This window comes from Mesocricetus auratus, unplaced genomic scaffold, assembly GCF_017639785.1.
Source record: "Mesocricetus auratus isolate SY011 unplaced genomic scaffold, BCM_Maur_2.0 Super-Scaffold_100013, whole genome shotgun sequence".
Classification (NCBI taxonomy): Eukaryota; Metazoa; Chordata; class Mammalia; order Rodentia; family Cricetidae; genus Mesocricetus; species Mesocricetus auratus.
The window spans coordinates 64,858,811-64,930,899 of NW_024429196.1; the positions used below are offsets into that span (position 1 = coordinate 64,858,811).

At 43.2% G+C, this 72,089-nt stretch overlaps 2 long non-coding RNA genes across 4 annotated transcripts; one reads left to right on the top strand and one right to left on the bottom strand.

Moving 5' to 3' along the window:
* Positions 1–8,889: 8,889 nt before the first annotated feature.
* On the bottom strand, positions 8,890–25,558 carry LOC121143633. Of its 2 annotated transcripts, none has more exons than XR_005880902.1 (4): positions 25,389–25,558; positions 19,443–19,532; positions 13,283–13,412; positions 8,890–12,917 (listed from the first exon to the last, which is right to left on the bottom strand). It is a non-coding gene; the product is annotated as an uncharacterized LOC121143633 (long non-coding RNA). The 2 variants fall into 2 exon arrangements; XR_005880903.1 differs by lacking the exon at positions 25,389–25,558 and adding an exon at positions 19,859–19,946.
* Positions 25,559–33,449: 7,891 nt separating this feature from the next.
* On the top strand, positions 33,450–45,418 carry LOC121143634. 2 transcript variants are annotated; one of them, XR_005880905.1, is made up of 5 exons: positions 33,450–33,851; positions 38,000–38,192; positions 41,724–41,820; positions 41,971–42,365; positions 42,616–45,418. It is a non-coding gene; the product is annotated as an uncharacterized LOC121143634 (long non-coding RNA). The 2 variants fall into 2 exon arrangements; XR_005880904.1 differs by having other exon boundaries at positions 41,971–45,418.
* The last annotated feature ends 26,671 nt before the right edge of the window (positions 45,419–72,089 follow it).

The following is a 72,089-nucleotide window of genomic DNA, read 5'->3' on the forward strand; positions in this document are numbered from 1 at the left end:
ATAAGAAAAAAATTCTCACTCCTCAAGCATGTCAGATGTGGGCGATCTCTGAGACTTTGGAAAGGGCAAAAAATTGAAGTGGTGGAAATTCCCTGCTTTGGGGAGAGGGGTAGAACTTATCTAAACTGACATGCTTTCCATGATTGCTTGCAAAAACAATCCCATTTTGATGATCCAGCAGCCTTATCAGGAGGAGTAATTTATAGAGGCCATTTCAAAGGGAGGAGAGAAAGACCCCAAAACCCGGCAGCACAGAACTGCAGAAGGAAATATTGCTTCCGTAACAACAACAACAACAACAAAACAATAAACTTCTTATCTGTTGAAAAGGCTTGACTGTAAATCTTGGCTCTGACAGTCATCCCAGATCCTTTTGAGAGGCAGCCCACAGACTCAACAGGGCAAAAGAAAACACTAAATCATAATCGCCTCATAAAAGCCAAGCTTGTTTTTCTCAACACTCGAAAACTGGTATAGCCTTTCAAAATATCATAAATCTATTGTGCTTGCTCCTATTTTACTTAACAGCCAATTAATGTTACTGTTTAAGAGAATTAAAGCCAGGGCTGAGAAGGGGGTGAGAGGAGGGGGAGACATCTTTAAAGGGGGGCTGCTGTGTAGACAGAAGTGAGCATCGAGCCCTCATTACAGATAGGCTCATTAAAACACTCCTCAGCAGAGCCTGCCACGGCCATGCACACCCATCGGTGTGATCTGGTCCTCATTAGCATCCTGAGAAAGGAAAACATTTTGCAGCACAGTCTTCAGCTGGTTTTGATGTCAAACAGGGTGACATTGGACATTATGACTGAGGGTCTCTCTCCTATCCTGGAGGCTCCCCCATGAGTGAAGGAATTGAACCCCTGAAATGGCCAGTGATACTATATCATGGGGCAGTAATGTAGATTTAAAACAAAGCTGACATCCTTGCCCACAGGAGGCCCAGCACCATCACTAGAAGCCAACGAAGCAGCCATGGCCCTTGTCATACATTTCCCAGTGAAGACAATGTAAGCTCCCACTTATTCTCAGTGGTTTGCCTGCCACTTGTCATTCTTATACAATTTTTAAAAAACTGGTCTAAGTTCTAAGCAAAGGATGAGGCAGCTGGGTGTGGGGACTGATGGGTCAGGGGGACTGCTGAGTATGGGGACTGATGGACACAGCATGAATATGAACACAAAATGGTGCTGTTGGGTGCTGCGAAGTCCCAACTCAATCTTCTGCGTGCTGGTAACCAAAGATTTTAGGCAAAGAATCTGGACTCTGGCATCCCTGGCAGGATAGGCTCAGTCATCTGTCCCAGTATGCCCATTACAGCAATGAGTATGGCTGGGCAACAGCTCACCTGATAACTGTTCTCCACCACCACTACCACAGAAGCTGAGTGTGGTAGCACACTACCACAGAAGCTGAGTGTGGTAGCACACACCTGTAATCCTAGCTCTCTGGAGGTAGAAACAGTCTCTTCTTCAGGCTTGCCCACTGTTTATATGAGACTCATGTCACAAAGATGTTTCTAGAGCAGTCCTATTGTTCAAAATCAAGATAACTCAAAACAAAAGGTTAAGGAGGCAAAAGAAGAGCCAGAGAGGGACAAGGTAGAGTTAGTTAGGCCAGTGACAAGAACCTACCTTCATGATCTTAGACATGGCACACTCTTTGGATCGCCATTTTTGGCTCTAGAAAATGAAGATGTCATTGACCATTCTAAAATTATGCAGAATGCTACTTTTACTGCATATAAATTTCTCTGTAGCAAGATGATGATAGTTTACTAGGCCAACAAGGGACCAGAGCAGAGTCTGAACTATTGGAAAGGCACGGTGGTCATTAGAATAGATGACAATTAAAACCAACTAAACAAAAAGCCAGTGTGACCATATTAGGAAGAGTTGGCTGAACACACACCATGGTTCCTGATGATTGCCAATATAACCCTGAGCAAAGGTTTATGGGGGGTCATGGGGCCCAACATGACTAAGATGTTCTCTAATTGTAAGAATAACAAAATTCTCATCTTTAGTTGTTTTGAATTATCTTAAGGGGAAAAACTGCACTATACATTTAATTATAGATTAAAAGTGAGATGCTAACACCATGAGGATCATCTGTGGAACAGAAAAAGGGCTTGCATTCAAGTTTAATGAATGGATGTGAAAAGCCAGTCATAGTAAATACTCAAGTCATAGTAAATTGCATCAGTCATAGTAAATACACCCATAAATGGCACCAGTCATAATAAACACACCCTTTCTCTTCTAGTCTTCAGTTCATCTCTCCTTGATATACGTAGCTGTATTTGCCTAGGTAAAATAAATAACATGCAGAAAATTCCAGTACAATTATGTACATACCCTGCATTCTGGTTACAGTGAGAAAGGGGGTTGATTACATGTCAAGTGCACAGTGTTCCACCAAATGTCTGCTACTGTCTCCTACCTCATTTGAGAGCCCCGCTTATGACTACACTTGAACAAAACTAGACAAACCATACTCTACTACCACCTTCTCCTCCCAAAACATCTTCATCCTTGAATGCCCTTGAAGGAGATGAGATGTGTAAAAGGAAAGCAGAACGGGAGAGAAGAATACTTACGTCAATAATAAGAGTCTCAATAACGGACACATTGGAAGCTGATATTGCTGGGGAAATTCTGCAGTTCAAGTCACATGTGCACTATCAACTATATTATGAATTATTTGGTGATACTGTTCCTTATTAGGGACTAGGCAGTATGTTAGATCCTTTCATATGTGACAGAAAAAAAAATACCAGCAATACCTATGACTTTTCCCCCTTAACATCTGTTTCAAAGAATTCTGTGTAATTCTTTGGTCCTCAGACTTGCAGAATTGGGACAGAGGATTTAAGTGAGGGAAACAGATAGATGAGGTGGGATGCCCAGTGATGAGGACAGAGTTTATATTTCTCCTAGTTAGCTCTCTAGTGCTGTGATAAAGACCATGGCCAAAAGCACCTTGGAGAGGAGAAGGTTTGCTTGCTGCCACATCCTAATCACAGTCCACCACTGAGGAAGGTCAGAGCAGGAACTCAAGCAGGAAACTGGAAGCTGGAACTAGAGTAGAGAACATGGATGAATTCTCTTTCCTGGCTTGCTCCTGGGCTCATGTTCGACTAGCTTCCGTATACCTTACCTTCTAGGACCAGTGGTGGCATCATTCATATAAATCACCAATCATGGAAATGTCCCCACAGACTTTTTACTGGGCAATCTGATGGAGGTATCTTCTCAGTTGAGGTTCCCTCTTGCCAGATGACTCTAACTTGCATCAAATTGATAAAACAGACAAATAAACAACCACCAAAATCCAAACAAACAAACAAACAAAAAAACACCAAAAACTAGCCAGTTATAACATGAATAATAAAAACCCAGAGACAGATATTGGGGTTCAAGCTTCAAGCTGAAGATTGGAGAAGCAAAGCAGCTGAGTCAGTAGATCTTACCTCTACCCAGCTGAAATGGAAATCGTGTCTTTGTGAATCCTCAGAGGCAAAAGCTCTCAGTTCCTGTCTCCTCCTCCTTATATTCCTTTCTCTTCCCAGCCGTATCACTCCTGTCTCCATCTTCCTAGTGCTGGGTTTAAAGGCGTGTGATCCCAAGTGCTGGGATCAAAAGTGTGATCTCTGTTACTCTTCAGTCTTGCTAGGACATGGTGGCCTAGAACTCAGAGAGCTCCATCTCCCTGTCTGTCGAATCCTGGGATTAAACATGTGTGCCACCACTGCCAGGCTCTATGGCTCGATAGTGTGGCTGCTGGGATTAAAGGTGTATATCACTATTGCCTGACCTCTATGGCTTGTGACTAGCTTTGCATTCTGAATCGTCAGGCAAGCTTTAATAAATCATAAATAATAGATCACCAGAGCCAGTTACCACACTGGTGGAATCAAATTCAGGAAGGTGAGAAAGAGACGGGCAAGAGAGGGCTGGACTGAGCAGTGAGCTGGGCTTTACAGGGAAAAAGAGAGAAGTAAGATGTGGGCAGGTTGGCGACAGTCACTGGAAGAGTAGAGAAAGAATCTCAAGAGGACCGTACCAGGAATGAAATTCCATGAGAAAGGAGAAAATTTTAACTATCCCACACTACTATCCTTCCCTATTTTGGAGCTTACTTAATTTTCCATTGTTGTTCTCTAATTCTTTTGGTTAGAAGTCATGGTTGAGGCTCTACCTCTAACTATGGTTCTTGTTGCTTGTTTTCTACTTTTCACGTGAACAGCCATGGTTATTGTTTAGAGGGAAGAGACATATTTCAGCTCATGGTTTAAGAGGTTTCAGTGCATGGTCATCTGGCTGTGCTACCTTTAGACCTATGATAAAGTACGGACATCAGGGAGGAAGGGTGTGATAGAAGAAAGATGTTTGCCCTTTCGAATCCAGGAAGCAAAAATAGAAACAGAGAGGACACTAAGATAACAAATAACACCCAAGACATACTGCCAATGATCTACTTCCTTCAACGTTAAAAAAATTGTTTAAAAAATCATTTAAAAATGCTGGGATTAACCAAGCCCCCAGGTTTGACCCTATGTGGCCAGTTTCTGAAGTCTTACACAGAGCTAAGGAAGCCTTTCAGTGACTTCTCCAAGTCTGTCGTTGTAAGTTGTTTTCCCAGCCTAAGTTATTTTAGGCTTTCTGCAGTGGGCACGTGACAGAAAATCAGTCAAGACAGGCTGACTGGATGATAACCACTCCAAGAGGCCAACATGGCTACTCTCTGGTTGCCTTAGACTTCATTGCCTTAGGCATGAAGATCAGGTGTGTTTCTTCCTCCTCCAAAGCCTGTGATGGAGGCACAGAAGCCTGGATGTGCAGGCCCAGGATTACTGCCAGAGATGTTTGGCTGCAAGTTAAGCAGCTGGTCTCTAGAGACCCGGTCACCAACATTTCAAATGACCAATACCCAGTCCAAGCTAAATCCTTGAACCCTCAAGCATGTCCCTTCACCAGCCCATAGTTGTTTTCCAACAAATGACTACACAGACTGTGAAAGTTGTAGACAGAAAGGAAACTGGTGAGGGCCTGAACCAGGGAGATGGTATGAGTTGCTCACTTCCTTCCTTTAGAAAGTGAATATGACAAGTTGAGGAGTTGTTGTCCAAGACTTTTAGGGCATCTGGGAAAGTGGTGACTTGGAGTTTTGTTGCCAAGGCCACTTGTTCAGTTGTTTGTCTTGTTAACAGCTAGTGAACAGACCTCTGTGAGGTTTTGGATTAACGTTCTCATGATGTCATTCTTTGAGGCTAATTAAATGAAAATCTTTGCTCAGGCATAAAGAACTCTTTCAGTCTATAGAGTATTGGTACTTTCTGGTCTGTTAAAATGAACAGCCATCATTTTTTTTTCTGGAACTTTCCTTTTCGTTTGTTTTGTTTTAAGATGAAAATAGCTATGATCTCTGAAGTCTAGAGCTTCAGTGATAGAAATGATGCATTATCTCTGCACGTGACTCAGAGGACAAGAGAGCCTGGAAGGTGGAAGTGGATAGTTAGTAGTGTCTTGTTCTAACGTTGTGCCCACACTGAGGGTTAGGCTGGGTATCCCTGTGTGCGCCATCCAAGTCAGCTTTCGTGTGGTTATGGGTCTTACCAAAACCCCCACCGGGATGGAGCTCCTGCCTCCAGTTGCAAGCTACTCACATGTCCTACTGCGACCTGCTTCAGAGTCCTTCTGTGATAAGAGAAAGGGCGTAGCACGAGGCCTGCGATTTGTGACAATCACTCGGACTCAGAATTCTATTGTGTGTTGGATGATTATTGCAGCGTATTATCCATATTATGAAGTTGGGCTGATAGTTTTAAATTTTTAGTGTCCTGTCTTATTTCCACTCTACATTCATAGATTGTCACTATGGGAACAGATGGCTTCTAGGCATCTCTGGTTGGACCAATGAAGGCATAGGAGGAGGGTGTGGAACAGTATTCTAAAAAGGCCTGGGCAAGAGCACGGTAGGGTGGGTGCATTCACAGAGATTATCCCAACAATTACAGAAAGTGACGCCCTGCTTCTCTGCCCTCCCTGTCCTGATTCGTTGGCTTAGCTTCCACCATATGGCAATGAACTGATGCTTTCCAAAATGGTAACAGAGACTGCGGGACCCTCAAATACGTCCTGATAGCTAGTGTTTCCTCCCTAGAGTGAGCACTTGATATGAGCTATGTTTAATCTTTATGTATCTGCACTGCCTAAAGAATGTCCCAGAGAAGAATACCTGCCAATACCATCACAACAGACCTCTCCCTGTGCATTGAAAGCCTTCCCTTGCTGTCTTCCCTGTGGAGGAGAGAGGCTCCTCTTAGCCAGGGGGCCTTCAAGTCCACCCCCAGGCTTGTCCTCAGCTTTCTTTCCTCCAGGATGAGGTATCAGACTCCCCTAACATTACTTGTAAACTTCTGGAACTTTCCTGTTACCATTTTTGTTTCCTTCTATGTTCAAAATATTGGGTCAATATTTTTCAAGTCCCTGTTTAAAACACAATGATCTCATTTTATTATATATTTCTGATTAGTACAATGTGTCTCACAGACTCTAAATTCAACTTTAAAGTTGAATTTCACATTATATTAGCTGCGGTCATTTGATATGAAACTGTATTAATTTAATCCACATTACTGCCCCCAAAGCTAATATTTCTCTTCCTATAAAATCATAGCTAGAAAAATTAAAAGATCTAATAAGCCAATTCTCAAGCCTCCAACCATTAAAATGGAGAAACAGACGGAGTTCTGTAAAATATTCAGATTTCATTGTTTGGGTGTATGCCTTTTCTTTCCCCGGGTGGCATAATAGGATTATAAAAGCAGAGCTAAACAAAAACATTGGACTCAAGCCCTTAACTCACTGCCGTTGTCTTTACAATCTCAGATGAATCATTTAACCCCTCTCTGTGGCTTCATACTTTATGGTTTTGTATATGGACACACCCAGGCAACAGCATGCCTAATCCATGAATGCTTGGACCAATGTCTGGCAACATGGTAGGATGCATGCATGCTTTGGTTTGAAAGCAGTGCTCCTCAGGCCTCAAGATCCTAGAAGTTTAAAGAAATTGTTCTTGATCTGGGGCTTAGCTCCATGGGTAGAGTGCTTGCCTGGCTTGCTCTGTCATCAACAGCACACAATCTAGATATGGTGATACTTGTGTGCAATTGCAGCTCTCAGGAGGTAGAGGCAGGAGGATCATAAATTTAAGGCCATCCTGGAATATACCTAGTACATTCCAGACCAGCCTGGGATATATGAGATCCCTATCTCACAAACACACCCCAAAAGACATAAATGGAAGGAAGAAAGAAAAGCAATTTTAGTCTTTGTTTAAAACTCCCTCTCCCATTTCTACTGCTTTACAGGACTCAGGCAGGCGATCGATGGGTGCTGACTCAATAGGTGTATCTAAGACATCAAATCTGGACTCTTTTTAGATTGATCCCTTATAATAACCAAGCCTTTCTCACTGAGCAAATCCATTAGACCTGGTTTATTTCTTCCTTGATACTTTCCCATCAAGTATCATGGCCTTTTCCTTGCCAGCCACTTTGGTTTTCCCCTACCAGTCGCCTGGGCTCTGCTGCGTGGTAGTCCCCAAATAACACACAAGATGCTGTATTAATTATGAAGCTGCTGGCCTTGCTTGTTTCTTAGTCATCATTCAAATAAACTTCAGTTCTCTGCATGTGTCTCACTTTGTACCAGAACCCAACTGGCCCAGCCTTGCTAGTTCCAGACCCTTATGTTCATTCCAATACCTGGTTCGGGGCATGGAAACAGTATAAATATGGAAACGCCATTGTTAGATGGAGCTTCTATTGGATGTGACTCTCTCACATGTTTTCACTTTCAATTGTAAAGGGAAATTCTTCAAGTGTGATGAGTAAATATCAAATGCTTAATTTCGGAGCTAAAAACAAAAGAGGGCAGTTTGAGAAAAACCTGACTCATCTCTAGTGGGAGGGATTTCATATCTGGGTAGACAAAGATACTGAGGGATGGTACTGCTCTGGTTATAGAAACTGATTTCAGAAATAACACAAAACTAGTTTGTGACTAAGAAATCTATATAGGCCAGCACTTCTGATAAGTGACAGGCAAGTCTAAGAGTCTCTGGAAACAAATAAATATATGCGAGTTCCCCCTTATTCCAAGACCCCCATCTATAGTTCTGAGTCCTGTAACCCTGCACAAGTTCCTTGTTAACTTAGCTGCTGTCAGATACTGTGGTCGTGATGTTGACAGTTTGAGATGCAATGGAAAAATTAGCACAAACTTCTTTTTTCCCCACAATTTTATGCATACATTATCAGTCCTTACCATAGCTCATAACCATTGTAGCATACGATTTTTCCCACCCTTTACTGAGAATTTTCACCTCTTGACTTGCAGGAAACATTTCATGGCTTCTCTTTGGCACATCTGAATTGCCAACATTAGAATTCTTGTACTTTGAGAGCATTAAGTAAAATAAGGACTCTAGAACTGGGCTATCATGACTGGAAATTTGATACTGAGCTAAATGGCAGGTATACAGAGTGTGGATGTTCTGGGGAGAGGGATGATTCATATTCCAAGGAGGTCAGAGTGAAATGTGACATATTTCATCATACTACTCAGAAGTGTTCACTTTAGAACCAACAAATTATTTCTAGAATTTTCCTCTCTCTCTCTCTCTCTCTCTCTCTCTCTCTCTCTCTCTCTCTCTCTCTCTCTCTCTCTCTCTCTCTCTCTCAATATATAGGCTGCACTTGACTGCAGGAAACTGAAACAGTAGAAAGTACCAGTTAGTTAAATAAATGAATGCCAGTGTAAGTCCCTGTCTTAGTCACTGTTCTATTGCTGTGAAGAGACACCATGACCAAGGCAACTCTTACAAAGGAAAGCATTTAATTAGGGATTGCATACAGTTTCAGATTTTGTCGTCATGGCAGGGAGTGTGGGGGCAGGAAGGCAGACATGGTGCTGGAGAAGTTGAGAGTTCTACATCCAGATCTGCAGACAGCAGGAAGAGAGAGACACAGGGCCTGGATTGAGTTTTTGAAACTCCAAAGCTCACCCCCCAGTGACACACTTCCTCCGACAAGGACACATCTCCTAGGCCCTCTCAAGCAGTCAAATACATGAGCCTATGGGGACATTTCTAGTCAAACCACCACAGCCCCTGTTTCCAAAGCCTGTAGAGTAGAAATGTCACCTGTTTACTCCCCACTGAATGGTTGGTGACCCCATATCACCTGCCTTGGACAGTACCTAACTGCTTGATGATTGCTTGTGAAACTTTGTTGATGAGAAATCAGTGGTCAGTTCAATTTATCTGTCAATAGCGTGGACAGTTTCCTAAAGTTGTTTCCTTTTGTATATGTCATATTTGTCCCTGTCTAAATGTTATGGCCTGGATGTGAAATGTTCTCCATAAGCTCATGAGTCTGAACACCTGGTCCCCATTGGTGGCTTTGTTTCGGGAGGCTGTGGAACCTTAGCAGGTAGACCCTCATGGGATGAAGTGGGTCACTAGGGGCTGATCTTGATATTCTATAGTCAGGCCTCATTTCTTGTCTGATTTCTGCCTCCTATTCTGGGAGGAGGGGGGAGGTCCCAGCTCCATGCCCTGCCACCCTGGTGCTGCCCGCCTCAGTGCCTTCCCCAGCATGATGGACTACACCCTCAACTTCTAAACCAAAATAAACCCTTCCTCCCTTAAGTTGCTTCTTCTCAGATATATGGCGACAGAAACCATGAAATTAACTGAAACAATCAATCTGTCTACATGGATAACAGATGAACTCATGTTTTGGGTATCTATCCATTAGGAGCAAAGAATTTCACCCTTTTCAGAACACCATTGACCAACAGTCAGAACTGTTGGCTGGGTTGTGAATTAAAGTCAATAACAGATCAAACTCTAATAAAACTCAAGAGTTTTGAATGGGTTGCCCTGTCTCTGCAAGACACAAGTCTAATGTAAAAAAGCAACACCTGGGGCTGAACATATTTTCCTGCTATATTTCTAGAACTGCCTTTTTACTTGCTTCCTGGGATGGCCTACTTTGGCATTCCCACAGCACTCATAATACGCTTTGTCACTCCAAAGTTGATTAGCAAGTCTGACTGCCACGCGCTCTCCAGAGTTGTTCTCCTTTTGGGAGCGTCTTGACTTGTAGGAGTCTCCATGGATTTTAGAGAATTGCTGAGTGTTGGCATCCTTTCTGATGGTACTCTCCAGCCTTTCCAGCTCTCCATACTCTGCAGCATCCTTCTGATTGGTTGATTCTCCCCTTTGTTCATCAAATGCTTACTGCACTGCTGGCATAGGCTCCATACATTGCTGTGCATGGGAAGTATAAAAACAAGAATTCCACCAAACTTTCATTAAATTATAGTAACTTTATAATTTAATGAAACAGATGTGATAATTGAATGAAGTGAGAACCTCTATATATTTTTTTCTTGTTTGTTTTTGAGACAGGATTTTACTCTGTGGTCCAGGTGCAGTGGTGGCAGTGACTTGCTTTTGGAATCTTGAGGACAGGCACAATCTTCTTGAACTCCTGCACTTCCACAGTATCTAGCAGGCTGATGACTTTTGTGCCCACATTCCAATGAAGCATTATGGGTAGGGTCTGAAGGCTGCTCTGGATGGTGTAGGCACAGGCAGCATCCAGTAGCAGATGGGGTAGGAGACGGAAGGAGATGTATTTCCTTGATGCCTGCTACAGTCCGAAGGGAAACACATCCCCCCACAGTCTCTGCTGGTAGTGATATTTGGGGACGTTATAGAGCATAGAAAGTGGATTAGTTTGAGGAAGTGGATTACTGGGTATGGACCTGAGTTTATAGCTTGCTCCTCTCCTTTGCTTCTTTTTTTTTGCAGGAGGGACTGGAGAAGGCTATCATGTCACCTGGGATTCCAAACACCCACTCCTGCCCAGCACTCAGCTACTTACAGGGACTCTGGGAAAAGGTGTTTGGATTACACAGGAAATGCAAGGTTGACTGAAAGGAGAATTCCTTCTATGTAGTTTTTGGAAGACCATTACCCAAACTGGGATGGGATTTGTTTGTAGTACAGTTATTTGGGGTCACCCACGAGCCTTCAAGCAACCCCACACTCGTGTCACTGTAAATAAGCTCAATTCACTCATCGGTTCAGCAAGCTCGACTTAGATGGAGTCATTTCTTTGGCATGTTCATGGTGCCCTTTCTGGGATGAAGAGATGTTTTATTCAAGTGTCCCAAGGGAAAGCGACACAATAAGTAGTTAGGACTTTGGAGTGCAGCATATGTTGACAGAGTTACTTTTTGGTGGTTATCTAGGACAAATGGCCTTGTTCTTCATTCCCTTGGCGTCCAAGTCTATTGCTGTTGTGAAGAGCCAGGGACTAGAAGGTCCTCCTCACCAATTTCTGTCTCAGTATCTCAGGACTTCCACTGATGCTAGACCCTAATCTGACTAAATAGCAAGCCTGCAAACTGCTCAGACACCCCTGCTTCCTGTGGAAGGGATGGCTTGATCCACAATAGTGTCCCCTGACTCTTGGGTCTGATTTTCCATAGCTCCACTGAGTGGCTTACCGCTCCTCCATCTGTTTCTCATCTCAGCGTTCTATAGTTTCAGTTGACAGATGTGTTCTGACCCTACAGAATGTGATGGTTGTGTTATTGCTTCTTGTTCCCTTTATTGCTTCAGGGTGATTCTTGGAAAAAAGGAGGCAGGCAGAAACATCTTCCCATCATCTAAACACTTGGTCATCTTTTCAGAAACACTGATAAGTACCACATATACTGGGCATCTTGTGAATCAAAAGGAAAGCCAGACCTTTCCCTCCTCGGCCTCCTCCTTCTCTTTTCCCATCAATATAATAAAGCACACAATAGCCCTCTTATCCCAGCACTGAACCCCGTTTCCTTGCCATCCACACATTCCTCCCAGATCTCCCCCAGGCCCTGCCCTCAGCTCAGGCAGGCAAGGCTAAGCTCTGAGTGACTAGGAGGAATGCACCATGCAGAGCAGGAGGGAGGAGAGCATTGCAAGGAGCCAGCTGCTCTTTGGAGGTTCATTTTCATTTTGGAAAGTAGCAGAAGCAATTACTATGCCTCATTAGAAGCCCCAACTAACATACCGGCTGCAAAATTATATTTGGAAAACCATACTCGCTTAGTTCTGAAGAGGCGAGAGGGCGAGAGCCGGTGCAGGAGGCTGGAGACGGGTAGACTGGGGCCCGCCTGACTTGAGGTCACATTGCCAAACAGGTGATTTGACGTTCCAGAGGAGCAAGGCAGCATTGGGACTGGGACACCAGGCCAAACAGAGACCTGAATCCAGTCCTTAGGAAAGGAGACTTTCTGGGGCGAGGCCTGTGACAAACGGGGAGTAAGTGAAAGACCATCTCTGTTTAATGTGACTGACACAGAAGTCCAGACGACACAGCTGGCTCCCGGGGGTCTGCTGCCAACTTCTGGGATCCACCCTGATGCCTGGCCCTAGGTTACATGAGAGCCCACTGCACCCTGGGAGGGTCCATCCGACCTCCCAGCTGCTTGTGGATCTAGCAGGCTAGCATCATGGTTTGCCTTCGTTCAGAATCAAAGGAATGGCCCTGGACAAGGCAATAAATATATTCTTGGGGCTAGAAAGAAAGGGACCACGGTGTTTGAGAGATGGACATGTTCCAGGAAGAGCTCAAGGGGGAAAAATGAATTTAAAAAACCAAACTTGTGATCCTGCCATCGAATGAGAACTTTTGGAATCCTTCCTTGAAAGATTGATTTTCTAAGCCAAGTGATGGAGTAGGTTACAGTGTATCAGTGTGGCATCTTAGAAAGTAGTTTTATCAGGACTGCTGAGGGTGGCTTCTTCTTAAAGAACAGGGTAATACAAACCCCAAACCAGGACTCTGCCTACAAGGATGAAGGTGAAGAAAAAAATTGACCATTAGCATTTGTATTGGTTTTCAACCCAGGCAGTACTCAGGTCTCTTACAGTGACAGTCATAGTCACCTGTATTGACTTCTGCCTGGTTATTGACCTCCGGCTTTCCCATAAAGTGTCACATATAAAATTCAGGCAGATGGTATGTGTTCTATCTTTTTTTTCAAAGGAGTGAAGTAGTAACATCAATGATGTTTTACTGACTTTCTCAGAGCTACAATCGACCAACAGCATGGCTGAGACATGAACTCAGATAACCCCCAGGTTATTTGACTCATTGTGGGTGTAACATAAGATCGTGCCACCTAAACCTGTAACTTAAGGAATACTTTACCTCAGAGTTGGGAACTAGATCTGCTGTCTGAACCACAGTCTTCAGCTCCATTCTCACACCGACACCCTTTGTCTGTGCACTTGCTTCTCTGAGTCTGAAGCTTCCTCCTCTTGCAAGGGCAGCAGCCATGCTGTGTTGAGGGGACATCTTGCTGTAGTACTTGTTCAGGAGAGTTACTCATTCTGAACTTTATTCTATGAAAACCCCTCTCCTAGACCCCAATAATGGCACATTTTTAGGTGGACACGAATCGCTTCCCGATGCTGTCTGACCTAGTACAGAAGAGTAGAGACAACTCTAAGAGATCTCTCTGGTGTCATTTACCCACAAAAGCCTCAAAGAGCCTGGGAAGTTAAACAGAGATTGGTGAAGGAGGAATAATCAGGTCAGGAGACACACAAAGCCATTGTTTAATTTGCTTTGTTTGGGTTGGAGAGCTGGCTCAGGTGTTAAGGACACTTGTTAATCTTGCAGAGGACCTGAGTTCAATTCTCAGCACCCACATGGCAGCTCACAATCATCTGTCACTCCGGTCCCAGGGAATCTGATGCCCTCTTCTGACCTCCATGGGCACCAGGCACACTTATAGTGCACATACACACATGCACACAAAACACTCATGCATATAAAATAATAAAAAGTCTAGAAAAATTAATTTGCTTCCTTTTAGGTGAAAGGCAGATAGCATCTATGGGGACCTCGTGGTAGCCTGGTCACTTTGGTTCTATATGCATGGTTTTATTTAGCATTATTAGTCCTTTCGTGTGTCTCCCCATTTGGATTGTCATGTTGGTGAGTTCGGAGCTGTACCTTTGATCTCTTTCGTAAGCACTCAAGTTATGTTGAATGAGCTGTCACCTCACATGTCTTACTCCCATTCTCTCCCAAGAACTTCCCAACGTCAGCCATGGGAATTGATGTTTTCTTCCTCCCCCTCCTCCTCCTCCACTTTCCCCTCCTCCCCCTCCTCCTCCTCATCTTCCTCCTCCTCCATTTTCACAGCTGTTACACTTCACAAGTAATTCAGAAGGCTGCCCTTTATGTGGCCAAGGGAAGAATCAATTCCTTCCTGGATACTCCCACTTTGGTGCACTGTGGGCGGGAAGGGTGGAAAATGAAGCATTATTGCTTCAAGACACTGAACTGAACCCTACCCCTGAAATGGAATTCAGTGGGTTTTCTCCTTATGATCTGTCCTCTGTAGCCCCCGCTCCAGTGTGTACAAAGGTGCTTGCAGGTTTTAAAGCACTCGTGTCCTCAGTGGTAGCGTATCTTAATCCTTATGGGGTGTCTCTGAAGGAAAAGAAGCAAATCTTAGCACCAGATACAATTTTTAGATGGCTACCTGAGAAGAAAATTGCATAGGCAGAGCTGGAAGATGGATAGGTGGATGGATGGATGGATGGATGGATGGATGGATGGACAGGTGGATGGACGGATGGACGAAAGCAGAGATGGGTGGCATATTTGAAGGGATCTGTGCAGTTCTGAGTATTCCATACTTACTCCCTTCATCTAATCTGTCTCTGTCTCTGTCTGTCTCTCTGTCTCTTTCCTCTGGAGGTATCTTTGGGTGCCATGCTCATATTATGCGTTATATCTGCTACTTTAAACGGGAGATGGCTTGAAAGATGGGGAGGAAGCAGGGATCGTGTGCATTTCCCTTCCAGTGACTGGCAGCCTTTCATTGTTCTCATCACTTCGGGCCAGTTACTCTCCTACCTGAAACGCCCATGGGTTGCAGGACCAAGGCAGACAGTGGACGGCTAATCAAATGTTGCAAATTATAGGAGATTTCTGGATGCAGAAGCATCCACTTAGCATGGCCTGACAGCTGTTCTGAATCCCTTCCCTAGAGACTGCAGGGGAGAGGGAGAGGGAAGGAAGGAGCAGAGAGGGAGGGAAGGCCATCCCCCCAAATCAATTAGGAATAAACATAAGCTTCCTTCCAAATTAAAACAACCAGACGCTAAGGACAGCTTCTCTTTAGGTCACCCTCAGTTGCTCCTGATCTCCAACTGTTTGACATGGGCAGTTCCCCTTCTCCCTTTCTCTCTGCCTGGATCTCTCTCCTCCCTCCACCACGCCCCCCTCCCCATCCCTTCTCCTTTCTTCTCTCCCCCTCACACCATGTTACCATTATTGTCAGTAGAACGAGCTGCATGCATGCCAAATCAGGTCATTCACAAATATAGAACAAACGTCTGTCACTACAGATTTACCACTATGACGAAGGCTTGGCCCTTCTGTCTGTAAAAATTGTGCCCATTAGTGCTGTGACATCCCAGCCCCCAGAGCCTTTTAACCCTCTACCTCGGCCTAACGGAGGCCAGCACTCTTCCAATAAACATTGCATGAACATCTCCAATGGTTTTACGGCAATGTCTTCACATGCAGGGCTAAGTCCAGAACACAATCTGAGTTGTTTTATACCCCCTTTCGCCAATGCCCATCTCCAAAGCCACTTTCTGGGGTTTACTGCTTAACTGTAAATATTTGTTCTGGGCTGAAATCTGCTGGGGGATATTTCCCTAATACCAGGTAGCTAACAATACTCAATTAAAGAGAATGAGCTGGAGTCGAGACACCCTCTCAAGAAAGAAGAACTAGACAAACATTACATTCTATTTATTCTAACCAGAATTCTCCGTTGGGCATTTTTAATTCATTGTGAACTTTTACACAGTGGTTAAAAGCAGACTGCTTCTCCTTTCTACCACACATTCAGATGCACTCAGGGAAAAACAGGACGGTGAAGATGAGAGGAAGAAAATAATAGAGAGAAAAGAGTCAGCGTGAGATGAGACATTGGCCTATTTATCTGGTCTTGCTCTCCAATGCTTGGGTTCATTTCAAAGTACAAAAGTCAATGGCTCACACCTATGAATGAAATAATTGCTGATGAGGGATATAATTCAATATATAACAGAGAATGTCCCCAAATTGGAGTCCTTTCTGGCTTTGCTAACAATTGCAGAAGTCTAACACTATTTTAACGGATTTCCAAAAACCCAAGATAAAACAAAAAGCCCAAAGCAAAAAGTATAACCTAAAACCTATATAACCCAAGTCTATTTTAGTGCATAGGCTGGGTCTACTTTCATAACTAAGAATTTTACTATTATTTGTGAGAGGTGGCAGTAGCAACTATCAATGTTACAATAAGAAAACCAGACCTGTTCTAATTGCTTCAAATGCCAGAGTCACCCCAATGATCCTGCTTGTAAATGACTTTGCCAGTTAATTAGGACACGGTAGTTATCTCCATCTCTGAGTTGTTTTTATTTTGTTATTTTCTTTGATCACTAGTTGGCTGGTTCAACCATCATGCACGGGTTGCAATTAGAATTTATTGCCACGTGACGTGGGGGGTGGCTTATGGGAAATGGGTTGGGAGTCTTGCAAACACTGAATCATGCAGCACATTAGCACTCACTTTCATGCATGTTCGCCTGCATGTTGATGACCTGGAAATGCAGGCTTACACTCCATATTTTTCCTTGTTGCTCCTGACTAGTTTCTTCTGTGGTAGGAATAGAACAATATGGGCTTCCTCCAGGGGACAAAACAACACCTACTTCTTCAGCATGGAAGGGTGAGAGGAGCAGATGGGTGCAAGCTATGCTCAGAGGGGGCCAGCAGAGCACATGATGGAAAGGGAAGGGCACTACCTGGCATCACACCTGGGTGCTGCCAACCATTTTGGCAGCCAGGTTGGCTAGGGAACAGGAAGAAGGCTCAGGCCCAGAGGAGAAGGCGTTCGACTAGTGCCATCTTTCCAGGGGAGAATCGTTTTGGTAGCTGGTTCCTGGACCAGAGGGCTTGATAAGCTCAAATGCTGAGCCAGCATGATGGAGCAGCCTCGTTATACTAGCACTTGGGAAGTAGGCGAATCAGGAGTTCAAAGACAGTCTGAGCTATAGGAGACCCTGCTTCAATGATGCATTGGGAGGACCACAGTTCTACTTCTCACAAACTATTATAAAATTTAGAACATTATAAGCATTTTTCCTGGGTTCTCAAAGACCAGGAGAGAAAAATTTCCCATCACCTTGTTGCCTTAGTGGAGACTCACCACATTTAATGCACACACATTCATTTTTTATGCAATGTGGGTGCATGCTGATGGTTTTATCTTATGTTCATGGAAAAGAGAAAAGGTATGTTTCAGGAATAGACAAATATGACTGTGTTGGTTCCACAAATGAACTGTGTAGCACCCAGCACCTGGGAAGCAGAGGAAGAGGGGCTGTAAATTTGAGGCAGATGTGGCCTACATATCTCCATACAGACAAACAAACAATAACTAAGGAAGGTGGCACACACACTGTTCTCTGTTGGTGACATAAGAGATCTCGTTTGCTGGAAGAAGGATGAGCGTTGGTACCCGGGGTCTCCACACCTGACAGTTGTGGGTTGGAGACAGTCTATTGCTCTTGCCAACTGATCAGAAGGAAGAATGTGTTTACGCAGAAGCCAGCTTCTCCCCACTTCACACGCTATGTATGCCTCTTTTCCAGTTTTCTTGCCAGAGAGCCTTCCTTGTGTCAAGAGTGGGGCAGTGGAGGTGGCATGGCAATGGCATTACTGAAGGATAGTCTGATACAATGAACGTTTGATAGGAGTTTCTACCTTAAACAAGCTGTGTGGGCTTTAGGGCTTACGGATTTTAGTGCAACACAACAACTCCACCTAGAAGTGTTGGTGCAGCTTGGTGACTTCCTAAGCATGGGAGAGACCTTGCTTGGTCCTAGACATGATTATGTGTCAGCAAGGCCCTCTGAGTCTGTTTTCTGTTGCAATAACTGAATACCACAGACTGCATCATTTATAAAGAATCCAGTTCTGGAGGCTGGGAAGTAGAACGGTACCTACTGATGGCCCTTTTTTTTTTCTTTTCTGCATTCTTAAGTTTTTGGTTGTGAGTCTAGCCTTTAACAACTGAGCCATCCCTCTAGTCCCCTTGCTGTATTCTAATGTAGCAGAAGGCGTCACTTGGTAAGACAGAGCAAAGGCATGCCAACTCAAGAATTTCCTCCTCTTCTGCTAAAACCTTCAGTCCCAACAAGGGATTTCCCACTCTAAGGACTAAGTAATTCCAGTTAGTTCCCAATGTCGAACACAGAGACCAAAACACGGTTTTCATTTTACCAGTCTCACCTCTCCTTCCAGTCTGATGGGTAGCAAGTTGTAAGAGAAAAGACATTCTATTTGTCTTTTTCCCTTGTGCAGAATTATGGAAGAAAAATCTAAGAAGAGAAGGCCATTTGAAGAAAATGACAGACAAGGGACGGGGGTGGGGACACCAGGGCACAGTATCACTGGGCAGTGAGCAAGAGGAAGGAAGTCTGCAGGAAAACCTTTACTTACAAACTCAATTTAGAATAAGGTCTTCATTGTTTGTCTTAGAATGGCCAGAGTTCGTGAGGTCTTGCTTTGACCCCAGGGGCCCCGTTCCTCCATTCGAGGCCAGCTCTGAGTAGGAGGAAGCCATATATCTCCTAAGAATATTTCTGTCTTGTGCTTAAGTTAGTCACATTAAGAGAGGGAAATGAGGTCATGTGAACTTTCCCTGGACATGGCGATGGGAGTGTCCCAGCTGATACAAAGGATTCCTTGTGAAGCACGCTCCTGTCTGGGGAGAGTCAAGCTTACTTTACTGACTGTCCTTGACTTCACCAACTCTATGGAGGTCAAATAACATCCTAGAATGGTGACTCTGTAACATGCTGCTGCACATGCAGGTGGCCAAAACACATGGTAGGAAAGGCCCTAAATTAAATGATGCTCTCCAGAGCAAGTGAGGCTAGGTATAGGATATTTTAACAACTGGTCAATTCTGCTGCTAGTTTCCCCATTATTTCAATTCTCACATAACAATGATTGCCAGACAGCTGGTAGGCTAGGATTAAGTCCTAATGTGTCAGGCTGGCAAGACAGTGGGTAAAGGTACTTGTTGCCAAACCCAAGTCTGATTGTTGGGACTCACATGATGGGAAGAGAGAGATGTCTCCTGAACGCTGTTTTCTGACTTCCCCATACTCTGTATCCATGTACACCCCCTCACCCAATATAGTTGTTTTAAACCTTAAAAGTATAAGCAATTGAATTGGCACCAAATAGGGTTCAATAGGGTTCAACGGCAAAGAAGAATACTTACCTGGGGCTTCCTTGGTACCCCAGAAATACTGTTAGAATCTTTCATTGGTAAGGATCTCTCTCTTGTGTGGCCGGAAAGCATGATGGTGGTCTAGGCACAAAATGAGGGGACATGTTCTTAAAACAAAAATTAAGAATTTTACAGAGCCCATAACCACAAAGCTCCTGACCCCTTCCCTTGGAGAGTCACCAGCTTCAGTTTCTTGTGTAATGACTGGTGACAGGTCCCTCCCTACACTACTGCAAATTATGAGTAAAAACCCAGGGAAAGACGTCAGAACTCTCCGGGAGCTAGTGAAAGCAAAGGGGGGGGGGCTGGCTCCTTTTCTTAACAGAAATGTCGCCACAAACTGGAGTTGAAGAAGAAGGAAAACACTTGCTTTGACACCTGTACCCATATACTTCTTACTTTCTCACCTTGGAAATAACTGATTCCAACTGGCCCAAGAAAGGGGGGCTGCCAAGCTCTTGGGATGATGCAGGATCTGAGCATTCATTCTGCAAGGGCCTGTGTTGACAGTAAGTATGCTGCACCCAAACAAAACTGAACGCAGCCAAAAGCAAAGCCAGAGTGATTGTGAAAAGGTTGGAATGTCTGTCTGAACCCTACCCTGGTTTGGAAAGATGCAGACTTAAGAACAAACAACAACCACAAGACCCCCAACAATGTAAGAGCGACTTGCTATCTGAGCGAGAGACAGAAGTGAGCACCCAACCACACACAGCGTAGACTCCAGAGCACTTCAGAGAACGTCAAGTTCAAGGGCAGTCTTCCTGAGCCAGATATCTGGGGTACGGACATGTCTGACGACTCGTATGCCATTTGTGTAACTCGTACGTGCCCCAGATCAGCGTTGGGAGCTCGTTTTCAGCTTCTCACAGTTCCAAAGCCTTTCTTTGTTTTGCGCTCTACAACTACCTTGCCCACAATAACCACCCTCCAAAGAGGCATTTCATGCTTATTGCAGGCATCACTACTTTTTCTTATAAACAATTCATTGGCATTGCTGAATCACCTCTCCTTCCTGCATGCTACACAATACTCCATGTCCAAAACAAATCGCTTATCACAAGTATTTGCGCATGAACCATTGGTGAGTGGGGCCTTGGGTCTGGTGATTCACAACCTGAAACAGCTAAGCAGACAGAATGCATAATACGTGTTGGAAGGCTGTTTCATCAGTCAATGATGATGATAGCCTGTAGTAAAATCCATGTAAGGCCTGAGAGTGGAGAGAGTGGTTAGGGAGACTTGGTTAAGGTCTCCAGTATCTGTTGCCTGCAATGGGAGTGCATTAGCAGGAGGAATGCTCTATTTTGTAATTCTAAGGTCAAATTTTGATGCATTTCAGGCCTTGTAAAGATAGATCCCGTGAGCCAAATATCCCTTGATATGTTTTTCCTTGTTTCTGTGACAAAATAACTAACAAAAGCAATCTAAAGGAAGTGGAGTTGCAGGGCCCGGGTTTTACAGGGTGCATTCACCGTGGGAGGGCAGACTGCAGAATGGATCTGTTGTGGCAGAAGCATACAACATAGCTCTTCACAGGGCAGATGGACCAGAAAGCAGAGAGCAGCAGTAGATGCAGGGCCAGGCCATGATGCTCAAGCATGTTCCCATTGAGTTGTCTCCATCAGCCAGGCAGCACCTACCAAAACTTCCACAAACTCTTAAGACACCACCCCTGGGTGAGGACCAGGTGTGCAAACTCACTGGCCTGGAAGACATTTTGAGTCACACCATAATATAGCCCATTACCTGATTTTACATGGCCTGTAAGAATATTTTTTAATGCTTGGGGAAGAGACAAAAGTTGTAGTTTGTGACACATACATGTTTTCTAAAATTTACGTTTATATTTTAATGTCCACAAGTAGCATTGTGTCAAAGCACTGTCACAGCATACTGCACGTGGCCGTCTTTGCGCCATATTGACAGAGTTGTGCAGTCACAACAGAGACCACATGGCTGCCAGACGAGGAAAATATTTGCTATGGCCCCTTACAGAAGGAGTTTTCTAACCCTAAGAAAGTCCTAGTTTATTTTTAAATTCATCTTGGGTCCCTAGATAAATGTGAGTATTCACAAAAGTACATGGATTCTTTCAAACAGAAAATTGTTTCTTGACCTACTGGAAAATGAACCGTCAATTCTGATAAAGTAGAATATATAGACGCAGTTATTATTAAAATCAGAAAAAAGTACAAACATTTGTTTTGAGGATAAAATGTATAGACTAGACCCTGACATGGGTCAAGTGATAGAAATGAGATCTAATTGACATGTAAAGTGGGCTTATTACTAATTTAAACAAAACAACAACAAAAAAAAGAAATGAGATCTAAGCATCCTGTTTGTCAATGAAATGCAAGTTAAAACTGTAATGGGGCAAACAAGATAGCTTAGCAGGTAAATATACTTGTCACCAAGGTTAAGGATCTGAGTTTCATCACTGATGCCAACATGGTAGAAGGAGAGAATCAATCTGTGCATATTTTACTCTAACCTCTGCATATGAGCTGTGGCACCCACCATTTCCCACCGCCCCAAAATAAAATAAATAAATATAATTAGGAAGAAAAACTTAATAGTTGTCCAAAAAATGTAGAAGTCTGATAATACAAAAGAATTATGAGTTGTATGGGCAATACTTATGGATAAAACCACTTCAGAGAGCAGGACAAGAAGTCACAATAAAACAGAAAATGTGTGGTAAGAAAGTCTAAGGATTCCACTCCAGGCTTATTGTCTCTGGTTAATGTGATGGTTTGAATGAAAATGTCCAGAATGGGCTCATATATTTAAGCACTTGGTCCTCATTTGGTGGAACTGCTTGGGAAGGATTAGGAGGTGTACCCTTCTTAGAAGAGGTATGTCACTGGGTGATGGCTTCGAGGTTTCAATAGACTCACATCATCCACAGTATCTTTGTCTCTGTGTCATGGTTGTGTCTCAAGATGTAGGCTCTCAGCTACTGCTCCAGCACCAGGCCCAGCTGCCTGCTGTCATGCTTGCTGCTATGTCTGTAAGCCCTAAATAACACTTTCTTTTATAAGATGCCTGCGTTATGGTGTCTTCTCACAGCAGTAAAAGGAACTAGTATAGTGAAGAAATTGTGGTGCCTATGAAAAAACTGTAAAAGCAGGGATGTTACAGGCAAGCACACTGAGCTGTGCTTCTGGCTCCTTTGTGACTAATTCTAGTCATCAGGCTTAAGTGACACATATTATGGAGCACACATACATCTGATATGAGGCCTTCCAAGTTATAATTATGCTTTAGAGAAGTTACACTGGGATCTAGAAACTATTTCAAAGTAAACAATGATAGTCTATCAAAGCTTCCTATTGTCCTACAAATTCTTGTCATTATACTATAAAATGTTACATGTCAAAGCATTAAACATGCCTCGAAGGGAATTCATAGCAAAATTAAATATATTAGGAAAGGAAAAAAGCTGAAAAAAACCCAATAACCTTTGAATATTAGATTGAGGTCCCCAGATACAGACCTTGAGCCAATTCAAGGGCAAGTAGTTTATTAGGAATGAACTAATTAGCGCAAACTGATACAGCAAAGTATCACAGATTGGGTGGATCAAACAAAAATGTCCATCCTCACAGTTCTGGGGGCTGCAACTTAAGATCAGAGTGTCAGAAGGTTGCTTTCTCCTGATGTCCCTCTGTACCTTGCAGATAGTCCTCTCCCCACTGTGTCTTCCCAGCGTCTCACTCTGGGCTTCCCTGTGTGTCCTTGTCTCTCCTTAGAAGCACACCAATTAGATTGAACTACAGCCCACACACATGATCTCTTTTAAATCCCATTGCCCCTTTAAATACTCCATCTCTAAATACAGCCCTTCTGTGGTCAGGGGTTAAAGATTCCAGCTTAAGAATTTCGAGACATGTCTGTGCTGAATTTGGGGAGTCCACAATTCAGCTGACGGCGGGGAGATGGGATTATAGGTAGAAACCGGTAGAGAAGAGAGATGTGTTATGAAGCAGCTATCACAGCAGGTAGCTGAGCTCTGTTGTCACTGAGGGCCAAGCAAAAGTCTAGAAACCTGTGCAGAACACACTTCAGGAATGTTCTCAGGCAGCCAAGGAGCCAGGATCTTAAACCCCATGGTCTACGGCTCAAGAGGAACTGGGAAATACTTCATGGTTCTAACTTTATGGCCTTGTTTCACTTACGGTCTTCTCAGAACAAGAACTAACTTGAGTCCCATGAGAACTACATTAATTTTTTTCTGAGGGGACACTTCCGGTGCCTTCCAAATGGCTCCATCTCATAAAGATTTTGCAACCTTTCCCATGGCCATACTGGGGACTACACCTCTGACATGGGAGCCTCTGACAGACAAGAAGCATCCAAACCATAGCTTCCACTGAAGTTTTATCATATGGGCAGAATAATCCTAGCAAACAAGGATTTTTTTTGCACCAAAGTGAATCACAGAACAAAGTTTAACACAGAGGAAAAAAGCCTAAAAGATAAATAGGGGGAAACGGACATGATGAATGTATTGTCAGACTTCCTGGAAAATGCGTATGTTTATATCAATGGATGAGTATTGCTTCCAGCCTTCACTGAAGGAATTTCTTTTTTTTTTTTCTTTTGGCATGGGGTGATAACAATAAGAGCTGAAACTCATCACTGGTCAAAAGGCTGATAGTGATGTGCAATGCTCAGCCCTAAATGGAATGTCTATGTCCCTCCTGCCAAGGCTCAAGGAACACAATGCAAGAGAACACATGTGAGAGCCCGAGGTTGGGGAGGAGAGCTGAGAAGTCGCATCCTCCGGACATGACATGGCTATTGCATACATGAACTCACTGCAGCTGTGGATATCTGTACAACATTGGGTGTGCCTCCATTGCATCATGCATGGGAGAGGAGGCTTATGAGGCCTTACCATTCTGTGGAGGATTATGGGCCCTTAGTGTGTGCTGGTGGTAGGGGCATCATTTTCTGCAGGGATGTAGCTGCTGATAAGTTGTCCATGTTCCTGTAAATAAGCCCCCATGCACACAGTCATGATTAAACTCAGTGAGTCCAAGAAGGAGGAGAACATACATCAAAGTGGGAGGCAGTCAAGGGAGTGAGAGAAGGTGATGGAGAGGGAGTGAAAATACCCCAAACTCAGTATATGCATATATGAACTTGCCAAAGAGTTACTTTTTAACAGATTTAAACTTTAGGGAGATGGCTGTGCTGAAGGGATTATCATATTCATCCTACTCACCCCCAACTCAGAGGGTCTGATTTGAACTATAATACTTAAAATATAAAAACTGAGCTATAACAAGGGGCGCGGCCTCTCAATCAGTTCCCAGAATCAATCCGGTTTACAGATTCAGAGCCCTCCGAGTGATGGAGAAGCTGGTCCCCTTGAGGAAAGACCCTGGTACACTGACAAAGATTTATGTTGTTAATCTTTCTCCTAGCCTTCCCCAAAGGGACATCTAACCTTCTACTAGGGTTAAGTGTACATTGAGAAAAATGAAATAATCAGAGCTTTTGGATACTGCCGAACACTGGGTATGAATTGAATCTGAATCCAGGGAAACCAGTTGGAATAGGGGCTTATGGAAGGAAGTAACTTATGGATTAAGTAATAGTGTTTTCCTTCAGTTCTGTCCCACAATGGCTCAGTGGTTCTCTGGACCCATCCTATGATTATTTCCGCAGGTCTAAAATGCATAATTGGAATGGACACACTCGGCAGCTGGCAGGACCTCCCCACCTCCACGCTGATTCACTAATCTTAAAATGTGGGCCAATAGAATGAGGGAGATCAAGAGAAAACCACTAGAACTTCCCCTGCCTTGGAAAAATAAATCAAAAGCAATGCCACGTCTGTGGGGGGGGGGTTTCAGAGATTAGTGCTAACATCTGGAACTTTCAAAATGAAGGGGTGAGGATTTCCATCAGATTCCCACTTACCTTGCCTGCTGACACCATGCAGAAGGCAGCTGGATCCAGGAGAATGATGCTGGATTATCAAAAGCATGACCAGGTGGTGACTGTCATTACAGCTGCTGCACACCTGCTGGGGCTTCCTTGCTTGAAGAAATGAACATGTCTTGTATCTGGCATGCGGCAACCAGTTTGACCAATCTGCTTTTCTTCATATCTATCAGAAAGGACCAACAGAAGCAGTTCACCATACACTTTTGCTATCTTGCCTCTGAGATGTCCAACTCTCCAGATGATTTCATAAATTGTTTCATGGGGAATCTCAATCGTCGTTTTCCTTCCAAAGATGTCACATTATCCTATTACGTTGATGATAATGTTCTGATTGGAGCCAGTGGTTCAGACAATAACAACAATAAAACAGCTACTTTAGGCTCATTCTTATGATTTGTATTTTAGTATACAGAAGTAAATCTGATAAATATTTGGAGACCTTTGACCCCTGTGAAATTCCCATGGATTCAGCTCATACATTTCTCCCCAAACATAAAGGATACTGCATGTGAGCCCCCTCCTACCACCAAGGAGGAGCCTATTAGGCATCTTTGGATGTTAGAGGCAACACATTTCTCATGTGAGAAATCTACCTAGTGAACCAGAAGGTGTCTAGTTTTGAAGGTTTCTCAGAACAAGAAAAGGTACTAGTCAATGTTCGGCTACTTGGGCTGTGATAGTAGGTCCCATGATACTTGAGGTGTCAGTGGAAGACAGAGGTGGTATTTTGTTTTTGTGTTTAACCTTTGACAAGCTCCTATGGAGAATACTTCTCCTAACATGAGCACCAGTGGACTTATGTTTTCGATCTCATAACAGTATGTATTCCACACGTCATTATTTCTGATCCAGGAGGCACATTAACGCACATATGTTTATGGAGGTTATGATCTTACTGCACTACCCACAACCGTGAAGCAGCTGGCCTAACAGAGAGGTGGAATGACCTTTGAAAGACTCAGTTACAGCACCAGCAAGGCAGCAATACCTTGCTGAGCTAGAGCTAGGTTCTCCAGAAGGCCGCAGATGCTCTTAATCAGCACTCAGTATGTGGGGCTGTTTCTCCCACGGGCACCATTCATCGGCCCAGGAATCAAGGGCGGTGAGTACCCATAGGGACCCACTAGCAAAGTTTGCTTTCTGTTTCCATGAGTTATGCTGTACTGGTTCAGAAATCTTAGTTTCAGAGGGACAAACACTGACACCAAGAGACAAAACTGTCATTGCATTGAATTGGAAGTTAAGATGGTCACCCAGCCACTCTGTACACCTCATGCTTCAGAATCAATTGGTAAAGACCCTACTGTGCTCTCTAGAGTGACTGACCCCAACTATTAGGGGGGAAGATTGCATCCCTAATTCACATCCTCTGAAGAAAAAGTGTGTTGTTGGGTGTTGGTGGCACATGCCTTTAATCCCTGCACTAGGGAGACAGAGACAGGTGGATCTCTGTGAGTTCGAGGCCAGCCTGATCTACAGAGTGAGTTCTAGGACAGTCTCCAAACAATACAGAGAAACCCTGTCTCAAAACACCAAAAAAAAAAAAAAAAAAAGAAAGAAAGAAAGAAAGAAAGAAAGGAAAAGTGTGTCTGGACACAAGGCATTCTTTACAGTACCTTTTAATGTTATCAGGCAGTATGATTAAAGGTAATGAAAACTTATAACCCAAGCTTGTTGGGACCACCAGTGCCTTAGATCCTCCAGGAAGGAAGGCTTGCATCATATCACCATGTAAAAAAAAAAAACCGTCACCAATTATTGGAGGGAAAGGGGATAAAGAATGGGTAGTAGGAAAAGGGAGTCACGAAACTCAGCTACATTTGCACAACCAGTTACAGAAATGAGGGTTGTAGTTGCCCTGGATACTTCCTGTTTTATTGTTTTTGTTGTTGATGTTGTATGTGCGCAGCATTGTGTCTCTTATCAGGATTCCAAGTTCTGGGTCAGAGAACTCACATCAGAAGGAGGAGTGGAAAACAGTCTTACACCACCACAGACCTTCAGATACCTCTCCCACTTTCCGGGCCGCTATGACCTTCCTTTAGTAGAGGGCAAAAATACAATTTCCTACAGTTTCATACTTCTATCATTGTACTTTGGTCGTTACCCCCCTCTCCTCGACACGCATACGCACACACTTTTTAATATATTTTAGAGACCAGACATTTACTTTCTTGAAGTTCTGAAGGCTGAAAATCTGAAACTTAGGTGACTACAGGTTCATGTTCCTCCAGATGCTTGAGGGAAGAATCCTTCCCATGTCTTCCTCACTTCCGGTGGCTCCCGGAGACACTTGATATGTCTTGGCTTATCCCATCCGTCTCTCTTCCATCCTTACACTGCCTTCTTTGTGTCTGTGTCTTTTTTGTTTCCTTTCATTTTGTTTTGTTTCGAGTCAGGGTTTCTCTGTATTGCTTTGGAGGTTGTCCTGGAACTTGCTCTGCAGACCAAGCTGGCCTCGAACTCACAGAGATCTGTGTCTTTTCTTAATGAGGTCACAAGCCCTTATTTCATACAGTCTAGTCATTGGCTTGGAGGCTCATCACAATTCAGTATAACTTTGTCATACTTTGGTTATATTTGTAAAGACTAGTTTTCAAAACTAGTCACATACTCAGGTACCTGGTATGGAGACTTGAACGTGATTAGAGGAGATAGGAAATACTTGTCAATTCTAGTCCATTCTCTAGCCTCCAAATTCATATCTTCCCCTTATGTGCAATATACTCATGCCATCTCAAGACTCTTAACTCAATCCTAATGTCTGAGTGCAATCTGGCATCAACTGTAAGACCAAAATCACATGTAAATATTATCAGTTCAATGAGTTCCATAGCTCATCATTTAATTATTTAAATTAGCTTTCCCAGGCTGCCAGTTCATCTGCAGATATCAATCACATTCTTCAAATCCTTGTTGATCTTCCACACATTTCACTATTTCACAGGGGAGTGCAAGTCAGTAGGCAAGAGAATATGTGTGTGTGTGTGTGTGTGTGTGTGTGTGTGTGTGTGTGTGTGTAGGATAAACTGACTTGTGTGTTGTGTTTCTGGTTGGATCCTCAAGACACACTCCTTTACTTAATCTCTATAAATGTTATCTACCCCAAGCCTTGTGTTCTCTCTAGTATCGTATCCATTCTTGGCATGACGATGTATATCAATTGGTAGAGGTCTTGCTTGTCATGTACAAAGCCCTGAGCTGAATCCTTAGTACCTCATAATCCAGAGGTTCATGCCTATAATGCCAGAACTTGGAAGATAGCCAGGATGATCAGAAGTTCAAGGTCAACCTGGGCTACATATTAAGTTAGAGGTAGGCCTGTGCTACACATGCTTTTTCATATTTTTACTTTTTGTATTTTGGTGAGAATTTTCATAATCATTAAGCACAAGCTAGTTCACTTTTGCTTAATACTTTCTTGCTCTATTTACCTTTCCTCTGACATCTTACTATAAACTGTAAAGGGAAATCAGGTAACACTTCCCATACCTTGTTTGGAAATCTCATGCGTTCAATATCCAAGTTCATTGTCATAAGTTCTGTCTCCACCCAACAGCAGAACAAATTCAGTCAAGTTCCTGATGCTTATAACAAGAATGGGATTTCAGCTTTTATCTTATTTATTATTATTACTAGTGTGTGTACCTGTGCATGTATGTGCGTGTGTGTGTGTGAGCATGTGAGTGCATATGAGTGCATATGAGTGTGTGTGTGTGTGCCTGCCTGTATGTGGGGGCAGAGACGTGTGGAGGCAGTGGAAGGTCAGTGGAAACTTTTTGGAGTCTGTTCCCTCCTTCCACCATGGGTTCTAGTGTTCAAACGCAGCTCACCATGCCTGTACAGCAAGCACTTTTGCCCACTGAGCCATTTTGCTGACCCAGGGTCAAAAAAATACATTCATAATTTTCTAGTTTTCACCGGAAATGCCTTTGGCATCCATATTTCTACCAACATTCAGATCACGACAGTGTGTCTTCTCTGAGGTGATAGACTTATCTTCAGTCCCCCCTCTCCTTTTGGGGCCCTTAGCACAGGCTCCTTAATGTTCACACTTCTACCAACAATCTCTCCAAGGCAATCAGTGGAGGTTTTCCCACTGTGTGGTTTGAATTTCTTTCCAACACAACTGTCACTCTGTTTAAAAGCCACATTAACTGTCTTTTTTTTTTTTTTTTGGGTCAGGATCCCTTAGCAAGTCACAGTAAACAGTTTAAAAACATAAGAAATCTTCCCCTCTTCAAGTTCTACAGGGAAGCAAAACCCCAAAGGTACTGACAAATCCATAAGACCTTCAAAGGCTACAAGGAAGAACCATTTATTGCCCCTTCTCAACCTCAGGCCAGCGTTCCCTGGCTTACAGCGGTATTGCTCCCACTCTTAACATCTGTCTTTATGTGTCCTTTTCCTTCTGTCTCCTCCAAATCCACGCCACACACAATTAAACAGGATACACTGTGCAGCATCAAATTCACTGAAAAAGACCGTGATGCTCAAATGTCTGTCTAGGTTGTGCCAAAATTGTCAAAGCAACAAAAACAGACCTGTTGCTTTGATAAGAATCGCTCAATAGCCATAAAAAGCTGTCAACGTGCCCCAGCTTTGTCAACGGCCTGCAGTCTTGTCTGCCACTAGGGTACACAGCACATCCACACTGGCTAAAAATCAGAAGGAACCATGTGGCGACTCAATCACATGATTCCTGAAAGGTCTTGGGATAGATTTTGGGGTAGTGTTAGTTGTCTCCAAGAAGGATTTAAAGAGTTAAGTCTCACTGAGTTAGATGCTTTAGGAAGTAAGAGGGAGTCTATGACTAAATGTCCAGGAAAAGTAAGGCCTAGAGCTAAAGGTAAAACTGGCCAGGAAGGAGCCATCCTTAGGAGAGCAAGGTCATGTCTATGGCCATACAGCATCTTGTGGTTGTCTGGATTCTGACATGGTTGTTTGCAGTGGTCTTGCTTTTTCCCAGGTGCATCACAGCTTTGGCATGGGTCTGTCTTGGTTTGACACTCAGTATTCACATTCTGTGGGAGAATAGCCAGGCTAGCTCCTGGATAGCAAAAGCTACCTTGTTCTTTCTTGTCGTTTAACCCAAACATCTTAGAAGCCAGTTACTAGGTTGCCATACCAAAATACTGCAGACTGGGTAGCTTCAACAACAGGAATTAACTAATTAGAAATATATATTTTTTGAGATGAAGTCTCACATTGTAGCCCAGACCTGCCTGGTAGTCATAATCTCATGACCCCCCCTGCTGTAGCTTCTTGAATCCTAAGATAACCAGAATGCACTGTTATTTCCAACTCAGAAGTTCATTTTCTCATTATTTGGAAAACTGGAGGCATCTGAAGATTTTGTTTCAGTTGAGGCTTCTCCCCTTGGTTTGCAGGTGACTACATTCTCTCTATTCTTCATGTGGACATGGAGGAGGAAGACATCTGTGGTGACTCTCCTTCTAAGGATTCCTGCAGGCCTCATCCTTGAGACCCTTGCACACCCTTAATTACCTCTTTACCAACCTTCTCTCCAAATACAGTCTTATAGGGAGGTAAGACTCCAGCCTAAGAACTTAGAATGCCAGGAAGATAGCTCAGCAAGGTACTGTCTGTGAAGACCAGGGAGCCACAGTTTGCTCCCTGGAACCTTCATAAAAGTTGGAAGTGGAGGTGCCCAACTGCAAACTCAGCATTCTACAGCAAGATGGGAGGTGGAGACAGGAGAATGGGCCAGCTGATGGGCCAGCTGGCCTGGAGTGTATGGCATGGAAGCAGAAATGAGAAACCTTGCTCAACAAAATGGAAGGACAGAAAAGACTCACAAAACCTTTCCTCTGACCTCCATGTGTGCATTATGACATACGTGTGCCTGCACACTCACACACACACACACACACACACACACACACAAATAAATAAGGTAGGGAGCAAAGAAACTCAGCCCACAGCACTGTGCATTAGAATCCAGAATTTCTAGCAAAAGCTTCCGAGGAAAGCAGAGGTGATCTGCATATGGATGGAAGTATTAGAAATGGGCAAATATCTAACACGGCGGTGTAGAGGATGCAGGAGAGAGGTTAGAGACAAATAGGCTTGCTCCAATGGTGTTAGGATGGCTCTATTGGTAACTATTGCTTTTATTTTCATGATGCTCCAATATTGCTGTTAGAGCAATCAAGATGCAAACACCTATGGGGAAGTTGATAAACTACTCGAACTTGTTCACTCCTTTAGTGAACAAATCAGTGAAAGCTAGCATGAGCTCCATCCTCATGTTTTGGGAAAGACAACCAGAAAGGGAAATAGCAGGGGACTGAAGGTGAGGAAGGGGTTCCACAGAAGAATGGAGGTGCCTAGAGGAAAGCAGGAGACATTCCTGACTGCCGGCACTGCTGTGTACCTTAGGGTTTCCAAAATGATGTCAGACTTCTGCTTCAGGAGCATGCCAGCCTCATTGGTGACAGTGCCCCGGTGCCCTGCAAGATGGGATAGAAGAAGAATGTTCCTCTTCCAGCGCCCTTCACCTCCTACCCCACAAGACTTGCTCCTCTAAAACAATCATCTCCTAGGTCTCATGTCTGTGACCTGGGAGGCCAAGGCAGGAGCAGCTAGAGCTTGAGGATAGCCTAGGCTATCAGGGAAGGTTCCAGACCAAACTGGGCTACATAGTGAGACCTTGTCTCAAGAACAAAAACAAGCAAAAAGCAGTCATTCTCCTAGGCAGAAGACAGTGACCTTGTGATCCTTCGGTCTGATTTGTTCTTTTCAGTTAATTGTTCACTTAGAAGAAATGCACTCAGCAAAAGAAACTGGCTACGTAAACTGCAGACTGGAAAACATCCAGAGGGGCCCTAAGCATGGGAACTATACCTTGATTCAGGAAAGATCGCTATGGAAGAGAGCATGGTGTTAACTTACACCTTCAAATCAAGGTGCAATGTTGCCACCTGGACCAAATCTATTTATCAAGATTCCAATCGCCTCACCCTCCCTGGGGAAATGAGGGGATATTGGAGGGGTTGGTGGGAGGGCGTGGGAGGAGGGGAGGGAAAGGGAGAGGGACCTGGAATTGATATGTGAAGCAACCTTGTTTCTAATTTAAATTTAAATAAAAAAGATTGCGATCTCCCAGAACTACTAGTAGACCCAGGACCAGCACCCCTCTCCTAACCCTGAGTCCCATAGGACACCACCCTATTCTGCCCTGCTCTTTCACGCGGGTCCTCTGGAGGCTAAATGTTTATTTTGAAATGGAATGACAACTGGAAAAGGCTTTCGTTTTCATGTGGGAAAACTCCTCCTAAAGTGTTGCTTTCTCTTCATGATGTTCAGCACAGCAGCCTGGAATGCTTTTGGCCGCCAAGCTCTAGCTGATCTTATAAACCTTTCCTTGATCTGGAATTTTCTCCTCTGCACATTTGTTCTGCTTAAACCTTTCGGCACATTTGTTAACTTGAGTGACATCTGAAAAAAATCGCCACCCCATTAACTTGGAGCCATCCAATCTGTGGGATGCGCACGGTGCCTTTAATGGGGATGGCTTGGTTCCCTCCCAGATGTTCCTTTTCAGCAGACATCATTGTGTTTTAAAACTTTGGATAATTATAGCTCTGTAAACCTAGAGTACAGATTTGTTGGCTCCAGCCAGCCCTTGCTCCTTATGTAATGGCTTCATTGTTTAGTAATCGCGCTATTCACAAAGCGAAGGGATCTGTGTCAGCAAAGACGTCTACTCAAAGCACCTATCCCAGTGCGGGATAGACAGTAGCAGAAGCAGTGAACCACGTAAACCAAAACATCCATGGGGACTTGGCCACAGATTTGACTAGGGATGTTTTCCCCCTTCTGAAATTCGCCCATTCTTAAGAGAAGTCACCTTTTCTTGACAAAAGGCTTTCTCAGCAGCAGTTTTCAGCAATGTTTTCTGTGTGGGTGAAAGCCCAGCTAAAGCAGGCAACCCTGCTGGATGGGGCGGGCCTGGTGTGGGGTACAAGAAAAGCTGCAGACATTGCAGCAGAGCCTGGGATGAGATGCAGAGCTCTGGGGAGTGGTTCATCTGCGCTCACCCCAAAGGGGAGGGAAGGAGAAATAGCCTTAGGCTGGAACAATCTCTGTGAGCACTGTGAAGAATCACTGGGGCCCCCTCACTGTGTAGAGACTTTTACATTGCACTGGGGACACGGCAAGGGAGTTTATATCCCCAAGTTTCCCAAATTTTGGGATGCAAGTGATGTTAGAACCCAGATATGTCTGGCTCTTGCCCAAGCAGGCTCACACAGGAGTGTGAGCCATCTGAACTGCCTGCTCTCCTTTGCTGCTGCTTTTGAGACTCCTTGGGGAAGCTTGCAAGTGGACAAAGATTCTGAAGGTGTGAGGAACTATCCTGCAGATAGATACACCCGGCTCTTCTGCCTTCCGGAGTCTTGGGAAAGGGCAGAGGTAAGTGGAGGAAGAGGCAGAGAGAGGGTGGTTTGAATGACTACAATAAATGGTGCAAGTATGGGCCCCGTCTGACGCTGGTTCACTCCTGACCTGGAAGGTGAAGACAGCATAATGTGTGCTCCAGAATCAGAGTGCTCAACACTATTGGAAAAATGGCTGTCCAGCTACTCTAGGTGTGTGTGTGTGTGTGTGTGTATGTGTGTGTGTGTGTGTGTGCTTGTGTGTGTGATGTGCATGTATACATACATGTATATATCCATATATGTATTGAAGGGGTAGTTATTTTGGCCTAAATATTATTTTAAAGTAAACACAATTAAAATCTTACCATAACTTACCTGATCTAACTAAAGTAGAGCCTTCCAGCACTCTACTGGCTCAAAACTCCCCTCTGAAGAGTTTCCTACAAATTCAGGAGGGAGACAGACTGCAAATTCCTGCTGGCATCAAGGAAACCCAAGACTCTTCCATCCCTTCCTGTTGATGCCTTAACTTTGTCTCACCTCTTTTTGCTGGGTTGATCTCCAAATCTTTGTCTCTGTGAGTTACTCTTGAATAACTGCACGAGCACAAGTAAATGAACCTGTGTTTCCTCCTTTAACCCAGTATCAATTTTAAATCCACATCCATCCATTCAAAGCTAAGTAGGAGATAACAGTCTTCTCAATACACACACACACACACACACACACACACACACACACATACACACAGACATAACACGGTGGGAGAGAGAGAGAGAGAGAGAGAGAGAGAGAGAGAGGAAACTCCCTGCAGACACCCTCACACTAGGATCTGACTACTGCTACCACTGTACCCTGTATCACTACCCTACCATACACAGTCTCGAACACACACTTCAGACTGTGGCTCTCCCACTGTGCTCTGTTTCTGTGCCTGCCTGCAGTGCTGTGGACATGCAATGGGCACATTTCAGACGACCATGTTCTTCAGCCACCTAACACTTGATTCAATTTTTATACTTCCCTGATCCGATGCCTGAGCATGGCCACCACATAGATGTAAGAACCGTGCAAAGGCCCAGAACTCATGAAGGTCAAAGGCACAGGCCAGGAGGCAGGCCCTCCTGCCACTGTTTTGTGGTATAAGGGTGACAGATTTCCAAATGTTGGCTCAGAGTGGAATGCAAAGCAGAGGGGACAAGGAAAGGACAGTAATCAATTTCCAGGGCTTCCGTAACAAAGCACCTTCGTAAATTAAGTGGCTTAGGAAAGCAGACATTTATTATCACACAGCTCTAAAGGCTATAAGTCCAAACACAGGGAGTTGGCAGGACCCTGCTCCCACTGAAGGCCCTAGGAAGAAATCTGTTCCAGGCCTCTCTCCTGCCTTCTGGTAGATCCTTCACTTTTGCAGACAAACTCCAACCTGTACATGAGGCTTTCACATGTATCTATGTCAAGATATATTTTATTATAAGGATGCTCAAGTCATATAGGGTAATGAGCCCACCCTGTTCCAGGATGAAGTCACCTTGACTAATTATTAGACCTGTAGTAACTCCTATTTCTGTTTCTAAGCACTCATTTATTTTTATTTTGTGCAAGAATCTTTGTGTGTGTGTGTGTGTGTGTGTGTGTGTGTGTGTGTGTGTACATGCCATGGCATACATCTAGAGGGCAGAAGGCAACTTGCTGGAGTAGGTTCTTTCCTCCTACCATGAAGTCCTGGTGATAACACTTAGGTGGTCAAGGTTAGCAATATATACCCGTACCTAATGAGCCAGCCCACTTGTCTGTAGTCTCTCTGACATTTTTGAGTACTCACCACCCAGCTCCCAAATAAATACACATGAAGACTTATTATTACTTATGAATGTCCAGTCTTATCTTGACTTGTTTCTAGCCAGCTTTTCTTAACTGAAATTATTCCATCTACTTTTGCCTCTGGGATGTTACCTTTCTCTATTTTGGTGTATCTTTTCTTTCCTTCTTATTCTTTGTCTGGCTGTGTAGCTGGGTGGCTGGCCCCTGAATTCCTTCCCTTCTTCTCCTTTTTTTTTTTTTTTTTTTTTTTTTTGCTCCTTGATATTTTCTTTCCCGATTTCTCCTATTTATTCTCTCTGTCTGCCAGCCCTGCCTGTCCTTTCTACTGCCTTGCTACTGGCCATTCAGCTCTTTATTAGACTAACCAGGTGTTTCAACACAGCTTCATAGAATTAAATAAATGCAACATCGAAGAATGCAACACATCTTTGCATCATTAAACAAATTTTCCTCAGCATAAACATATGCAACACATCTTAAACTAATATTCTACCACACCAGCCCACACTTCTAATTTCTAAGTCTAGCCATGTAGGAATTTGTGTGATGAGTCCACCACCTAGGTGCCCAAAATTTGTGTTCTTTTACATGCAAAATGATTGCATGCAATGCCAATGCCCTTGACAGTCTTAACTACTTCAGTATAAACTCTAACCCTCAAATTTCCATCATCTACATGAATACGGATGAGATTGAAGAGTTGGTTTATTCTGGGGGTACCATTCTTGCCAGCTACAAGTCTATGGCACCTGACCCATTAACCACTTCTAAGAATATAGTGATAGAACACACAGAAGGGTGATATTACCATCCCCAAAGAGAGAAATTAGAGGGGGCAAAGGGGCCCAAACAAGTTCAAAACATAGTAGAAAATTCCATTGAATTTTCAGACTCTGTAATGGTCGGTTCTGACTTGAATTAAGTAACATCTAGAGAATTAGTGAAGCACTCCTTTGGCTGTGTTTATGAGATCACCAGAGAGAACTAAGGGGCAGGGGACCCCACCCTAAATGTGGGCTGCACCTACCCATGAGCTAGGGTCCCAGACTAAGTAACGTGGAGAAAGCATGTTGAGCAGGGGCAATCACCCCCTCTGTTTCCTGCTGCAGTCATGGCATGATGAGCTACTTTCATTCTGACTACTGTACCTTTCCTGCCATGATGGACTATGTCCCCTAAAACAGACCCTATCTTCCTCGAGTCTCCTCTTGTCTGGTATTGGCTTGCTAATCATCATTTGTTGTTGCTGTCATTCAGTTTTCCAAGCCTGCCCACCTTTTGAGGGATAAACTGCTTCACTCAAAGCCTACTTGTATTAATCACACACAAAACAGTATCAGCAGAATGGCATCTACATTGGCCTTAAACAAGCAACTGGCACAGCAGTGTCACCAAGACAATATGTAAATCAATTGACAGACATATTTTCCAAAAGTTAATGGAGATGCGTCCAAGATGGAGGAAAATCAGGAAGGTAAAGGGCTTTGGCTATTTTTCCTGGGCAGTGGACAAGAAGGATAGTTACTGACTGCAACAATATTCCTTTAAGAGGTGAGCTCAGCGTAAGAAAATTACGCCGTTTAGCATGCTAGCTTCAGACGAGATTAAAGTAGAGCTTAGGGACTCTGGTTATTCTGAACAGGGTAAGCATGACCACCCCATGCCCAAGTTGCTCTCACTTCTCATCTCAGTGTATGGTCACCATTTCAAGTATTTCTGCCACAGTGATACCATTTACCATATGAGGTCCTGACCAGAGGCAAGGAGAGGCTGGCAACATCCTTTGAATCTCAAGAGTCACTTTTCTTTCTATGGTACCCAGCTCTGGTATTCTGTTAGAGCAACATCAAAGGGACTTAGGCAGGGAAGCAGATGAGCGAGCGAAAAGAGAGTCGGGTTGATGTGATAGCAGGAGGGTCCTGAGTGGCTCCTGAGTAAGTCCTCTACCCGAATGCCTCTTTAGTGTGTGGATATTTTGAGCCAGAGGTCAAGGAGAATCAGCAGACACAAGGAAGGCCCTACATGCAGTGTGTGCATTTTCCGTTTGTAAAGGAATGCATTTATAACGGGAATTTCCGTTTGAAGAGTCTCTTTCCTCACCAGGAAGGAGAAGGTTCTTTGTCAACTCTCATGTATGTCAAACCTCACTGACTAGCCCTCTTCACCTCCCTGCCCCACTCAGCTCTCCACAGCTGGCATCTCTCACCAGAAGTCAGTTTCAGCCTAAGATGCTCTATGTTCTTGTTGCTGGCATGTTGTGGGAGGGTACTTATCTCTGGGTATTTCCATGTGTTAGCCCAATGCACATGTTAATAAACTTCTGTTTGTTTTGCTCTTATTAACTTGTGGTTTTTATAGGGCACCATCTGGAGATCCTAGAAAGGGAATGTGGGAAGACTGCAATTCTTTCCTTGCAAGACTTCAAGACTTCAAAGACACTGGCTGATCTTAGCCTGGCCCCTGGTAGAGGAAACTACTTAAGGCCTCATGAGCAAGCCTCATCAGACCAGTAGTCAGCATTGCCCTCCCCAGGGTGTAAAGAGTCACCTTTGTAAGTGTGTCTCCTAAGCACCTATCTTGCTAGAATCTTCGATAGAAAGGATGAAATAAAGACATCAACAGATTGCATTCAACTTTCAAAAGATTCATCGGGGCCAATGCAATGCAGTAGTCAGGAAGTTTAATGGGTCCATCCAGCACAAACCGCTTCCAATTAGTAGCCTTCTGGTTCTTGTCTTAGGACCCGAAGAGTGGAATTCCCAGACTGCAGGGGCATGAGTTAGGAAAGATCTGTATTACAGATTCATGGCGGCAGCTCGGAAGAGCAGGCAGAGTTCCCAGAGAGCAGGAGTCGGTGCCTGTGAGTCTAAGGGTTTTTATGTCTGGAACTGGGGTGAGATGCACGGTGAGGGATGAGCTAGCAAGCCATGAAGTATCCAGGCGCCTCGTCTCAGTGTGGCTGTCCTCAGAGTACAGATTCCAGGCAGAATGCTCATTTAAGGGGAGAGACAATGAGAAAAATCAACCTCTGATGGCATCCCTGACTCTAAAAGAGCAAAACTGCTGACAGGACAGGGACATTTGTAGTTTTAGCCAAGGAAAAAGCTGTTTACTTTTGTCTCTCTCTAAGCTGGCCGGCAAGTTCCTATTTCATCACAGCCTGTGAGGAGTTTCTGATCTCAGCTCCAGATCCAAGTCACAACGAAGATGCAAAATGGAGCCGCTCACCTTCCCACTTAATTTAGTCTGAAGAGCACGGAGGGAAAAGGAAGGAGGGTACGGGAGAGGGTGGTGTCCACCTTCTTCCCAAGACAAAGCCCTTGCTGCTAGACTAGGTCAGCAGCGACCTTCTCACACACCTTCCTTGGAGACTGCAGCTTGTCCCTTTTTCTTGGGGTTTATCTGTCTCACTTGGTTCTGTTTTATCTGCACAGGGGGGAAGAAGAGGGAGTGGGCAGCTGGGTTTAGGATTATTTCCTTGTCTGCCTGTTCAGCATCCGCATGGTGCAGAACACATCTGGTGTGTACTATTTACTCCCCCTGTCTGACTGACTTGCAGTCTTCAGCTCGCTGCTTGGACTGTCCTTCCTTTAGATGACACTTAGGACAGAACCCTGAGCCGAGAGCCTCCCACTGACAATGGGGCAGCTGCAGACCATACCTTAGGAGTGATTTCTATTTCAAAACTGCGCTAGACTTGCTTGATTTTTAACAACTTGGCTCCTTGGACATGACTCTGCTGGCTGCTGTTTGAAAGACCTCAACATGCTCCCTGCAGGGACCTGTGAGTTCCATCACCCATTGTTTATTATTGTCACTCAATTAGTCCAGACAGGGGTCACAGACGACTTTGTACAGCAGTATCCTGCCGGCTGTGCACCATGAGTACAATGCCAAGGATGCCTCTAATTGCCAGCTAATAAAATAAAAGTGAGCCTTTGTTGATTCCACTGTGACTCCAGTCACCCTTTCTTCCCAGATCTCTTTTTTAATCTAATTGCATACAGTATTTTCACTTTAGAAAAAGGATGTTAACCTTAGCCATCAATAATTCTGATCGTTTATTTGGGAGCAAGCAACCAAGGTTTCTCCCAATGTAAATGACACAACAGTTTGTTTTCTGTGTCCAAATTAGCATGTATGTCTTTTTTTTCTCTCAGGTTAAAATATTACTACATGTAGGCTTTTTGTTCAAGCTTTTTATCCCCCACTAAGAGTTGCATAATCTGTCTTCTCACATGCACCGGTGGAAAGCCTGTCCTAACCACCGTGGGAGAAGAGTTCGCTCTGCTTATAGTAAGCACTGTGAAAATGCCATTATATGCAAATGTTTCATCTGTTTGTCAAACATGTGCTGCTGCACACACGGACTTGCCGTGGAGACAGGGCCTGAGCAAAGCCTCTGGGCGGAAAGGGGGTAGGGATGGAATATGCTGAGCTGCTTAATAGTCCCTGTTTTCCCACCCACCTGGGAAGTGTGGATGACCTTAAGCATTGAGCTTGCCTTGACCTTTGTATGGAAAGGGCCTCGTATCTTCAAATTGGAAACAGGTCCAGGAAAGCAGAGAGATGGAGCCCAGGTAAGCAACCACATTAGTGGCCAGAAAGCAACTGTGCAACCATCCTGGCAGAAGCAAAGATTCTAAAGAAAGACACCGATAGCCCAGGCATGGTGATGCACACCTTTCAGCCCAGCATTTGGAAGGCAGAGGCAGGTAGGTCTCTGAGTTTGAGACCAACCTGGCCTATATAGTGAGTTTCAGTCCTGGTCTCAAAAACACAAACAAGAAAAGAGACACCCAACAAAGCAAGAAGAAAGATACTGCAAGGGTATCAGAGTACTAAGAAAACCATCGCCCAAGGGACTGGAGCTTCTCCAGGAACCTGGTACTGGAGGAAGGGAAAGGCCTGTGTCCTGGTATTATCCAGAGTATGAACTAGATATCACACAGTTCTGAGAACTTAGCATAGCACTTGTAGGATGGATTGGAGCTGAGACATGGTGGGTGGGACCACAGTAGACTGCTTAGTTACACACACCTTTTGCCTTCTGTTTAAACCTAAATCTCAAGTCAGAACCTCTAAATATGGACTGCAGGGGTGTGTGTGGGGCTTGTGAGGGCTGCCACAAGATCTCTTTATCTGTTCTCATGTGGCCATGCTGAATAAATCCTCTCTCTCTACCTTTTACTATTCTTTAATTGGCACACTGAGGTTGAGTGACTGCACCTAGCTACCAGGGCCGGTTCTTGAACCCAAAAGCATTGGTAACAACTGGAACCCAGATGTGCTAACTCTGATGGAAACAGAACCTGAGTTATTTGGGTAGTGAAGACCAAAAGCTACCTCCTTTGTGGTGATCATGGCAATCTCAGCTCAACAGTTAAGGTGTAGTTGAGTTTCATTGCCCATCATGACTGGCAGCCACTTCCCATGTCCTCTCTCACCTCCACACACACACACACACACACATACACACACACACACACACAAACACACACACACACACTGTAATTTGGATTATATAACATGTCTAATATTGATATTTCCTTTGAAGGTTGGCTTATATACAGGCCAAACATAAAGAACCATCTAGAAACCAGAACCGCCTTCTTTGCAGCCCCTATCAAGCTCTTTCTGGTTCCAGCCACAGCTAGGGAACAATCATTACCTCACATCTCAGTACGCCATCTCTGGGCAGGCTCCACCTTGCCCAGTCTCTATGCTTTCCACAGGGAGAAAAGAAGGGGTGTCATGTTGGCACACTAAGAGGAATGCCTCTTCTTACTCAAGAACAGAAAAACTATAGTAAGTGGAAGGTTGAGACCAAAGTCAAGAACTTTAACCTTGGGAGTTCGATTCTTGCTTGTTTCTTCAGACGGAGCCTCCGCCATTTTAACAGACTTGGATGAGCGGAGTAGTTACAGCACCCAAGAGTCAGTCGGCTCTCACTTGGGTCTCTAAAAAATGTTCTGGACTCCTTTTCCCCATATATTTCCTCCCATAAATTCTGAGCTCCTGGTAGTATGGACCATGAATTCTTGGTCCAACCCTGTCCTTTCCCCATCTCTTACTTTTGCAGAATGATGGTAAACACAAAGAGGGCAAATGACACTACTGCCTGGTGACAAGTTATGAAGCAGGAACTTCAGCAGGAATGAATCGCTGTCTAGGCAAATGTGAGTTGCTTCCCAGTGTTCACCTAATATGCGTATGCATTTGGAAGAAGAGATGTTTTGTTTTCTAATGGATTATCTTGCCAACCCTAAAATTCTCTTCGGTGGGTGACAGTTGGATAATTTCTCTTCCCCCTCTGCCTGGCATCACAGGGTGAAATGTCTTTGCCACCTGAAAGCTGCCTGCCCGTGTGGCCGGGTCACAGACTTCCTTGGTTTCCGCTGTGAACATTTCAACAGGCCTGCGTTCTGGTTCCTAGAACCCTCTTCAGGAAACCACACAAGTGACCCTCAAAATGCTGGAACTATTCACCCTGAACTTCTAAGCCTTCACTGTCTCTGAATGCCTGGTCTCCTGCCATCTGAAAGCTGAAGTCAGTTAGAGATTCTAATCTCCTGCTGCAAGGTCCCTTTGGCATCCACAGTCAGATGTCACGTGGGGTCACTGTGGCCTGTTTGTGGTGGAAAGTTCCAGGTAGTTTCAGTTGCTCTTGCAGCCGACTGAGAGAACAAGAGATGAACGCTAACAGGAAGGTTGGTCGCCTGAGGTATGCTAAAAATACTCTGATGCTTGTCATGTGTGGGTGATTATTTTTAGTCCAAGGAAGAGGATTTGACATAGACCTGGGGGCTCCTTAGTGTCCGACGGAACTAGAAAGGTGTGCAGCTGAACTAAGCAGCCATTTCAGTCCCCCTGATCCACTCTAACCCTAACCCTTCTTGCATGTCCCCTAGTGATGAGAAGACAAAACTGATACCAGCATTCCTTCTGCAGTGGGCTTCTCTCTTCCTCCCTAGGTTGTTGGCCAATGAGAGGTATACCAGGTCTGGACTCCAGCAGCTGGACTCCAGGCCCCCAGAAGCACTGACCCTCTGCTACAGAATACAGTCTGTGGCTTCAGATGTCCCTGTCCTATACTCACAGGTGGACCCAACTGTTAGACCGATGCCTGAGGCCAAGGAAGGACAAATCAGGAGTGGCCGCTTGAATCCCACTGGACCTGTGAATGTGGGCTGTTTTACCAGCGCTCTCTCACAGACACTGTGCCAGAGCAGCTGAGGGTTACTGCATCTTTCTCAGTCTACCATCATCTTATACAAAATGCCATGGATCCCATGGCTTAAGCAGCAGATACTCATTTCTTACTGTTCTGAAGGCTGAGAAATCCAAGATCAAATGTCACTAGAGTTCCAGGTAACACTTCCTGGATGCCTTCTGGCTATGTCTTTACATGTCTCTTTCTCTCTTCCTCTGAATGGACAGAGAGGGGCATCTCTGCTGTCCCATCCTCTTCTTTAAGACCAACAGTTCTCTCATACTGGAGACTCGCCCTTGTGGCCTTACTTAATTTGAATTCCATCCTAAGGCTCCCATCTCCCAATATTCGCACTGGAGACTGAGACTTCTACATACAGACTTGAGAGATAGGGGACACATTCAGGCTTCTACTGTACCTGTACCTTTTGTGGACATTCCAGATATTCCAAGTAACCCCCATATCCCTTTCTCAGAGGACTATGCTCTGGTTCCCAAAACTGTCTGGTAAGGGCAATGGTGAGAGTTAGATTTCTTCCATAAATGATGGATTTTAACCAATGAATGACAGGCAGGAGTAGGCAGAAATGCTCAGCCCCCAGCAGGACAACAGTGGCTGTCCAAAGGAAACTTGGAGATGGTATAAGTCACACCCCAGTTGTCTCCTCACTGAGCCCTTCTGTGAGATTTACTCTGTCCTAGGATTGCTTTTTCTTTGCACTTCTCAAAGTTCCTGAGGAGGGCTTGCTTCTGGGATTCCCAGCAACAACAAACAAAGGAAAACAGCCAAGGTACAAGCTACAGTGTTGGCTCCCAAAACCCAGGATTGACCCAGCACCCCTCAACTCAGACATCTTCTCTTGACTTTAAGGACCAGGTTTCCTACATCATGTCAATAAAGATCCTTAGTGAACAAAAGGACCTTGCTGTAGATGAATAGCCTGTAACTATTTTCCCATTTTCTAGAATCATTTTGACCATTTCAGCTCAAAGTCAGCACCAAGGGGAAATCTACGTGTCTTCTTAATTCAGTGCATTCCTGGCATCATCAGCCAAAACTTCCAAAGAAGCTAATGGGCCTTTTATGGTAGTCACCAATTCAAAAACGTTTCCAAAATAGCTGGGATTCCTTTTGCCTTGTTTGCCTGGGTCTAATGATTCCTGGGAATCCTGTCCATGTGATCAGAACTCAGCAGGAAGAGTATTTCAGGGACTTGGCTATCTAAGTTTCTAAGGAATGTGCTTCCAAAGTTTTGTCATGGATGAGAAGCTGAGTGCGGAAAAGAGGAGAGTAAGACAGAAGATAGAAGAGGCCATGGGCAGCAACAGCCTTGGCCTTGTGGAAGTAGTGACAGGTCTGTGACTTATAGGGAAGTACTCTGAGGCCTTGCCTGTGCTCTTAGCCCTCAGGTCTAGGAGGCCTGATGAGGAACATCATACTCACTAGAGTTGAGATTAGAGGGAGAAATGTCTTCGATTCCCACCTCAGCAACACTTTTGAAGATTGTAGCAATGGAGAAGTGGGAAACAATGAGATTTCCGTTTTGCCAATAATGGTATTTTAATTAAAACAGTGGTATTTTAATTATCTTTTGATGGTTAAAAATGAGCAAGTTAAAATTGCAGTGTATTTTAGAAAGGCCAAGCAATTTCTGGTAGGTCAGAGGTTACTTTGGGCAAACATGTTCACAAGTAAGGAACATCACACCTGCTGTTTCAGGGCCAAATGAGCAATGTAAAACCAGGCTGGAGAAAACTCTGCTGGAACAAACTCCGCTGGAGTTCAACACTCGACAGGGTTCTGGATTCCCACCAACCCCGTGAATGCCTATAGAGGAGGCAGGCAGTGTGAGAGGTGGCCTATTCCTTAGATACCAGTGTTTCCGTGTGGACTTTAAGGTCGTGAGATAAATGGAGAAGGAGCTCACTTTGCCTATTTTCCCATTGTGTCACCCAGTGTTCAGCAACATGTGTTTGGTGGAGATGATGGAGTTTACCAAAGCAACTTGCTTCTCTGTAGCTCACCACTGAGGAGGGGAAGCAAAGACAGAGGAGAAGCTGCTAGGAGGCAAAGATGCATAAAGACTTCAAGGACGATGAAACTATGCGGGGGCTGGAATTCTTCTGTTCAGTTTGGAGTGACTGAGAGTCTGTTTATCTCTTGAAAATGGAAGTTCCAAAGGCTTTGGAGTGATATTCTCTTCTACCAAGTCTGAAAAAGAACAATAGGGCATGGAGTGTAGTTTGCTAACCCATCAGTCTGTAGAGAAGCAGAAGCCTGAGTCACTGTTCTGTGTGTAAAACCATGTCCTACAAGAGTTCACTGAATATGCGGGCAGGAATGGAGGACACGGCCTCAGAACAGAGTCACTTTACAGGGCTTCTGACTTCTGCACCTCTTTTCTTGACCCGATAATCCTGAGACAACCTTCTTTGGGTCTGTCTAGAACTACTTCTCTTCTGAAGTGGCCATGAGCATGGGTGGCCTTTTAGGTTACGTATACTCAGCCAGTTGGATCATGGAGCCAGACTAAAGAGACCATGAATAAAAGCTGAGTTTTCGGCTTTTTGTTTGTTTGTTTTTTGGTCTTCCTCCCTCCCTCCCTCCCTCTCTCCCTCCCCCCCCCTCTTTCTTATTCTCAACCTTTCTTGAGTGTCTCTATAGTTTTTGTGTCTGTCCTACTCTCCGGAGTTTAAAACACACAAAGGGAAGACACAATAGTGGGTTTTCTTTTAACTTCAATGGATTTTTAAAAAGCCTTTAACGTGTTACATTGTATAGTATAGAAAAGTACAGACAGCAGACACATATGGCTCTAGGAGCTATCATAAAATGAAGGCCCCTGTGTAAGTACCACCTGGGTCTCATCAATATCCAGGAAACTCACTATATAAACCCCCTCCAGTTAATCATCCATCATCTCCTCCCCAAAGATAACCAGTGTGCTCACTCAAAAACATGGTGTTAATTTTACTTACACTTGGGTCACATACACTAGAGTTATAACTTAAGCATGATTTTTGTCTAATTACTTTCAATTATACCACATTTGGAAATTTCCAAATATATTTGCATTTAATAGGAGTTCTCCTGTTTTCATTGTTATTGTAGGGGTAGAAAAGCAGGTGATCTCCTTTCTATCCATCATAAAGGACCATGAACAATATTCTTATAATGATAAACAATGAGCAAGAGAAAAGAATAACAAATTAATTTGACCGCACATTTACATGACATAGGAGGCTTCAGATTGAAAATCCAAAGACCCAGAGTATGAGGACTGGGGAGATGGCTAGACAAGTAAGCCCTTGCTATCCAAGTATAATGATCAAAGTTGAAATCCCCAGAAACCCATGTAAATGTAGGGTAGCCATGGAAGCCCCCCTGTAATTCCAGACTCAAAAGGCAAAGACAGGAAAAGTCCAAAGCAAACTGCTAACATGGCTAGTCATATTGACAGCTGTGAGTTGACTGAGAGACTCTGCCTCAATAAATAAGGTGAAAGATGATAAAGGACGATTCAATCTTAGGCTTCCACATGCACACACCCACAGGCAAAAACATACATACAAACACATGCAGCACATGCGTGTGTGTTCACCCATACACACACACAACACACACACACACACAGAGGGGAGGGGAGGAAGAGCTTTATGTAAGTCCCGTGTGCTACAATTAACTGTGTACACTCAGTAGATTTCCATTTTTACTCTGATTTACAGGGATTCATTATAGATTGCTTTTATGACTAATACTCCTGTTGTCATTTAAAAAACATAATCAAAGATCACAGAGCCATCCTGTATCATCTTCCGTGATGGGGATTGACTACCTGTAGTCAGTGGTCCAAATCCATTTTACTATCTGGGGTTTTGAGTAGAAGTTTGCTTTTATTAGGCACAATGCTGCTTATTCATTTATATAATGTTCATACCAACAGTGCATCGATGTCATGGCCCCCAAAACCCAAGATGTCTAACACCCAGCTCCTCAGGAAAAGCACACAAAATTCTCTTCTAGAATAGATATTATTTTCCTCTCACATTTGGAGTTAATATTTATACAGAGAGTGTGCTAAAGTCAAGATAAATTTTTCTATATAGATATCAAACTGAACCAGTTCCACCATTGAAAACATAGGTCTTTTGTCATGATATCATAATGTCATAAGTCAACTCCAGTATGCATATATGCAGGGGTCTGTTTCTGGATTTCAGTCCTTCCCATGTTTCCAGTCCATAATCACTTCTGTTTGCAATATGTTTATTTCAGGACTGAGAGTGAGAGCCAGAGATGATGAATTTCAGTCAAACACTTTACTACTGAGAAATTCCTCAGTTCCTGGTCCACTTTTTATAAGGACTCATGGTAGCCTCTTAGTTTTTTTCTTCAGCAATGTGTCTGCTGTGCTCATGACTTGGCATTGCCATATTAATTTTAGAATCAGCTTGTCAATGTCTTCAAAACAGCTTAGTCTTGAGTTTATATCTTCTTGGCTCTCTCGATCAATATGAATAGGTTTGACTTATGATGATCCATTCCATTCATGCAACTGTATAGCTTTCAATGTGCTTAGGTATTCTTCAGTTTTTTCCATGGCATTTATGTCTTCTGATTTTGATTATCTTGTAAATGTGCGTATAAGTTTGGTTTATGATGCAATTATAACCAAGGTCAAATATAGCTTTTGTAAAATGGGGGAAGCCTGCTAACTAGTTAGGTGAAAATATCGTGACCACCTAAAATGGCTACTTATGCTGTAAGACATGAAATAAATGGAAGATGAAAGAAAATGACATGGCTTATGCCAGATGTCATCATACATGCACACACATGAGCATAATCACAGAAGCGTATGTCTCATGTTTTTGGGTGCCTACTGGTGTTGACTCCCAAATCCATGTGTCATTAGGATTGTTTAACAGAACTTAAAAAACACCAGAGGAAGTCAAGATTCCTGGCTTCTAAGTGTCCTTCTTCACAAACTAGCTGTGGAACTCTAGTCAAGGCTTCACTTAAGGCCCCTTCATCTCAATTACTGAACCTCTAAGAGTGAGTTATCTCCAATATCCCTTGATTTATAAGCAAAGAAGGGAAATACTTTGGTTCCTGGTGAGTATTACCAAAGTCAAGGGTGTCCTGAGGATGGGGGGGGGTCCTGCCTATCAGAAGATTTCTTAAAACAAAGTTGCCACACCCATTGGTTTGTGAATTTTGCAAACTCTTTGATAAAGACAAAGCTTTTTAAGCAAATGTCTGAGAAAGGAGACCCATATGGCAAACAAATATGCATAATGGATACAGGAGGAAATCACACAGAGTAAAAGCTGATATCTGAAGCAGTGTGAGTTTCAGGGGTGGAGTGAGTTTCAGAGGTGGAGAAGGAGCAGAGGAAAGACACATAACAGGATGCAGCAGTAAAATGAAGCCCACAGCATCCTTATCCACATTTATTAAGAAAATTTCACAGAAATTAGAGTTTTCCTTTGCTATCTTTGGGGAAAGACTCAAGGTCAGTGGAAAAGGAAGTCTGGCCATGATTTTTGTTTTGTTTTGTTTTTTGTCTTCCTTATTGTCAAGAGCAGCCATTCTAAGTAGGCAGTATAGTATAGGGGTCCATGTCTATTATTCAAATTGTAAGCTCTTGCATATCTAGTAAAATGTTTCTGCTAGGATCTGTCTTCATCACTGATTTCTGTTGCTTAATCAGACTCTCGTCCCAAAACACCCAGGCATCTGGGTCAGAACAATAGAATACATGCAGAATTACTACCTGTGACCTCTGAGCATGTACACCTTCCTCATCCTTTATTTCACATTCCAGGACCAGATTCCAAGGACTTCCAGTTCCCAGGAGAACAATACAGTCACATGACACAAGAGGCATTCTAGTATGTTTTTCAAAATCAAATTCTTTGATGTTGAGTTACTGGAGTTTGGAGGTTGTGATAGTAGCTAGTGTTACCTTAGCCAGTATAACAGAATACTTGATATTTGGGAAGTTATAAATAACAACAAAAAATTTCTTATCATCCTAAAACCTGCAAAGTCTAAGAACAAGGGATGACAGTTTCGTTGTCTAATGAGAACCTGGTCTCTGCTTCCAAATTACAGAATCCTGGAGAGGAAGGAACTCTGTGCCTTCACTTGCTCAAAGCCAGAGGGGTGAGAATGCATGAGCTGTCTCTATCCAGCCTGTCTAATCCAGGGCATCTAATTCAGTTGTAGAAGGCAAAATCCTTCATACCTACTCACCTGATTAAGGCCCTTAAGGACCTTCCTTAGCTGGTGAAGTGGAGAGTCACATGAGTGCTCAGAATGGCAGCAGCCATTGGTCCCAAGGCCTTCACCATCACATCCGTGCTATCCATATCACATTGGCAACACCCGGGTTTTTGAGAGGACCCATCCAAACTGTGATGGAGCCTCACTCCCAAAGTTGATGCACAGAAGGAAGCCATGTCCCCACGAGGAATTCTTGCCTGAGACTGTTCCCTGTGAGACGTCAGTCCTGCTGTGTTGAGCTACTGACACTTGGTATTTATCTGTCACCTTCACTGGTGCAGCTGGGGTCTCTGAATTAAGAGGAAAGAATAAAGTGCCTTGCTGTCATATCACCACTGTTGTGCTTTAGAAAAGACAGGACACGGAAAAGGAAGGCAAAGCAGGTTTCCCCAAACTTTCTTAAGTTCTTATAAAAATAGGGCACAAATAATGTCTATAAATAATAACTGGACCCAATAGACTTGCACTCTCCCAATTTGCATTCTAATTTCCCTGAACTGGCTCATGACATATTCTTATGTGGGATTCAACACTCCACAACAAGTAAGACTTCCCTCTCTCTTGGCACTTCTTAGTCCTCCCTCTCCCCCACGCATTCACATCCCTGCTGTCTTCTCCTTCCCACAAAGCTCATTTTTGGCAAAATGGTTTTTTATAAAGCACACACTTTAATGAATTAAGTGTAATCCCACAATCTCACTTGTCTTCTCCCACAGCCCCCTGACTTGCACACTTTCCCATCTGTGGGAATTCTCCCTCAGACCTCCAAAAAGAAAGGGAGGAACATAAAAAAGTCCTGTCTATATGTAGCAAGGCTGTGCACTGAACATGACACTTCTCCTGATTTTCCTTTGGCTTTTTTGTAATGCAAGATAGAGGATGATTTTTCCAACATTGCATGTCCTCTGGGAAACTAAAATATTCAGTGCTGGTTTTCTTTTGGCAGCAAAATTGGTTGTGATCCTAAATCTACACAGTTCTCTCTTGATCTTTCCTAGTGGGAGGTTTGTGGATTGGCTTTATAGCTGTTAGAGGCCTGAATAGCAGGAGTCTTAGAAACCATGGCCTATTTCTCTGATGAGGATGCCAGCATTCTCGCAGGTCTCTTTCTTCCCTAAAGCTAGGAAACTTGAGCTGTATCCACCCATTCACGTGGAGTTGCAAGCACATCCTCTTGCTGGATTCTTACATTGGCCAGTTGCTGGTAGAAGTACCTTTCTGTCTGTGAAATGAAGGGACCTGTGAGTGCTCAGAACAATGCCAGCTCCTGTGCTATAGCCCCGCACCACTGTGTCCATGCTCTCAAGATCAGCCAACGTCTCCCTTATTCTTTGGAATACCGCCCTACACACACATGTGCGGTAGATACTTGAGCAAGATCCGAGGTTACCCAGACAAAAGGCATACACAAGGATATCAAGAGTGCAATTCGGTGAGGGCAGGTAAATAAAAAGAGATTTTGAATCTTGTGATAAGTGCTGTACACTGGATGACTTGCTGCTGTGCACGCATCTCAGAAGCCATTTCCCTGGAAGAAAATAACTGTGGCGACAGCAGTGGCAACAGCAGCGCTTTAATCACCAAGTGAGGAGGCATCAACAGCTTTGCCTCCCCACTAAGGAACAGCTTCCTCGTCTCCCTCCTACTTGCCATCACTGCCTGTAGGTTTGGAACCAAGAAAGACTCTGGAAGCTAAAGATAACACGCTAATAGGATGTTAGAGCAAAGGCAGCCTCACCGCCCACCACCAGGGGTAGCTTGTATAAAGACGTGATTCCTGGGCTCCGCACTTCATTGCATGGCTCCAATTCGTGGCACTTCGCTGAGCTTACAAGTGCTGCTATCCAAAGAACTCAGAAATTGCTTTTGGCAGAGGAATCAGAGCAGGCATATCCAACCCTTCTTGCTGTCTCTTTTTTTGTTGTTGCCAAAACATACGGTTCTTGGTTTGGGAGGAAAGTTTCCTTCCAAGAAATAACTTAAGATGGTGTGATAAAAATTAAATGGTAGAGGAAGACTGGGAATCAGCAAAAGGAAGCTCTAGTCCTGCACTTGCTGCTATTAATTGTAATCCTGGGACAAGACATTTATTTGCCTCCGGCATTTCATTTGTCTATCCCTGAAATAAAAGGAGTAGACTATATGATCCTCCAGGTCCCCATTTTGTCACTGTGTACACTGGAAATTTTGCTATTTCATTTTATTGAAACTATAGTTACATTGCAGTCACTTCAACATGCATGGGTAAAGAGGTGACCGGCTCAACTTTCTTCCAAAGAGAAGAGCAACTTAGGATTGCAGCAGCTAAGCTGCTATAGCTTTGCAGAGCATGTGTGATTGTAGAGCTGTGCCACAGTTGCATGCTTTACCCTGCAGATCCATCCTTCACCCTTTTCTTCCAAATCAGGACATGTTACTCCAAATGCACCACATTGCTCTGTTTATTATTTTGAGCTGAAGGCACTTGAGCAATGGTAGATGCACATAAGGCTCTCTGACCTGCCTTTCTATCTGAATACTGCGTTCATTTCTGCTAAGAAAGATGCCTTCCCTGTATGAGGAAAAGGAGACAATCCCCATCTCTAGAAACAGGTAGCTGATGCCCAGAAGAATCCTTGCAAATAAGACCAGAACAAGGCCCTGCATCTTCTATTAAAGTTGCCTCCATCTATTTCCTAGTTGCTTGTCCACAATTTACTACCAAAGCCCAAAGGCCTTTTGTGTTTGTGCTCATATCACCGCTGGTGACTGCTCTTTGTTGAGATGGTATGTACTTCCTTAACCCTACCCACGCCTTTGGATCTTCATTTGTTTCCTATAATGACTCCTGTACCTAATTTTAAAACAACAACGACAATAATAACAACAATAAAAAGAGCATCAAAAGCATCAAATGGAAATCTATATGTTTTTGACTCATTAGTATGTCATTTAGTTTAATTCTCAGGCCTAGTCAGGGAACCCCATATTTCTTTCCCTGGGAGAATAACTCAATCAAATCTCACTGCTCACACCAAAGTCATTTACTCTATCCTTTACCTCCTTCTTTCTGTCCTCAGCCTAGTGACAGCTCTGCTGAATCTGCTGGCCTCAAAGTCCATGCCTGTTCCTGTGTACCCAATTAACTCCTTTAACAACTTCAAAATTAGGCCCCTGTAGATGAACTGTCCTCAGATATGGACTGAGCAGAGGGTGCCTCCTGTTTTCTGTTGGCCTAATAGCAGCACAAATCTCACTTTTGAGTGATGTGTTCATGAAGGTGATGAGAACAGTTGGGGGAGCAGGAATAACGTCAGGAGGAAATCAGAACTAAGTCTTGAATAAGTCTTTTATGTAGCCAGTTCATGAAGGATCAAAAGGGTAAATGCTTTTAGGGAGCCCTCCAGAAGCTCAGAGTCATGGAAGATTCAAATATTCAAGGAGACTGGAAGAAAGGACCAATGAGAAGTGTGGGGATGGGGGGGGTAGAAGTGGGAGACAGATCAGGAATGATCCATATGCAAATGCTTGCATTCTACTCTCAAGCCAGAGAATTCACTGGCAGGTACATAAGTGAAGAGCCCCTTGATCAGGAATGCCTTTCCTAGCATTATGCTGGCATTTAGTGTGGGAGAAAGGAGGACTGGGGGTCAGGGGATTGGTTGGCAAATTCTTTCCATGACTGAGTTAAGGGCAATTTGGAATTTGGTGTAGGTGATGGAGCTGGGGGTGGGACCTATGAGAACTGAAGAGTAGAGGGAATTTGATGAGGACCCCGGATGAATACAAGGCTAGATTGTACCTAAGCATTTGGGTTTGGCAAGTTGGTAGTCAGTGAAACCATTCATTACCTAAATAAACCATGAAGGAATATCCAATTCAATTATTCTTCCCTGGAGAAGGACCCGCATACAAATCCTCTGATCATTGGCCTTTTGCCAACATGCAGCAAGCACGTTGATATTCTTTGATGGCCTCTGGTATTGCCATCTGGGGGAATAATGTCAGGACCATCTTCCTTTTTGAGAAATAGTAAATGAATCCATATGCAGTTCAGGCACAGAGTAAACAGTCAATGAAGCTTATTACCCAAACCAATGGCCACACTGAATCCCTATTGCAGACATATAATTTGTTTGCTCACTCAGCAAACCTCTTTTGAGTCTGTGACTTGTGTCTACTATTGGTTATCTCTTATGTGAACAACTGGCAACCAGCTGTGAGAAAGAGCTGATGTTATTTTGAATTTTTTCTTTTTTCTTTGTGTTTTTTTCCATTTCTCTTTCCTTTCCCCGAAAGCCTTCTTTTCCCTTCACGTGTATAACTTGCATCTTTAAGAAGCAAACATTAAAAAGCTAGGCTTTAGAGCATGAAAAACTCATCCGAATTATCAATTCATAGCTTTATAACACACCCAGGATAGTAAGGACATTTATAGATTTCATGAGCTGTTTAATATCTATTTGTGGAGCAAGCGCCATGCGTAATCATCATGGACTCATTATGTTTCTTTGGCTGCCCAATGAGTCATAATGAGCCCTTGAAAATGTAAAATAATGGGTTAGAACTAGAAGGAATGAAATAACAGCCAGAGCCAGATATAAAATTATTATTACATGCCGTCTGTAAGAGCAATCAGGACAAGAAAGGGATAGAGGGCCCATTATTGCAGGCACATGTGTGCATGTCTATGTGCATACGCAGTCTCTAAAGAATTTGTTATAAAATGAGAGGCGGGGATCCTCAAAAGTGATGGGTTATGGATCGATTTTCCATTAAGATTCAAGTACGTGGATGTGGGGAGTTCAAATTATGGGGAAGAAATGGAAAAGTCAATGGAGACCCCTCTGAGAAGACGGAGCCCTAGGCTAAAAATATGAAAGAAATTTTATATCCCAGCAGTTAAGATGAAGAGGAAGAGATCATTTCTAACCAGAGCATAAGGAATAGCTTCATTTCTCCCTATTAGCTTCTACTCCCCTAAAGGAAGTCAGGACAAAAGAATTCTGTGAGAACATCTTGAAGAATTACCTTCTGTGATTGGAACTATATTTAGAGAAAAACTGTGAATGCAATTTTCTCTTTGGGTTTTTCAAGTGTAGGGCTTTCTTCCTAATTGGCTCCAAGATCATCTGCCCAGAGGTCTGTGGGTGTGCCATATCCCAAAGAGGAAGACTTGAAATCAGGTAATGGTCTTGGAAGGAAACTTTTTCTTGACCCAGATTTGAACTCTTTTATATCCTCCTTTGCCTGTGTAGTGAGTTGGTATAATTTTATACTGCCCTGCTATACATCTGGATTTTTCTCTTACCCAATCAATACAGGACTTAACCTCCCTTAATGTAGTTTCTAGTTCACCTCCCTCTCCTTAGTTCCTCTAGGTGCATGATCAGAATGTCCAACTCAAACAGTTGTCTCCCACTGACCGCCTTCCCATTCAGAGCTAGATACAGCCCATATGAATCAATCCACTGACTCCCACACCCAGCACGCTCTGCTCAGATGTGCCATGGTGACCCTGCTCAGCTATTCTACAGCAGGACTCCACAGACCATGCTGCTCAGCCATGCTATAGGAGGACTCTGTAGACCCTGACACTCTGCTATACTACAGCAGGACTCCATAGACCATGAAACTCTGCTATACTACAGCAGGACTCCACAAACCATGCTGCTCAGCTATACTATAGCAGGACTCAACATGACACTCTGCTATACTATAGCAGGACTCCATAGAACCTGCTGCTCAGCTATATTACAGCAGGACTCCATAGACCATGACACTCTGCTATACTACAGCATGACTCTGTAGACCATGCTGCTCAACTATATTATAGCAGGACTCCATAGAACATGCTGCTCAGCTATACTATAGGAGGACTCCGTAGATCGTGTTACTCAGTTATACTATAGCAGAACTCTGTAAACCAGAACTGGCTTGTTCTAATCACATCAATTGACGTTCCTACAACAACCCTCCCTGAATGATGCCATAGACTCCAACAACAGCTTTAACCTAAAGGTCTCTTTTTCTCCCTGGTGTCTCCAACAAGCTCATTAACTGCATTCATGTGTTCCTGACAGTTACCCACTTCCCACTGGCCCTGCATAATATGCTGTCCTCCTTTCTGGTATCTCTGTGTAATGTACCACTTCTGTTATTGTATGTGTTTATGTGTTTTGTTGAGTTATTTCCTCCATGTCTTACCTGATTGAACATCCAGACCTAATGTCCTTCTTGATCAGGGCTTTGCTATAGAGTAACTATAATGACAGGAATAAATTTGACAGAGTGTGTTTTCCCATATAAACAAGTGTCCTTTGAGAGGGACACGTGGTCACAGACATGAGAATTATTAGGTTGTCTATCAGGATGAAGAAGTACCCCATAAAAGGCACACTGTAAACATCTTATGTTATTATTCTCATCATTTTGCCGAAATACCCGATAGAAGCAACTTAAGGGACAAGAGGTTTAAATTTGGCTCACAGTTTAGAAAGCACAGTCCATAAAAGAGGGAAAGGGATGGAAGCTAGGGCAGCTTTACCAATGGTGGTGAGAGCTCGGTGCACAGCTTGGCCTTACCTGTGGTGGTGAGAGCTCCTTCCCCGAGTCAGGATGAAGCACAGCAGCCTGGTTAGGGGGACAGAGTGGGACTGACAGAACCCAGATTGCACTTCTGTCTTATTTGGTTAGTTCCTATCCGGATGCAAGTGGCAAGAGAATGTACAAGTGGGCAATGACCTTCTACACTCAAATATAAGAGCTTTGACTCATAGCGTTTGGCTAGCTGTCAAGAAAAACAAGCCCTGTCATATGCAATAAATAATCTGTGACTCCAACCTGCTACCAGTTAGACTTGAAGAAAGTCTCTTGTAACCATCACTAATATCAACCAAGGAATCCAAACAATAGCTTCTGCAACAATTGCTACAAAATGGAAAGACTTGATTAATAACTAACACCCCCTTCAATTTTTGTCCTTCCTTCAAATTTGGTTCTAACCAAACAAAACAAAATATGAACCTCACAATGGTTTGAACATGTCCCCTTATGTTCCTGGGTGGGAATTTAGGTGTAGTATGTAGCAGTGTTGAGCCTTGGGCATTTCACAGGTGGTTAGGTTATGAGGACTCTGCCCTTGCACATGGTTTAAGGAGGGGAGTTGTTATTAAAATAAGTTGAGCTCTTGTTTAATCCTTCCTCTTTCAGCCTCTTGCCTTGTGTCAGAGAGTGATGCATGAAGAGGGCCACCAGGTAGCTGCTGGCACCTTCATTTTCCACCCGGCATTTCCAGCCACCATCACCGCAAGAAACAGATTTATTTATAAGTTACTTAGTTGTGGTACTCTGCTATTATAATACTAAATATAAAAACATACTTTGAAGTAATCTAGCCGTCCACTCCACTGGTAAACAAACTAATCGGGGCAGACTTCCATTTTTCACACTATGAGGTCTTGTCCCTTCTTCTTCTCATTTACCTTTGAGTTCTGGCCAAAAGGCAAGTGAGAGTGACAATTGACTTCTCCCTTGTCAGAGCAAACTTAGAATAAGTGCTTGTGATTTTTACTTGGTTGATCTTTGGAGTGGTTAACCTTTATATTATCAACTTGTTTAGTTTTAGAATCAATTTGGACACACATCCAGGAGTGTGTCTAGAAGATGTTTCCAGAAATGTTTAATGGGGCAGGGAAGATATACCCTAAGTGTAGATGGTAGAATTTCCTGTACTGTGGTCGTAGACCAGACCAGCAAGCAGAAAATAAGCTGCAAAACCCTCTTTTTCTTCACATTGAAGGCAACATGACCAGCTGCCTCAGACTCCTTTAGCCATTACTTTCCTACCACAGGGGGCTATACCTTTAAGCTCTAAGCCAAAACACACCCTTCCTTCTTTAAGTTGATTTTGTCAGGCATTTAGAAAAGTAACTAATACAGTCTCCCTTTAAACCCACAGCAGAGGCTTAGAATGGAGACATTTGGTCTACTATGAAAGTCCCAACCCCGGGGAAGGGGAATAAGCAGTTTTAGCTAGAAACAGAATGAAGAATCACAATATGCTGTGAGTGGCTGCTGCTAAGGGGGACATCAAATTACCTAGAAAGAACCAGCAGCCTGACCAAGTAAGAAGAAACAAATCATGTTCTAAGTACACACTTCAACTGTAAACTCCACGGGGATAGGTAGCAAGCAGGTGTCCCAGGTCATTGTCCTAGAGGCCCCTGTAACCAAGACTGGGAACTAATGTCTTCCCATCTGCCCAGAGTACATGCACACAAGAGGCATCCTTTCCCTGTACACTCAGACACCATCTTGGAGAGGAAAGAATGAAAGCATGAAAAGTCGGAGTGATTGAGATATGCTACGTAATCAAGCCGGGCATTCACTGAAGGAGCATTTAAACTACCGCATTACCAGCATTATTGTCACTTTCCCACTAATCTGCCCACTACAGAAGCAGATCTGTTAGAAGCAAAATGTTAAAACCATGATTTCTGTGGGTACTGAAATTGTAATTAAGCAAAATTTGCAACCCCATCAGAACTGATCTAACTTCCTTCTGCTACCGTGTTAAACAACTCCAGGATAGAGCTTCATCTACTGGCTTCCAAGTTCTGGAAAACGAGACTGTAAAGTCCCCAAAGTAGCTTATTATCATGACTAATAAATCCCTCATCAGAGCTCACTGTAGACCCTTACTCTCAGTGTCTACCAGTCCTATGCTACTGTGTCATAATTTTGCCCAATCTCGACCTGTCTGCATTCATATAAGACACACCTAAAAATCACTCAATCTATCCCGAAAATGAATCCTCTTGTGAGCTATCTCTTCTGAGATGCCACTGTACTCCATCAAGCCAACCACTAGTCTCCTTTATTGTAATGAGTCTTACAAAGTTAGTTTTGAATAACTTACATATATTTTTTCCTGGTAAACTTTTTGTGTGTTCCATTGGCAATACCCAAGATCAATTAAAATATAGCGATCTGTCTATGGGATGTTAAAATAACATGCCTACAGGCAATGCGTTAGACATGTGGCCACAGGAAGTAGATGAATTCTTTTTTGACTGTGGCTACAATTCAGGAAACCAAAGATTAGAAGTTATACATAGGAGAAGCTGTAAACACATATTCAAGAAGCAAACACAGGAATGTTTTTTATACATGGAGGAAGTCAATCACACCACTTCTATTTTCAAGTAATTCTTACACACACACATACATACACACACACACACACACAAACTATTAAATTTAAAAAGAAATAGTACGACAAGAATATATTAATTAACTACACAAATGCATATGTTAATATAATCGGTAATCAGGAACACACAAGTTATGGCCCTATTTTCATATTTTGCATTAAACCGACTCCATATTTTAGGAGGAAGATAGACAGCATGGGAGATGAAGATGCCAAAAAGCAGGAAGAGGAGGAGGAGGCTCCCATGGGACCGATAATCTCTGATTTTCAGAACACATATATAGAAAGGTCCACAATTACAGAAGAATCCAGAAGAGAACTTATATCTAAAGCTCTCAAGTTTAATATGTTCTGAGATGTCACTGGGCTCCCATCCCAGGCCCCAGGCTCTTTTCACGGCTCCAAGACTACAGCTGTTAAAGGAGACCTAGCATCAGTCTACAAATGCCCACATAGTGTTCAGATTGTACCTGGATATTAGTAAGGAATTCTTCTATTACCAAGGCATATAAATCTAATATGTGTCGTTTTCTCTACTCCTGGTTCTCTGTATGCTTTGGTGAGCCATCCTGGGCAGCTTGGAGTGTACGAGCTCCCCAGGTTTGCTCCTGGGTGAATATTGGTTGAGTCTTGGAAACAGCTGGAACCACTCTTCCCGGTGTACTCATCCTTGAGCATGCCCCTCTGTGGGCTCATTTGTTTGAATCCTTGGTCCCTCATTGGTGAAACTGTCTGGGAAGGATTAGGAAGCATGGCTTGTTGGAGTGGTGTGTCACTAGGGGTGGGCATTGAGGTTTCAACAACCCATGCCATTCCCAGTTACTTTCCCACCACCACTTTCTCTGCCCTATGGTTGTTCCAGCATCATGCCGGCCTGCTCAAAGCCATGCTCACCACCATGATGGTCATGGACTCACCCTCTGAACCCGTAAGCTCAATAAACTCCCTTCTTTGGTTAGGTTGCGTTGGTAATGGTGGCTTAGCACCGCAATAGAAAAGTAGCTAAGGCACAGAATTTCCAGCATGATAAAGCAGAGAGAAACTTGGCTTCCTTTGCAGAATACAACATCTTGGCTCTGTTTTCTCTCTGTGCTGCTATTGACCAGACCAGAATATTGTTTTTGTTCTTCTCACATCTCTTCGTATGAGGCAGCTCTCCAAGCCTGTTAATCTCCACATGACACCACTGTGCTATAGCTAAAGTTATGTGACTTGGTGTGGGGAGGTTGTCAGTTTTATAAGATGATCAACACTTAAAAGCATGAAAATACTTTAAATAAAATATTGTAGTGATTTTGTGTAAATACCTAGAGCTGAAACAGTTGGTGCGAATTATAGGAAAGGAATTCTTGGCTCTAATAACATTTTTTAAAAAAGCATTAGTCATATTAAAATTAACTAATCTGCTTATGAAGTTGCTACATTTTGGTACAGATCATTTACACGTGTTCTCTTTGTGAAAGCTGATCAGATTTGTGACTTGTTCTTTTTTTGTTTTGAATATCTGTTATTTTTCAGTAAGAACCTTAAAAAATGAACAGATGGACAAACCCATCTCCTCATGTTTGTATGTCCTGTAGAAATAGAGGTCCAGTGGTATCTTTTGTGAGTAACTGCAGGAGATAGGACTAGAAGGGAAAGGCAGTTACTTACACGCATGTTTCTAATTCTTCCCAAGGAAAGGAGCTGGCATCGTGTGGACTCCTGACCCCCCCCAAGTCGACCTTTAAGCACCTGCAGAATTAAGCAAGAAAGACAGAGCCTAGGGAGTGAGGAAGTAACAGCATGAGTACTAGGGAAGGCGGTTAGAGGGACACTGAAGGGACCTGGAAGAAGAGGCCAGAAGGAAACTTCCAGAAGTCTGATCTCTTCCCCACCCTCCCTGCTTCAGTGTTGCCTGCAAGTGGTCCTCTACCCTCCCCACCAAAACTGGTTGTGATGCTTCCGTGTTGGCAGCCCCCATTTGCAGTGTTGGGATGAAGGCTGTGCTAAGGGAACTGATGGAAAGCAGAGTTGATGAAAACAGCATTGTCTGCCATCTGCCTTCAGTGTCTTGCTCATCCACCCACAATCCCTTAGGCAGGTGAAGGAGCATCTGGGACACTGCTGCCCCCAGTGCTCATTCTCTGGAGGGTTTAAAGTTGGAATTAACCTGACAGTCCCCTGTGATGTGATGGACAGTGTCTGGTTTAGCTGAGCCCTCTTCCTGAGGCTCACGGCTTCTTCCTTAAGCCCAGCTCGGCAGCCTTCTGGCCATCTGTAACACACAGGACTGAGGAGTCTAGTAGCTGTTTTCAGGGGACCAGTGCCCCATGTTATAACCAGATGCCTGATGGGTTCTCCTACTGAAAAGGTATACAGTCTGCCCCATGCCTACTACTCGAAGCAGGAGAACCACCTGTCACTACAATGTGACTTCTTTCATTCTGAAAAGTGAGAATTAGATGACTTTGTCCCATGTGAAACACATTAGTGTCATATGCAAGACTGTAGATTACTGTCTACACTTGTCTATAGATCACTGAACATGTCCTGCTGATGCTAGCAAAAGGAATAGAGTGTGTATGTGTGTGTGTATGTGTGTGTGCACGCGTGTGCACGCGCACTCGTATATGGGGGCCATCCTAAAAATAATGGTTAAATATATAAACCAGTAACATGATCATTCACACATTGAATGTGATAGTATAGGCAGTGTAATAGATGTGCTTACAACAGCATCTTCTCAAACAAACAAACAAACAAAACCTGGTGCTGGGACATCATGCATATGATATCACTTGGTCATTGGAATTTTCAGGTCCATTATAGTTTTTATGAAACTGTTCTTACACATAGTTATGTGTTACATAACTATCTCAAAAGAGCTGGGATTTAAACTAATTCCACTAAATGTAGGTGAAGACATAAAGGTATTATCAATGTAAGACCCTGTGAAGAAGTTCTGGAGAAAAATGAAATCATATGAAATTCATATGGATTCTAATACGCCACTCACTTAAGGTATCCGCACTTGATACCCGTTTGCTTACCTACATAGCATGAGAGGGTACATCTACTATGCTTATTTTATAAATGAGACATTCAAGACTACCTTCCTTAGCACTCATGCTGTCACTTTGTCACTTCCTAGGCTCTGTCTTTCTTGCTTAATTCTGCAGGTGCTTAAAGGTCGATTTGGGGGGTCAGGAGTCCAGACGATGCCAGCTCATTTCCTTGGGAAGAATTATGTAAATATTATATAAATTATGATGTAAATGAATTTAGTTGCCATGGCAGGCAGATTATATTTGAAACTCAGAGTCTAATCCAGGAGACCAGCACTTAACCACTATACTGACCTTCATGATTCACTGAAGGTCTCAGTGGAGGGGCCAAAGTGCTAAAATGGGTGTGGCAAACTAGGGATTTTGGGGTGGGCTACTGAATGGAGTGACTGTTCTTCAAAGCATGAACATTGTAAAGGGATAGAACATGTAAACAGAAAACAAAGAGCTTTAGAGAATAGTGTAAAAGGAAGAGTCAACTTTCAAATTATTAGACACTGGAAAGAGGGAGGTGGAAAAGGGGAGATTTTGTTGAGGGGAAATGATCCTAAAGCAAAGAATGACCTTAGCCACCTTGTGACCTCTCAAGGTTTCAGCACCTACCACATCAACCTTTCCCATCCCTGACACTTAGGAAATTGTCAAGGAAGATGTGTATCTTGAAGTCATCATCCCTGCTGGCCTCACCTTTATGAGGCTTCTCTGTCCAAACAGACAAACAATGCCAGCAGATGGTGTGTGTGTGTGTGTGTGTGTGTGTGTGTGTGTGTGTGTGTGTGTGTGTGTAAGGAGCCAAAGGAAGAGGAACAGGCCAACTGGCCTCCTTACCGGGACATCATAGCTAAATGGGAACATGGAAGAGGTCAAAAGGAATTCACACTTCTAGATCTAGGTGAGGCTGGAGAACCAAAGCCCAGGTTACCACCTGTCTCAGCAGATGTCCACTGCTGCTTTTGCCCCATGGCACAGGCAAGTAACTGTACCGATGGTGCAAAAAGTACAGATTATGTCTTGCCAGCATGTCCCAGGAAACAGTCTGACCCCCAACCTAGATGAATGCTTCTCAGTCAACACCTGGCAGGACCCTGTCACACTCACACATGACTCTTCCTCTATCTCATTTCCATCCATCACCAGTCTCAGTAACAGGAGCTCATCTTCCACATGTGGACTCACAATGAGACACTCAGCTCCCATGATCGCACGTGAGGGATCAGAAACGCCATCTCACATTCCTGTGTCTTCATAGGTGCCACCTCTTAGAAAATGAAGTAGAACTTGGCCTTTATTGTGGCCTGTTAGAGTGTTGAGACAGTAAACCACAAATGATGGACCTGTACCCCTGCCTCACATGGGATTCATAAGCTAATGAATTTTCATGACGCATACAGAGAGGATGTTACCAAGAATGAAAGAAAAAAATATAAGTAACATCTGTAGCTGGGGTAAAACAAGGGGCTGTCTTCAGGACAGCTGGTTACCCACAGCTCAGTTGAGTCCTTTGCTTTGTCCTGTTTCCTCTCGAGACAACACTGCGCACAGTGACATGAGGAGGAGGCTCCCTCCCGCAGAGGATGGTGACTCGCCTCGAGTATTTGCTCTGCTGGCATGTTTTTGCTCCTCTCAAGCGAGCTGAGCACACAAATCACCCGTGCTTATTTGTGAATCCCATGTGTGGGACGAAGGCCAGACAATTTGACTCAGGATAGAGGGAGGGAAATTGTGGAGGTCAGGGATGCCTGGCCAGACCGAGCAGTCATCACATTAGGTCACTGTTTATAGAGAGAGTTAAAATTAAACAAAGGACTATTTTCTAGGTTTTCTGACCTTGGATATGGTGCTATCCTTCATTCCTGGAATGTCTTGCAATAAACATCACAACACATGATGTCACATCCAAGGAGAAGCCAGGGAAGCATTGCTAGGCTTAACTTCTGGGCTTTGCCACCTGATGCTGTGAATGGGCAACAATACTTGCTCTCTCTTCTTGTTAGCACCTCTCCTGATTTTTCTCTTTTTAAGTTCCACATTTGTGTTCAGGAGGCAGCCTTGTCTCTTGAGAATTACCCCACACAAACAGCACAAAGTTCAAAGCTTTCCTACATTAAAGCCTCACTGTGCATCCTCCTTCCAGATAATTCCTACCTCACATTCCCTCAGAGACTCTGCATCACTATTTAATAAAACAAGTACTCTCATCACCTATCTGCAGACTTCTTGGAGCAGGTGAAGCATGCTCAGAGAGGCTCAGGCATTTGTCAAAGGTCACAAAGCAAGGCATGCCAAGCTCGCTAGCCCATGAGTTTCCTATCACACCACAGCCACCTTTCTGATCTTCCCCATCTGCCACTGAATTTTCATCCAGAGCAGAGGTCCACCCTAGCCCGCCTCCCCATACTCAGCATGTTTATGTGGCAGTTAGAATGGAGGCTCCAGGGAGGTAAGGACTGTATCCTGTTCCTCCATCCCAGGTGTCCAGTGTGGAGCGCAGTGCTCACCCTACATTTGACATGCAGTAAACTCACACCAGAAGGTCCTTCTGTTAATCAGCTGACTTATTTTCCCTGTAGCCTTGAAGTTGTTTGAAGGACCGTGTAGTGATTTTTCTTTAATATAGGTCCAAGCCAATACCCTCTGCCTTTTGCCTCCAAGAGACTGAAATGGAAATATAATACTGAGTATCAGATGAGCCCACCCGATCCACTAAGCATTCTTCCTATGGCTTTGGCTTCCCTACTGTCAAAATACATCCTTTCATGCTTCAGCATGGTTAACTCCATTGTTGACATTCCATCTCCCTCAGCAGTCCCATCTGGCAGTCAGATTCTATATCTGTGTTTTTAAATAAGCCAGAAAACACTCATCCTGCCCGCTCCAAATCAGTTCTTTCTTCCATGCCTTTTCTGTCTCCTGGCCCAGCGCCAGACTCGCCTTCCTTTAGAATTAGGAAACAGTGCTCAGCGTCATATGTCCTCACCGTGTTAGCACTTCTCCTCGGGGATTGATTCTCCTGGGATGGCTCCCACACTTTCTTCCTCATCACCCCCAGGTTGTTAGTGTGTGGGGGGGGCAGGAAGGCAGTAGACACTAGTAATTCTGGAGGTGGGGGAAGACAGGCTGCCTTGTCACACGAGTGCTCTGTTACAGTGATGGCCACATGTTCAGGATGTGGCTTAAGGAAGCCCGAATGGATTGCCTCTATCTTGAAAAGATCTGTTTTTGAGGTTTTAAAACGAATAAGGAAAGCTTGCCTTCCTTTGCCCACTTCCCTAGTTACTTTTTCTTCTGAAGCTTTGCGGTTAAACCATCCCCTGAGTCACCTGTTCTGGAATGCTGTCCCAGCCACTCCCAGCCCCATTCTCCGCTCTTGCCCTTCCCAGCGCTCCCCATCTTGTGTTGGGTTACTATTTGCTTGTCCCCGCCTCCCTCCCTCACCCCACACCTCCTCCATATCATCCAACTGCAAAGAGCCAACTGAAGAATTTCGGATATTATTTTTCTTGACAGCATTTTTTTCTCTCTCAGATTTCAAGAAAAGTATCTCCCAGGTACAACAAAAGCAGAAATGACTCCATAGGTGATTGCTGTTTCTCAGATTTTAAAACCTATGCCTTTCCATTCCTCCTGACTCAGTTTTCTATTGCTTTATAACAAATCTCTCCCGTTACTCAGGAGTCTGTGGTTAGCAGGGCTCAGCCTTTCTTCAGCACTCATGGCATAGCTGAGATCCTCAGCAGGGTGACCTCACTGTGGCTGGAGCAGGAGGATGGACTGCGTTTCTCTGTCATTTTTCTCTACATAGCTATTCATCATCGCCTCATAATCTAGGAGCCTTTGTATCTTCTAAGAGACATGTCAGAGGTCAGGTTCAATGTCCAAGTGCTCAACATGCCTTGGCTCCATCACTCTGCAGTGCCAAATCAATTCTCATGACCAAGTCCAGAGGCGACATATAAGGAACCACACAGGTGTCTCACACTCTGCCACATCTGCTGTCCTTGCTAAACACATCTTTGTCTCACATTCAGATTAGATTTCCTAACCTTGACTTGCTCAACAATGAGTAGCCAGATGTCAAATCCCTTGATGTGATACAAAATAAAACCATTGCTTCAAGATGTGTTTACTTGACGAGTTACTAAAAGGGTATAAGACAGTCAGCCAGTGCGGGTTTACGTATATATCATAAATACGAGCTGCTGTAGTGTCTGAAGCAAGCATAGATTGCTGCGTGGTCTGTATAGTGAAGTTAGTTGTCTGCTTATGCCAAGTCTATGCAGAGGACTCCAGTAGTTTTCAGAAAACAAACACATTTCCAGCCCTCGTGAGCAGCGGTTTGTCATGTCTGTCAGAAGTTGTACAGCAACTTCATCTTCTTTTACTTCGTTTTTCTTAACTCACCTAAATTATCATCTGTAATAACCCTGATGTAAGTGACAGGCAGCATCAGTTTAGGACAGTGTCTCTTACAATGGGGGTGTCGCTTAGGTCACACTGGTGTCAAAGTCTGTATGTAGCTGAAGATAACTTTGAGCTCTTGATTCTGTCTTTTACCCCTGAACGTGAGGATTACAGTCGTGGACTACCACCACCTTGGTTTATACGGCACTTGGCATCAAACTCAGGGCCTCATGCATGCTAGGCAAGTACTCTACCAACCTAACTACATTCCCAGCCCATAATGAGGGTCTCTTAAGTAGCAACAGCAATCTAGAAATCAGGCAGGTTTTCAGGATCTGCCTATACTCACTGATTAAAAATCTTGGGGTAGGAGCAGTGATAGGTGCTTTAGCAGGTCCCAGTGATGCTGAGGGGTATGTAGTTACTTATTGGAATCACCACATAGGACTGTGGGGGTTTTGTTTGTTTATTTGTTTTGTTTTTTACTGAGACTACTAAGATAAAGCAGGAACACACCGAGCATCCCTTATCTAAAATGCACAGACCAGAAGAGTTTCAGAGTTGAGATTTTTGTAAGATTTTGGAATATTTACAGATTCATAATGAGGTATCTTGGGGATGAGACACAAGTCTAACACAAACTTCATTTATGTTTCATGTATACCTTATACCCATAGCCTGAAAGTAATTGCATTAGATATTTTCAGTGCGCCTGTGCTTTGAATACCGTACATCATATGAGGTTGGCTGCGGAATTTTCCACTCACGGTGCTGGTGTCAGCACTGAGGGTGTTTTGAATATTGGAACAAGGCATATTTTTATTTTGAGATGGGAGACACTCAGTCTGTAGTTCCAATCAGCTAGTAGGGCTGCTCACATGCCTACTTTCTGATCAATATTGCAGCATCTACCCTAATAAGCCAGGAGAAGCAAAATGCAATGCTTTTGTAAAATTTTTCAGAGGAAGGAAAATTCTCCAGAAAATGTCTACAATTTAGACTTGGTGTACTCATTTAGGCATGTTGATTCTTTTCCATAGACATCATATATTTTCTGGACATTCAGTTTCAAATAACCACAAAAAAGCACTATTATGAAGAATTTACTTCCATATTTTTTAAATTAAAAAAATTCCTACCACATCTCAGACAGGAATGGCAGATTAGATATACAAAAACTGAATCAGAAAGAAAGTGATCACACATATTTGAAAGAAAGTTGATCATCGACTCCAGATAAGTATAATAAAGAATTCCTTCATTTTGGAATGTCAAGTCATCTGGAAAAAGGCATGACTGATGCCATTTCTATTTTATTGACCAAATTTACAAAGCAGTTTCTCTACTTCACAGGTGTAAATATTCCCCAGTAAAATCATTGGGGTTAACAGTGGGGGTTTGAGTTTCAGACACTGAAGGGCTTGTGGCCTTTCATTTTGTAACTAAAAAGAAGTATTTTAGAACTATGGGTTATATCTTAATGCTCATTTCTTTGATTCAAATACAGCATATATTCATATTTGTACCAATGAAATAATGTTGTGTCTAAAATGCTATGTTTACTTCCTCATAATTTATGATAGAAGAAACCTACAGACAACCTAAATATTCAATAATGTTGGGTTTTTTTAAAGAATGTACTCACATATAGCTGAATAATATATAGTCTTTAAAATGGTAGTTCATAAGAATCATAGAAGGAATGCATTTATTTACCACACACATAATTATAAAGTTTCAAAAACTGAGTATGGTGCCTTACATGCAGGAGGATGGCTATTACAGTAGAAATGAATGAATATCAATAAAGCTGTGAAAAATGGAATTCTTATGTGCTGCTAAAAAATGTAAAATATTGCAGCCTCTGTGAAAAACAGAATGGTGTTTCCCCAAAAATATAACCACAGAATTGCCATATGAGCCTAGCATTCAACTGCTAGCTACATTCCCCAAGGAACTGAAAGCAGGGGCACAAACAGATGTTTTCGCCTCATTATTCGGGATAGCAATATTCTCAGTAGCTCTACAGTAGACAATCTATGTCTCAGACTGATGAGTAGACAAACAAATATGTGGGCCATATAAGCAATGGGATACTTTTCAGATCCAAAGATCACCATCCTTCTGGTCCATATTATAACATGGCTGGAAAACACCATGCTACAGTGAATGACAGAAGGGCGAATTACTGCATGATTCCATCTTGATGGCTGATTCTTGGAGGCAGGAAATGAAGCAGCAGTGTCTGAGGTGTGGTGGGGAGCAGAAGGGGCAGGTAACGGTTAATGATACAGAGCTACCATCTGGGTTGATAAAAAACATTCCAGAAATAGACAGTGGTGATGGGTCTATGGCCTTGTGAATGTACTTAATGCCACCAAATTATATACTTAAAATGTCTAAAATGGTAAATTTTCTTTAGCATTATGTCTAATTTAATTTATGTACACCTAAAACAATAGAGAGAAAAATTAAATATATAATATGATTTTTACACATATTTGTTTGTAGGCAATATCACTAGATTAATACATTTGGCCTTCACATCTATGTTGGATTAACCTGTTGATTGGCAAATTATAATAAGTTTTGAAATGCAAGGTGTAAAAGTTTTTTTTCCTGTTTCCATTTCCCACAATACTATAAGTAGAGAAATGACAAATATAGTATTCATATTGCATTGGGTATTATGAGTTATCTAACGTCCACTTGAAGTGAATATATAGGTTCTATTCACACTCTATGCCATCTTATATAAAGGACTTGAACCTCCATAGATGTTGGCTTCTGTATGGGAGTCCTGGAACCAACCTCCTGTAGACACTGAGTGATAAGTGCAACAGTCTCTTAGACCAAAGGAAATATCGCTATATTTGCAGATTCAGTCTGATTGAAATACTAGCATCTTAGGAATTAGGACAATGTATATGAGATGGAAAAGGGTCTGTGCATGACTCACAACAGGCACACTGGGTGATGAAATCACACGCTTTTCATGACTCTGATTTTCTATATGTATTCCATATTTTTAAACATACAGCACCATTTTTGTTACTGAACTAAAAGGTATATGCTTCTTATAGAATGATTTTTTGGGATAAGCAGTTTTAGTTTAACCTGTGGCATGCACTTCCACCCTGAGAGGTGCCTGGGAATTAAAACCAACAGGGACGGACCATTCTACAGTCCTCTCGGGTGAAGGGAACCGCCATCACTAAAGTCTGTTTATTTCCCATCCAGCATCATGCAACTCCTCTGCTCTCAGCGTCCACATCATTATTTATACACTCCATCATTCCTTGTCTTATTTATTTTCCTTGGCCCATTTTCCACAGTTAGAAGTTGACAGAATTTGTCATTGACATCAGTCTTTATTAAGTTTACCTCTCAGAGCTCAGAAAAGGAAAGTTCTGGCAAGGAATAGGGTGGATGCCAGAAGAAAGCCAAGCAAAGGGAAAATGTTTCCCTTAAAAAAACAAAACAACAAAAAAGTCATCGCTATTCCCTAACTTCACCGACACGTACATTTTCTGTGATACTTTCTCTTTTTTACCCCAAGAAAATATGCAGCTGTCCTAGGGAGCAGCCATCCCTCTGATGAGGCAAGAGCTGTAGAAGGGTCGGTCCTCACTGTGAGGCATGAGGTGTGCAGTCCCAGCCCTGCCCTCTGCTGCCTCGTACACAGAGGGAGTGAGTCTGTAGAGCTTGTCTTTAGGCTCGGGGTCTTCCTTCATATCTTTGAAAACTGAGGAAATGAAGGAGACTGCACACAGTGTTAAACTTCGCATTTGCATGTTGCATAGTTTGTAAAGAGCAAGACTCCAGAAACACCCTGCCTACCGTGTACTCTTCATCATTTGGTACCCGTGTGATGATTGGCGGACTCCTTCACTGAACATGCATCCATTGTCTCACAGCAACACAGAAGAAATAACACTCTCATGTCACACCATTGTTATGTATAAATAAATTAGGTAAACAGTGTATGTAAAGTAAGTTACCACACTTCAAGTGCTTAGTATAGTGCTCAGAGCATGGAGTATACCCAACAATGACAACATGGAACAGACCCCTACAACAATCCAGAAATCCTGCTCTCCATTGTCCTTTTACCTTCAGTGAAAGATCTGTGTAGAGGACACTAGCTCTTTCCTATCACAGACTTATCCAAGAAAAAAAGAGGTCCCTAAGCTGGTCTTCATGTAGTACTTTATTAGTGTTGATTGACAGTCTCAAATAATGAGAATGCTAGGGACCAATATCAATGCAAGGACTTGCCTACCCTGGAGCTGAGGGAGATGGATTAGGGCAGCTGAAGCTGAGTGAAAACAGTAAGTGTAAAATTCAGCTACTGTCTCAGGGAGTCATAACATAAGGCAAAGGATGTGGAATTGGTACTAGGGTCACATTTAACCATTTGTCAATCATGAAAATTAATTGCATAAGCAAATTGGCTTTGGAACATTGCACTAAATGACCTTTTGCAGCATGAACACACTCAAGGACTCAGGACACAGGTAAAAATGTCAGTATTCTGTCAGAGTGCCTTCTCTGCAGCCCAGCTCTGGAAGGAGTCCCATGATTTAAATACACAAATCTATGTCTGGTTGTTATTCTGTTCCAGTGGTTTATCTGCCGCCAATATTATCCTCCTTAATTATAACTTTAAAATACTAGTATTCAATATTTTATTTTCACTTAAAAACAATATTATCTTGGCTGTATTTTTGCCTTTTGCATTTCCATATCATCATTATAATCATATTTAAAACTTTTTACACGTAGATGTTTAGGAGAGCAAAGGATGTCTTTATTAACATCACATGGTTGAGTCAATGAACATGGTATGTCCCTCGTTTATTTAGATATTGTTTAGTTTCCCTTAGTGGGGCTCTGAAAAGTATAGAGGTCTTTAAGAAAGCATTTCTAGGGCCAGCAAAATGGCTCAGCAGGTAAAGTTGCTTGATGTCAAGCCTATTTTTATGACACGAGCTATGCCTTCCATCCACTCACCTCCCCACCCCCGACCAAAGATAAAGTCTATAGCCTTATGCATGCCCAGGAAGTGTTCCACCACTGAGCAACCCCTGCAGGTGTTTCATCTTCCTTAAAGTACTCTCCTCAACTTTAAAACCAAAGTCACGACAACCTCATAGAATGAGATGACAGAAAATACTTCCTCGCATTTTTCTCTGGAGAACTTAATTCTTTCAGGTTGAAGTTTTCTGGGCCTGGAGTTACCTTCAAAGTTAAGATTCTTATTTTGCAGTTTTAAGATAGATGTATATTATTCATGCTTCTTCACTTCTCTCGGTGTTTTTTTTAAATTATATACTTCTCAAGAAATTTTCTCCTTTAAAATGTTCAAGTTTGTCAGTATAAACCCCTTTTATATGTCTGTTGGAACTTGATGGCATCTCATTTTTCATTTTGAAAACTTGTGCCTTCTTTTTTTCTCTTGGCTCAGACTTGTCAACCTGTCCATCCAAACATTTCATTTTGTTGATTTTTCCCATCATTGGTTTTCTTTCTCAGATTTTTGCTATTAATTTTTCTTACATTTTCATTATTTTTTGTTTTAATTTATTTTAGTTGCTTAAAATATGTATTTGATTAATCTCAACTTTTTAAAGTGTTTGCATGTTTGAATTTAAAATATATAAATTGAATGGTTGCGTATAGAAACATATAACTATATATGTTTGCAACCAATGCAACATGTATGTTTGCATTTAAAATGCAAACTGGATGACTGCATAAAGAAAAACGCCAATAAATCCGTATCTGTCACAAAACTCAAGTCCAAGTGGATCAAAGACCTCAACATAAAACCAGATTCACTGAATCTCAAGAAGAGAAAGTGGGGGAAAACCTTGAACTCATTGGCACAGGAGACAACTTCCTGAACAAAACACCAATAGTGTAGGCACCAAAATCAACAATTAATAAATAGGGATCTTATGAAACTGAAAAGCTTCTGTAAAGCAAAGGACAATGTCAATACAAAAATGTACCCCCACAGAATGGGAAAAGATTTTTCACTAACCCCACATCCAATAGAGGGCTAATATCCAGACTATATAAAGAACTCAAGAAACTAGACATCAACAAGCTAAATAATTCAGTTTAAAATGGGGTATAGATCTGAATAGAGAATTCTCAACAAAGGAAACTCAACTGGCTAAAAAAAAACACTTTAAAAATTTTCAACATCCTTATCCAACAGGGAAATGAAAATCAAAGTTATTGGGAGATTTCATCTTACACCTGTCAAAATAGCCAAGATCAAAAAACAAGTGACAGCTC